Source organism: Salvia splendens, chromosome 6, assembly GCF_004379255.2.
Source record: "Salvia splendens isolate huo1 chromosome 6, SspV2, whole genome shotgun sequence".
Lineage (NCBI taxonomy): Eukaryota > Viridiplantae > Streptophyta > Magnoliopsida > Lamiales > Lamiaceae > Salvia > Salvia splendens.
This window is the reverse complement of record NC_056037.1, coordinates 16,359,284-16,429,697: the sequence shown is the minus strand read 5'-3', so window position 1 is coordinate 16,429,697 and position 70,414 is coordinate 16,359,284. Positions and strand designations below refer to the sequence as shown.

The 70,414-nt window shown below is 37.2% G+C and overlaps 7 protein-coding genes across 9 annotated transcripts; 4 read left to right on the top strand and 3 right to left on the bottom strand.

Moving 5' to 3' along the window:
* Positions 1–973: 973 nt before the first annotated feature.
* On the bottom strand, positions 974–3,234 carry LOC121806478 (B3 domain-containing protein Os07g0563300-like). Its single transcript, XM_042206530.1, has 8 exons — positions 3,033–3,234; positions 2,752–2,833; positions 2,523–2,621; positions 2,292–2,428; positions 1,987–2,086; positions 1,726–1,900; positions 1,391–1,454; positions 974–1,258 (listed from the first exon to the last, which is right to left on the bottom strand). Exons 1-8 carry the CDS (start codon positions 3,164–3,166, stop codon positions 1,252–1,254), a joined length of 798 nt encoding a protein of 265 aa, XP_042062464.1. The 5' UTR covers positions 3,167–3,234; the 3' UTR covers positions 974–1,251.
* Positions 3,235–4,073: 839 nt separating this feature from the next.
* On the top strand, positions 4,074–5,685 carry LOC121808261 (myosin-2-like). Of its 2 annotated transcripts, none has more exons than XM_042208659.1 (5): positions 4,074–4,599; positions 4,686–4,752; positions 4,833–4,915; positions 4,990–5,193; positions 5,270–5,685. In XM_042208659.1, the coding sequence occupies exons 1-5, from the start codon at positions 4,339–4,341 to the stop codon at positions 5,549–5,551; spliced, it is 897 nt and encodes a 298-aa protein (XP_042064593.1). In that variant the 5' UTR covers positions 4,074–4,338; the 3' UTR covers positions 5,552–5,685. The 2 variants fall into 2 exon arrangements, with proteins under 2 accessions (XP_042064593.1, XP_042064592.1); XM_042208658.1 differs by having other exon boundaries at positions 4,076–4,599; positions 5,267–5,685.
* Positions 5,686–29,566: 23,881 nt separating this feature from the next.
* LOC121808260 (myosin-2-like) lies at positions 29,567–37,194 on the top strand. 2 transcript variants are annotated; one of them, XM_042208657.1, is made up of 23 exons: positions 29,567–30,138; positions 30,585–30,683; positions 30,757–30,900; positions 30,991–31,141; positions 31,245–31,272; positions 31,363–31,531; positions 31,639–31,702; positions 31,833–31,846; positions 31,940–32,024; positions 32,229–32,332; positions 32,555–32,693; positions 32,902–33,020; positions 33,122–33,274; positions 33,402–33,491; positions 33,736–33,813; positions 33,905–34,063; positions 34,598–34,798; positions 35,041–35,246; positions 35,326–35,461; positions 35,621–35,750; positions 35,835–35,948; positions 36,024–36,280; positions 36,536–37,194. In XM_042208657.1, exons 1-23 carry the CDS (start codon positions 29,845–29,847, stop codon positions 36,989–36,991), a joined length of 3,390 nt encoding a protein of 1,129 aa, XP_042064591.1. In that variant the 5' UTR covers positions 29,567–29,844; the 3' UTR covers positions 36,992–37,194. The 2 variants fall into 2 exon arrangements, with proteins under 2 accessions (XP_042064591.1, XP_042064590.1); XM_042208656.1 differs by having other exon boundaries at positions 30,582–30,683.
* Positions 37,121–38,415, bottom strand: LOC121808262 (chlorophyll a-b binding protein 13, chloroplastic-like). Its single transcript, XM_042208660.1, has 3 exons — positions 38,204–38,415; positions 37,948–38,112; positions 37,121–37,718 (listed from the first exon to the last, which is right to left on the bottom strand). The coding sequence occupies exons 1-3, from the start codon at positions 38,318–38,320 to the stop codon at positions 37,209–37,211; spliced, it is 792 nt and encodes a 263-aa protein (XP_042064594.1). The 5' UTR covers positions 38,321–38,415; the 3' UTR covers positions 37,121–37,208.
* Positions 38,416–40,104: 1,689 nt separating this feature from the next.
* On the top strand, positions 40,105–42,084 carry LOC121810024. Its single transcript, XM_042210904.1, has 2 exons — positions 40,105–40,728; positions 41,558–42,084. Exons 1-2 carry the CDS (start codon positions 40,282–40,284, stop codon positions 41,915–41,917), a joined length of 807 nt encoding a protein of 268 aa, XP_042066838.1. The 5' UTR covers positions 40,105–40,281; the 3' UTR covers positions 41,918–42,084.
* A 265-nt stretch (positions 42,085–42,349) lies between these two features.
* Positions 42,350–44,770, bottom strand: LOC121809778 (vesicle-associated protein 4-1-like). Its single transcript, XM_042210577.1, has 7 exons — positions 44,415–44,770; positions 44,207–44,277; positions 43,835–43,916; positions 43,587–43,699; positions 42,992–43,069; positions 42,802–42,921; positions 42,350–42,692 (listed from the first exon to the last, which is right to left on the bottom strand). The coding sequence occupies exons 1-7, from the start codon at positions 44,674–44,676 to the stop codon at positions 42,633–42,635; spliced, it is 786 nt and encodes a 261-aa protein (XP_042066511.1). The 5' UTR covers positions 44,677–44,770; the 3' UTR covers positions 42,350–42,632.
* Positions 44,771–48,677: 3,907 nt separating this feature from the next.
* On the top strand, positions 48,678–49,043 carry LOC121808880. The gene has a single exon (XM_042209444.1). It carries the CDS (start codon positions 48,678–48,680, stop codon positions 49,041–49,043), a length of 366 nt encoding a protein of 121 aa, XP_042065378.1.
* The last annotated feature ends 21,371 nt before the right edge of the window (positions 49,044–70,414 follow it).

Sequence of the window (70,414 nt, the reverse complement as noted above, 5' to 3'; positions counted from 1 at the left end):
AATTTTTTTCATTTCTGTCTGTCCCACAAAATTTGACGTATTTCACTTTTTACCATTTTTTATAATTGACCTCACATTCCACTAACTTATTTGCACTCACATTTTATTATAAAACTAATAGGGGTGTTCGGCTTGCAAGATTGTATCCGGGATTAAACTTGTAGTATGTTTGGTTCGTAATATTCAACCCCACAATTCAATCCTAGATGGATAATCATGAGATAATTAGTCATAGCTAACCCCCTATGACAAAAATAATCTCACAACTCAATCTTAGATTGTATCTTGATATTATTTTATCTTGGAAACCAAACACCACCTAAAAGTATGATTCACATCTTACCAACTTTTTCAACTAATTTTCCATTACATTTCTTAAAACTCGTGTTCAGTCAAACTGTGACAATAATTAAGGGACGAAAGGAGTATAAAAATATATTTTTTTTCTTCCCATTTAACACACAAAAACATGTGCTTCTAATATCTATTATGATGGAGGAAGTAGTGACTTCTTTTTGACAGAGACATTAAGAATAATGTGTTAAGTGAATGATGAATAAAGTAAGAGAGATGAAAAGAGAATATAATAAGAGAGTGGAAAACTTTTGGCAAAAATAACAATTACTCAATTATGTTACAACTTTCCAAAATAGAAAAATGACTCAATTAACGTGGAATAGATGTATTATAATAGAGAAAGAAAACACAGCAAATTTAGGGGCAGCCTTTATCTATCTTAATGAATTCTAATATCTCAAAAAAACAATTCAAATTTCTAGAAACTCCACAAATATTTATAGCAATTTTCGAAATTAATAAATTCCAATTATGGAGTATTATTTAAGTGATGGAAATAAATGAAGTGCCAGATGAAAAATAAATTTTGCATTTTTTCTGGGAAAAAAACATTGATTCCAGAAGAATGAATTCAAAATATTGAAAATATCGAATTGATTATTGAAATACTAGTAAATAATGTCCAAAATGAGTATTGAAATTGATTACTATTGCAAACCAACACGCCAAATTCAAAGAGGAACAACTATCATTAGTTTACATAATACTCCTATGGAGTTGAGCCACCAGGAAATATATATACAATTGAAGTATTTACCATGAAAATTTAAGAAGAAAAGGCTGACAAATTTTAAAACAAAATTCTAGTAGATAGTCACAGACACAATCGGACAATCCTCAGTGTCCAAGAACACATATATTTACACTCTTCAGCTGAAGCTGTGATCATCAACACTAGATTCTGGGAAGAAATGAACACATAAAGAAACGAGTGGGATTTTAGAAAAGTTGTCATTACAATAGACCATTTTGTTTAGTTTGGTAAACTAGAGGAGCATTGAACAATGCTTGTTTTAACAGGGAAAGACCATACCTTTGGAGCTGTTTCCTTAATCCCATCACCACCTTTCCTCCTGGTTCCACTCGATAAAACGTAACTGCAAAAAAGTTTCCATTTTCGGGATTAGAAGACACCATGGTGCTTCAGTGATGACTATACAAACTGTCATCTGGAAACTCGCTTAAATTATATACTGATGAATGAGAACAAAACAATGCTATGAAATAGTTTAGCCCGGACATCAAACCAAGAGAATAGGGACTAGTCTTACTTTGTCAGTGTAGTTCTAATTGATAATCATGATAGCAAGTTATGGTATCAAGTTTGTTTCCTGACTTTGGCGTCCAAAAAATGAATCGAAAGTGTACCTGTATCACCTGACTGACATTTCTTTGAGATCATATAATCTCTGAGCCCCTCCAGAACATAAATCCTGCTTCCACCATCAAGCCAGTATCGGTAATGGAACTCCCACTCATTACCATCGATATCTTGTATTTTGATGCGTAAGCCATGCAAGCCAGAAATATCCGGGAAAAAGTTCTGTTTGAAACCATGTTTTGCAGATAATCAATGGGACAAGAACTAATATGCAGTGCAACTGAAATGTAACTTGAAGTTATGCTCACCTCTGCACATCTTTTTGGTATAATAAGGCGTGCTAGTTTAAGGTCAGCGTCAGTAGCAGATAGTACCTTTTCAAACAGAGGAGTGATGGTAGCTTTAGGGCTTATAAATGGTCAAGGATCACTTTCATTATTGCCAAGATAAGCGAACATAAGTTTTAGTCTTAGTATTTGACAAAAAGATCATAAAATTAAGACAGTATGGGATCAGAATTTCAAAACATTTAATGGTGTCCCCAGCTGAGATCAGATGCATACACATTAACTAGAATGCAGCAATAAATTTAGAATACGGTAAAAAAGGATACTTTCGAGAGATTTTCTGTAGTTCCGAATCAGTCACCCAAGGCCAGTACTGGGCTTCAACTGGGGCATGCCCAGATGATTCCCGACGAGGATCTCTAGCTCTTACCTCAGGTTCGAGAGACAGACATTGCTTACGTGCCTGGAGTTAGAAGTTCATAGCTCCTTTGAGTTCAGATAAATTTAGTCTCACACACTAAGGATGTATATTAGAATGAATTCCAAATTTATCGTACCAATAGAAAATTCAACCTTGAGCACTCCATGCATATCACACCACCAAAGTCCAAGAGCAAATGAGTGCCGAAAGATACGATACATCCACAGTGGACTAGCTGTATTCAAACAATGATAGCATTAACATAGATGCCGGGGACTAAACATTTCCAGATTAACAGAAAAGACAAACCATGTTTGATAATAAAATTAATTATAAGAGAAAAGCAAGAGCTTTGATGAGCTGACCTTGCCACAAGATCCACAGTCCCTCCAACCATCATCATTTGAATGGAAGGTCTCGCAGAACCTTCCATCATCATATAAACAACTAAACAATACAAAATTAATAAGTACAATAAACCTTAGAAGAAAAGTATCACAATCAACATGCATAGTATTTAAATAAGGGCAGTTTGGAAATGACTAATGGATAACACCACAGTTGCACAATCAAAGACTTATGCAAGCTAAAATATGTATATACTCTGTTTATTTTCATGATTTGAACAAAATGCGTGTGTACTGACGCGCAGCGGGGGCAGAGTTGAGCGAACTCGCCACTGCGGAGGCGCCAGCCGTTTCTGAAATTGGCGGGATTGGAGGTGGAATCCTGGCACTGGAAGCACGACATTCTCGACGACGAAGAAGAAGAAGCAGCCATGGAATTAGAAAACCCTAAACTGGGGTTGGAATTGGGAGTGTGCAAAATTAAATTACAGTGAAGAAGCCGACAAAGATTGGGTTAATTTGTAAATAAATGTAAATCAATCTAATCCAAATGTAATTCATTTATTCAATCATTTTTATCCCACATTTAATGTCACATTTAGTACTTACACAAATTTTAAAAAATAAAAATTAATAGATTAAATAAGTTAGGGGACTATAGTTTTCACTTATATATATTAGCTTTATAATAATTATGAGTAGAATTAATTGGCGGAATATGGGGTCTAATTACTATTTATGGTAAAAGTGAAATGTGACTCTTATTACGTGACCGATCGAAATGACAAAAGATGACACTTAATGTGGAACGGAAGTAGTATATTTTGATTAAAATTTCGTAGTTGCAATTTCTATTTTTGAAGAAGACTTCCATTCAAAATTGACTTGACCAGTAAATTTCAATTCATTATTTTATAAAAAAAAACAGAAAATTTATGTCCGAAGCTAATAGTTTTGAACCTTTTGTACCTTGAATTTATGTCTATTTGTCTATTAAATAAAAAAACGAATTATAAAGTAAGTGAACATAACATTTTGGTGTTGATTGGAGTGAACTAAGTTAATACAGTATATGAGTATATTATTCCGTTGATATATTTTGGTATTGATTTGAGTGGACAAAGTTGAATAAACATGAAGAAGATATTTTTAAATATGTATTAGATGTCAATAGTATTATGCATAATCAATTTTTGTGGATAGCTTTTGTATGTCAATAGAAACCACAACAAATCGCAAATAAAATAATGGAAAGTAGCAGCAGAATAATTCTCTGGTCCAAAAAAGAAAAGGAAAAAAATAGTACTCCATAAATAAGAGGCAGTTCAGTTGAGTTTGTTTTATTTGAAAAACTTCAACGGCTATATTCTATTTCATCAAATAATATCCGAGAAATCTTCAAAACCTCGTCACTCTCCAGATTCCAAACCCCTCAGAAATCTCTCCTTTAAGCTCTGCCAAAAATTCAAAAATCAATTGCTATTATTTCTCAATCGTGCACGCAGAGGTCTAGAGAAGAGCTGGAAAAAAGTGATTTCTGAGGCGGCGGCGGTTTGTTCGGAGCGGAATTTGAAAGGGGGTTTTGAGTGATACAGATCTGAAAACATGCTAGCTGTAGCGCCGAGCTGTATTACTCGTAGCTCGTTGGAGGAGATGCTCGAGGCTCTCCAGCGAAGAGACGAGATCGAAGCTCAGACGCCGCCGGATCTCCCTCCCGCGCTGCCGCGCCGCGCCGTCCCCCGCACTCGCCTCCCTTCCTTTAAGAGACGGCTTCCTGTGGCTGTGAGCTTTAAAGCTGATGAAACCGCAGGGAGATATGAAATTCGTGGCGAAATTGCGGGAATTGAAGAGACTGCTTCTGATAAGGTCTGTTTATTTTCATGTCTTAATCTGCCAAATGCTTTAATCGATTCTGTCTTCGGTAGACGTGAATTTGATGCGATTTGGAACAGGTTGGTTCTCGGAAGGGTTTGGATGATGGTAAACACCTCCATGAAATAGCAGTCACATTGCAATCATGTAAGGCCTAATAATGTGTAAAATACATGATTCGATTTTGATGTACTCTGCTTCTGCTGCTAATTACTGCTTGTGAGCAGATGTTCGGGGATGGTTGGCCAGGAAGCAATTTAGTCGTCTCAGGTCGATTGTGGAAACCGGCATCGCCATTTCTCAAGTGCAGGTACTAATTACAGTGTTGCAATGACTACAAAAACTTTACTCTTCTCTAAACGAGGCTTCTTCGCGTTTCTTCAGGCTCTGCCTCTAGATATGCTGGCTTTGATTGTTGGAAAACTCCAAGAGAGGGTGTTAATGGCAAAGGAAACTCTTCAAATCAAGGAAAAAGAGAGTGTGGCGTTGAGAGAGCAATTGGCAGAATATGAGGAACGCATCAATCAGTGGGAAGAAAAGATTAAATCCGCAGAGGATATGTGGGAAAAACGGATTGCATCTCTACAAGTGAGTTTAAGTTTATCTGTTGTTGTAATAATTTGGGTAAAATATATAGCAACAACGTGTTCATGCTCTGCAGAAGGATTTGGCAAAGAGTGAGATTCAAAAAATGAAGGAGCAGGTGAAAAGGAAGGTGAGTTTTGAGGATGAGAAGCATGATATTGTAGGAGCTCCAAGTGAGAAGCTGGTGAAGTTGAAACGCATGATGAAGGCGTGGATGAAGGGGAACAAGGTTCGGTTGATAGGCTCGAAGACAAAGATACACTCAGTGGGCCATGGTGAAGCCGATGCTCATCCAAGGAAATGGTGGGGAAACAAAACCAACAGATCGAACAATAATCATAATCCAACGGCGGCTGTGTAACTCTTCCATGTTCCATCTCAATCTCTATATATCAGTATTATCAAAGTATATTATTTCTTTGAAATTTAATGTAGTAGTAGTTATTCTTTAAGGGGTAAAATTGATTTAATATCAATATGGTTGCTGATGATTTAGCGAATTTTTGATGGGAATAAATGCAAGTAATAAACGATCACAACATGGAAAATTACGTGGTTCGATTTACTGAGGTAAATCTACGTCCACGGGAAGAAGAGAGGGCAAATTTGTATTGCTTGGTCTCGCTTACAGATTACAATACTGATTTGCTATAAGATTCAGGATCTAGAGAGCTTAACCCTGGTCTATCTGATCTAAGTTCTATTTATACATTCGAACTAAGATCGTGGTTTGCAGCCCTGGTAGGGGGGTTGATAACTGCTTAATACCACTACATAGATCGTGGGTGTAATGGAGGTCGTGGAGATCCTGCATGGGTCCACTATCTCCTTGTTCGGTCGAATACTGAGACCGAACTGCTGAACTTTGCCGATCAGCTTTTGCCGATCTGAGAGTTGAGCTCGATTGGTCGGCTTTTACCGAGCTATAGGCTGTGACCGAACTCTTTGGTTGTGCCGAACTGATACTACCGAGCTATAGGCTGTGACCGAACTCTTTGGTTGTGCCGAACTGATACTCTTTCTTGGGTTTTGGGCTGATGGGCCGTCACTGCTATTGGGCTCGCAATTATTGTTTAGTTGTTTAGTTCGTATCCCATCACCACCCCCCCCCGAAAAGCGAAGTAAATCACTTCGGCATTTTGTAAGGGGGTCAGGAGGCGTGCTCTGCACGTGTCTGCATTAAATGTGACAGCAAATCCGGCCAGAGAATCCAGAAAAAGTGGGATTTGAAACGGTGCGACGAATTTGAAATGCCTTTGCGAATCTGATAAATATTTCCTCTCTTCATCATTGGAATACTTTTGCAATTATTTCTTCTGTATTCTCTCTCTTTTTCGTAAAATTTTCTTCCGCTTCTTCAAGAATTTCTTCAGAGACTTTCGACCATCAAAGAGTAAGAATCATGTCTTCTTCTTCTGAATCTGTTTCTGAATCAGGTAGTGGTAGGAAGGGGGGTAAGGGGTCTTCTGGCCGGAAAAGGTCCGGGGAGAAGACGGTAGAATATTTTCACAGCATTTTGAGTAAGGATACTGTGATATCCTTACACGGAAAATATTTTCTTCCTGGGGGGTTAGTGGTGATTCCCGACGACATTCATAGGGCTAACTCGCCGCCGGAGGGTTATGCCACCGTTTACGAAGCCTGCTTAGAATGCGGGCTTCGTTTCTCTCTTCCCCCTGCCTTTGTAGAGCTTCTTGATTTTTTTCAACTTCCTTTAGGTCAGGTGACTCCAAATTCTTGGAGGCACTTATCGGCCTTTGCTGCCGAGCTGAGTAGACTAGAAAAGGATCTGTCTCTGAGGGCAATCCTTAATTTCTTTCAGTTTAAGAGAAAGGGATCCTGGTTTTACTTGATCCCTTTACAGCCCTTCAGAGCATTCTGTAAAACCAAATGGCCGAAGTGGCAAAATCGTTTCTTTTTTTACAATAGGACAGCGGCTCCGGACTTTTCCTGGAGAGGGCCGAAGTCCGTAATTCCTCATCCTCGGGTAGAACCGTTGGACGAGTTCGAGGGCGAGCTCAATAAGATTCCCATGATTAGGAAACAGTATTCGGAATCTGAGCTCGTCAAGGGTGACTTCGTGTTCGATTCCTCGTCTTCGGACGAAGAGACTGAGGGTGAGGATTTCTTTTTTATGCTTTACTGCTTTAGCGGCGAAAACTAACTTTGTTTTCTCGCTTTTTGGCAGTGAACATGCTAAGCAGGCTAGGTCGCAAATCCTCCGAATCCAAGGAGCCGGAGAAACAGAGAGCCACCAGCTCGGCGTCTGATGCCGAGAAGAATCCGAAGAGGCAGAAGACCTCTTCGAGTCAGTCTTCGGATCCAAAAAAGCCGGAATCGACTTCGGCAAAGGGGAAGGCGAAGACTCAGAAACCCCCAAAAGCGCCACAGAGAGACATTGTCCTGGGGGGTTGTGGATCCGTAGCGGTTGCGGCCACTTCGGAACATATCTCTGAGCCCTTTTTATGGCCAAAGGACTTTGTGGAGGTGAATTTCCTTCTTGATTTTCTGGTTTTGCTTCTTTCCTATATTTTTTGTGGCCCCTCTGTTGACTTTTTTCCTTTTTCCATTTTCAGAGGAACAATATGCTCTGCAAGCTCGTCACAGTTGAACTCTCTAAAGCGTCCAGCGATTATGATGAGATGCAGAGGAATTTGAATGCTGCTCGTCACCAGGCCGAACAGGCTCGGGCAGACTTTGAGGAGGCAAGGGCCGCTAGGATCTCGGCTCAGGATGAAGCCCAGCGTGCCAAAAACCAGCTCATCATCCAGAGAGAGCAGTCGAAACAGAGGGAGGCTGCTGCCGTGGTTGCTCAGGGGGAGGCTCTCCGTGTTTACACGGAGAAACTCTTTTTGAGCAATCAATTTTCGGCCCTTATCGGCGATCTGCTGAAATTGATGACCGATAACGCTGAGCAGGAACCCGAAGTCGTTTTGCCGCTGTATGGCCGAGAGATTGCAGCGCGCCTCCAGAGTCTGCCGCTCCTTGAGGAGCTTGCGTCTTCATCGGTCCTGCTTTCTGCTGAACGAGTCCGTAATTGCCGTGCTGACCGTGACGAGAACATGGAGGCCATCTTTGCCTCCTTGGGGCCTGTTTCACCCGCTTCAATTTTCAAAGAGGGTGAGCAGGAAAATGAGGCCGGCCGGGAGACCGAGCAGGAGGATCAGCAGACCGGCGACGGGCACACCGAGCCAGAGGTGCAGCAGATCGGCGATGGGGGCGCCGAGCAGGAGGGAGGGAGGAGGGAGGCCGAGGCTGAGACCGAGGTCGACAAGGAGAAAGAAGCTGAAACCCACAGGGAAGCCGGAGACGAAACTGGCGAAGTATGATTTCGTCTCCCTTCTCTTAGTTTAGTTTCCTTCTTTCTATTTGTAAAATGGCCTTGAAGCCCTCCTTGTGTAAATTTTTTCTTTGAATGAAAAAATTCTCCTTTCTACACTCGTGTCTTCTTTATAGATTTTCTTAATCTCTTTTACTCCTATTGTGGTTTACTGCCTGCTCGGTAAACTGAAATGCCGAACTGACATAGCTGCTTCGTATTCTTTACTCTAAGGAGCTGGAGGTACTTCACTGGAAGCGGCTATACTCTTCGGCTTTAAATGAAGCTGAGAAAAAAGCTATAGATGACCAGATGAAGTATGATGAACTCTTGGCTCGTTTAGTGGAGCTGGAGTCCAACAATAAGGACTTAGAGTCCATAAGGAGAGATCTAGAGGCCGAGCTGAATACTGTCATCGCTGAGAGGACTGCATATGAAGACTTCATCAGCGGGCGCGGGGGAATGACTATATCCGAAGTTCAGAATCAAGTTGATGAACTGTGGGAGAAGCTTCATGTACTCCGGAAGAACAATGTGCTGGAGAGCTCGGCTTGCCAACAAGTTGTGAAATCATTGCGACGCTTGGCTTCTCTGTACGACATCATTCTTTCCCGGCGTCCCGCGATCGAGAGATTCCTTAGCCGTTTCCCGCTAACAGACGCTCACGCTCCAACTCAAACCTCGGATCCACTTACTCAAACTTCTACTCCAAATCAGCACCGGACTCAGGAGCAACCGGAAACGTCAAGACAAGAACCTACTCCAAGTCAGCAACGGACTCAGGAGCAACCGGAAACGTCAAGACAAGAACGCCCTGAAGTTCGTAGAGGAGTGGTGAATATGAGTGAGCAAGATCAGCGAATGCTTCGTGAAGAGACTCTTCGCCGCCGAGGTGCTAGAACTTCCCGGACTCAGAGAAGAGGCGGTAGGTCGATCAGAGCATCTCGTCCACCTACTGATTCTTCAACTGCTCGGAACGCCCGAACTCAGCATCATGAGGACTTTTTGGATAGGTGGCTCAACTTTAGCAACCGTAGACAGTAGAGTAGTCCTTTGTAATGGTGTAACGCATTCTCGTAGGGCAGCGGAATTGTATGCCCAACAAGACTTGGTAAATGAAATTTTTTCATTTCGCTTCTATCACTGCGTATTTACAGTTCAGCGATTTTTTATTTCATTTATTGTACTCGTCCTCGGTCTTATGAAGTAAACTCTTCTTTGACCGGACTGAGTTAGTGTCCTTATTTGGCGAGTTTTATCGCTTGGATTGGACTTTCCCTGTACTCGTCCTCGGTCTTATGAAGTAAACTCTTCTTTGACCGGACTTAGTTAGTGTCCTTATTTGGCGAGTTTTATCGCTTGGATTGGACTTTCCCTAGTTAACCGGAGTGGTTCTCGGCTTATTGCAGTTCGTTTCAGACGAATTGCTTGTTTCTTAAGCTGAATTGTGGAGTCTTGTATCTTCCTTAGAAGCTTGGACTCACAATTGTCTTTAATACATGCTCTAAAAAAAGGGGATCAGCCTTTAAGGAGCAATATACCTCAGTAACATTTATAAGAGACAAAACGCACATAGAGAGACAAATAAAAAGGACGAAAAAGATTTTAACCTTTTAAAAAACGAACAACAACCCTAGGACCGAACTAGACACAATAAAAATATGAAAGCACATAACCCTAGGACCGAACTAGACACAAGACTGACCGGACCTTGTCTCTTACAAATAGAACTTCTTGAGGTTGGAAATATGCCATGTTCGGGGTACTTGTTCTCCTGACATGTGGGTTAATTTATAAGACCCTTTTCCCAGGACTTCTGACACCCGATACGGACCTTCCCATGTGGGTTCAAGTTTGCCCAGCTTTTCTGCTCAGCTTACTTCATTGTTTCTCAATACGAGATCTCCCACTTGAAACTGCAGCTTTTTCACCCTTTGGTTATAATACCGGGTTACTTGCTCCTTGTACTTGGCTGCTTTTATGCAGGCCAGTTCTCTTCTTTCTTCGGCAAGATCTAGTTCGGCTCTCAGTCCGTCGTCATTCAGTTCTGTTGAGAAATTAAGAGTTTGGGGGCTGGGTATGCCGATCTCAACCGGAATTACGGCTTCAGTGCCGTACACTAGACTATACGGAGTTTCACCGTTGGAGGTTTTTGGTGTAGTTCGGTAAGACCATAGGACTTGAGGAAGATTTTCTACCCATTGTCCTTTGGCTTGTTCTAACCGAGCTTTTAATCCTTTCACCAAAATACGGTTTGTTACTTCCGTTTGTCCGTTTGCTTGTGGGTGAGAGACTGAAGTGAACCGCTGTTGAATATTCAACTCTTGGCACCAATTCTTGAATGTTTTGTCAGTAAACTGAGTCCCATTATCTGAAATGAGGATATGGGGTATGCCAAATCGGCAAACTATGTTCTTCCAGACAAAATCTAATGCCTTTGAGCTTGTTATCGTAGCTAATGGTTCAGCCTCCACCCACTTTGTGAAGTAATCCACGGCAACGATCAAGAATTTCATTTGCCGGGGAGCTTGTAGTAGTGGTCCTACTATGTCTATGCCCCATTGCATAAAAGGCCAAGGGCTTTGCATAGCACATAGATCAGTCTGCGGCGTCCTTGGGATATTTGCATGGATTTGGCATTTCGTACATTTCTTAACTAGCTGTACTGCTTCTTGTACCAAAGTTGGCCAATAATATCCCCATCTCAGAACTTTTTTAGCTAATGCTCTAGCTCCGATGTGGCTACCGCAAGATCCTTCATGAACTTCTCTAAGGATGTAATCCGTCTCTTCTGGTCCTACACATCGCAATAACGGTTGAAGGTAGGACTTTCTATATAGGACTCCTTCATGAAGTTCATACCGAAGTGCTCGGCATGTGATTTTCCTTGCTTCTCTCTTATCCTCGGGCAGTTGTCCTTGATCTAGATACTTTAATATTGGCGTCATCCAGTTTGGTGAACTGGTTACTGAGTGTACTTCAGCTTCATCAATGCTTCTGTGCGGTAATTCCTCCACCTTTGAGCTCGGATATGAGGCCAACTTACTTAAAGTATCTGCTCGGCTATTTCCCGCTCTGGGAATGCGGATTATCCGAAAATAAGAGAAATTTCGGCTAATACTTTGCGCTTTGTCCAAGTATTTTTTCATCCTTTCATCACGGGCTTCACTTGTACCCAGCATGTGATTCACTATGACTTGTGAATCACAATGAATTTTGAGAGATTTGACAAGTAGACGTTGCGCTAACTGAAGTCCGGCAAGAAGGGCTTCGTATTCGGCTTCGTTATTAGTGGCTGGGAATAAGAACCGAAGTGAATAAGTTACTTCGTGTCCGTCGGGAGCGATAAGTAGAATACCAGCTCCACTTCCTGTCTTATTCGAAGCTCCATCTACGAATCCAATCCAACAGTCCGGCGGCTCTACTTCGGGTTTCTGGGGCTGTGTTAGTTCGTCATTGGTAGGATTTTTCTGTTCGGCAATAATAGGGATTGCCTGATCGAACTTTGCCTCTACAAGAAAATCTGCCAAGGCTTGTCCCTTGATGGCTTTCCGAGGTAGATATTCTATTGAATGTTCTCCCAACTCTATGGCCCACTTGGCAATTCTGCCTGATGCTTCTGGCTTAGTCAAAACTTGCCGAAGTGGAAGATCGGTTAAGACGCATACTTTGTGAGCATAGAAATATGGCCGCAGTCTCCTTGCTGCATTTACTAATGCCAGAGCAATTTTTTCCAGAGGTTGATACCTTGTTTCGGGACCTCTTAATGCTCGGCTTGTAAAGTAGATAGGACGCTGTTTTAGACCTTCTTCTCGTACAAGCACCGCGCTAATGGTTTGATCTGATGCTGCTAAATATAAGAATATCACTTCGGCATCTGTTGGAGCAGAGAGAGTAGGAAGTTCGGTTAAATAGCTTTTGAGTTCGTCGAAAGCCTTTTTCTGTTCGGCTCCCCACTCAAACTTTGGTGCCTTCTTCAAAACATTGAAGAACGGCATTTGCTTTTCGGCATTTGTTAGACATCCAGTTAGCCTTTGCACATCATGTATGGACTTCGGCATTGCCATGTTCTGAACAACTTGAACCTTTAGGGGATTTGCCTTGAGTCCTTCCTTTGAAACCCAACAACCCAGAAATTTTCCCGAATCTACCAAAAAGGTACATTTTTGGGGATTGAGTTTGAGGTTGGCTTTTTTGAGCACGTCGAGAGTGGATTTGAGATTGTTTTCGTACTCCGAAGTGCTTCTGCTTTTAACAACTATGTCGTCAACATATACTTCAACCTCTTTTCCGATCAGGTGCCGAAATAGCTTATCTACCATCCTTTGATATGTGGCTCCGGCATTCTTTAAACCAAATGGCATCTTTTTATAAGCAAAAATACCGAAGTCAGTAATGAAAGCCGTTTTTGAAGCATCATTCTCATCCATTAAAACTTGGTGGTATCCTTTATACAAATCAAGAAAACAGAAAATTTCGAAGCCTATCAGAGCTTCTACTTTTTTATCTATGTTGGGAAGGGGGGTAGCAATCTTTAGGACAGTGCTTATTTAGATCCGTAAAATCTATGCACATCCGCCATCCTCCTTCTTTTTTCTTGATCATCACAGGATTGGCCACCCAAGAAGGATATTTTACTTCAAATAATACATCCGCTTTCAGTAACTGGCGGACTTCGTCATGGATGACTTGATTTCTTTCTGCCGCAAAGAGTCTTTGCTTCTGTTTTATAGGCCGGACTGAAGGATCAATATTTAACCGATGTGTAATTACCTCGGGAGACACTCCAGTCATGTCCAACGGAGACCACGCAAAGACATCTTTGTACTCTTTGAGGAGCTGGATGGTCTTTTCCCGGAGTAGAGGTGTTCCCGCGAAACCGATCTTGACCGTTCTGGATGGATCATCTTCGTATAACTGAACTTTCATCGAGTTCGGCTCCGGTGTGACTTCGTTCGTTCATTTCGCCTGCCTCTGACTCCGGCTGCTGTGATTGCTATGCTTGATGGTGCCGATCTGATTGTTCGGCACTTTTAAGCGCAATCTGCAAACATTCTTTTGCTCTCTTTTGATCACCTCGGATGACTGCTATCCCTCCTTTAGTGGGGATCTTGATTGTGAGGTGATAAGTAGAGCAAATGGCCCGAACTGTGTTGAGCCAGTCTCTTCCCAGTATAATGTTATACGGGGATCGAGCTTTTACCACAAAAAACTCGATCACCGTACTGGAGCTAGTAGGCGCTCTTCCTACCGTAATCGGAAGGCTGATAATACCTTCAGGGCGGGTGTCCTCCTGGGCGAAACTTTTCAGAGGAATTGGGGCCGGACTGAGCCGAGCTGGATCCACTTCCAGTTTATCAAAACATTCTTTAAAAAGAATGCTAACCGACGCTCCTGTATCCACAAACACTCTATGGATCAGTTTGTTTGCCACTCCAGCTTGAATGACAATAGCGTCTTGATGAGGAGAAATGGCCGGGACGGGATCTGCATCTGAAAATGTAATTACTTCCTCCTTCTTCAGCCTTTTATGTGTTGGCTCCTCTCGATTGAAGCCTCTGCGCTCTGATTTTAGAGACGATTTAGTCTTCCCGGCTGGGAGAGCGTCAATAGTCTGGATTACTCCATCATATTGCGGCTCGTCATCGTCTTCGGGATCCTGTTGCCTTTTAGGATCCTGAGGAGCGCAGTTCGTACTTCTCGGTTTCTTATTCTTTTTCGGCGGCTTGCTTTGGTACTTTTTTAACGTCCCTGCTTTCACAAGAACATCAATATCTGCTGCCAAATTTCGGCACTCCTCGGTATCGTGACCGTGGTCTTGATGGAGGGAGCAATATTTATCCTGACTTCGGCGCGTGGCCGATTTCGTCATCGGCTTTGGTTTTTCGAACATATCAGAATGCAGTTCGAAAATTTCCGCTCTCGACTTGTTCAATGGTACGAACTGAGCGGGTGGTTTCTCAGGATTGAGACGTGGTCCCAATCTGTCTTGTACCGGTGCCCTTTGAATTCTTTCAAAAGGAGTTCGGCGAGGATGTCCCTGATCGCTATGATCGGGCTTCCTCTTGTCTCCTCTGGAAGAGCTGTCTAAAGACCGTTTTCGACGGTCTGCCTCATCAGCACGAGAAAACTGGTCTGTAATGTCCCACATCTCTTGAGCTGTTTGCGGACTGCATTCAACGAGCTTTCTGTAGAGAGCTCCTGGCAGAATTCCATTTTGGAATGCCGAAATGACAAGTAGATCATTGAGATCATCTACTTGTAGGCATTCCTTGTGGAATCTTGTCATGAAGTCGCTAATCTTTTCATCGCGACCTTGACGTATAGAGAGCAGCTGAGCCGAAGTGATTCGGGTTTCAGCTTTCTGGAAGAACCTCCTATGAAAAGCATCCATTAGATCTCTGTAAGATCTAATGCTGCCTTGAGGGAGGCTATCAAACCACCTTCTTGCGTTCCCGATGAGCAGCTCGGGAAACAGCTTACACATATGAACCTCATTGAGACCTTGGTTCGCCATATTATACTGATAGCGTCCCAGGAAATCATGAGGATCCACTAACCCGTCATAAGTCACTGACGGAGTTCGGTAATTCTGTGGCAACGGAGTTCTGGTGATATCATCCGAAAATGGAGTCTTCAGCGCTCCATACATAGCGAATCCGACATCTCTACGGTATGGTGGAGATGGAGTTCTCCTGTGATTTCGGTAACAAGGAGGAGAAGGAACATATCGGTGGTGAGGATTCTTCCTCCTAGAAGATACGACACTACTGCGGTAGTGACTTTCATGTCTGGAGGGGGAGGGAGAATCCGCCGCTTTCTTCTCCGGCTTCTGGCTCTTTTGCAGGAATGTTAAGAACTCATCCTGCTTCTCAGCCAAGAACAACTTGACTGCCTCATTCAAAGCGAGCTGCTGGGGAGGCTCGGTGCGATGACTTTTTGAGTGGTTTGTTCTTTCACCGTGAGAACTGGAGGCAGATTTCTCCCGAGGCTGTTTTCCAGACCTACGGGCTGGACTAGCTTCCTCACGTTCATCACGGACGGAAGTATGGGTATTATGTGATCTGGTACGCATTTTTTGGTGGAAGAGGATCAAAAACTCGCTTTTATCACAGTTTTGGTTCTCTGTTTCCCACAGACGGCGCCAATGATGATTTAGCGAATTTTTGATGGGAATAAATGCAAGTAATAAACGATCACAACACGGAAAATTACGTGGTTCGATTTACTGAGGTAAATCTACGTCCACGGGAAGAAGAGAGGGCAAATTTGTATTGCTTGGTCTCGCTTACAGATTACAATACTGATTTGCTATAAGATTCAGGATCTAGAGAGCTTCACCCTCGTCTATCTGATCTAAGTTCTATTTATACATTCGAACTAAGATCGTGGTTTGCAGCCCTGGTAGGGGGGTTGATAACTGCTTAATACCACTACATAGATCGTGGGTGTAATGGAGGTCGTGGAGATCCTGCATGGGTCCACTATCTCCTTGTTCGGTCGAATACTGAGACCGAACTGCTGAACTTTGCCGATCAGCTTTTGCCGATCTGAGAGTTGAGCTCGATTGGTCGGCTTTTACCGAGCTATAGGCTGTGACCGAACTCTTTGGTTGTGCCGAACTGATACTACCGAGCTATAGGCTGTGACCGAACTCTTTGGTTGTGCCGAACTGATACTCTTTCTTGGGTTTTGGGCTGATGGGCCGTCACTGCTATCGGGCTCGCAATTATTGTTTAGTTGTTTAGTTCGTATCCCATCAGTTGCATAACTGGAAAGACAAAACAAAAGAAATAATATTGTACGACTTCAATCAAGGTGAAAAATAATACTCCAGTTAACCAAACATGAGTATAAATATATGCAAATTGAGATAATAAGACTGACTATTCATGGTTATGTTTGAACAAATTTGATGTGAGATTATGAGCATGCCACGCAACTACAACACATTTGAATCCTCGATTATATCTTTTGTAAAATTACAAACGTCGATTAACCACAAATATAAAATGAAGGAAAAAACAATACAGCAGCGTGGAAGGTGTAGGTGCACAAATTTGAGTGGTTCTGAATTTTAGCGCCACAAACTGAAAATAATTGTAGATTTGCAATTTAATCTTGATTGTCATTTTCGATGCACTAATAGCACAACTTTAGCAGATGTAATTTCGAATCTATACTAATCTAAAGTGTCAGTTGGATGGAAAGTCAATATTGTCATTTTTGGCGGGAAATTGTGAAGTAATTTTATTTGCCCTTTTGGTCATTTTTGAGAAATGAGAGATGAGCGTGTAATTTTTCTTTTTTCTTTTACAAATGTTGTAAATCCTGCTTTAAAAATAAATAGAATAGATATAGTCCCTCAATGGAGTGTTCACGTGTGACACTGAATACACAATAAACAAAAATCTTCCATGGTTCCAAAGCTGCATTTTTTGAGTTTCATCATTTTTTAATCCTTTTGTATCATGTGTGACCGTGAATACACAACAAACAAGAAGCCTACCCTGTTTCCAAAGCTGACATTTATTAAGTTTCTTTTTTTTCATCACTTTATACCTGAAAATAAATATCACATTGTTAATATCTAATAAAATTACATATGACTGTGTGTCTTACAACGTGTATACATTTATAGGAGTAATTATTAAACACATAAATAAATACATATATTCAAATGTGTGGTTGTACTGCCTAATCCACATCATTTTTGTAAATAATTATTCAATTATTAGCATGGAAAGTGATTAAATCTGAAATAAAAGTTTAGCAACATTCACTCATCAATATATCCGAAGTGATAGTTATCAACTCAATTTTTAGGTAGTTCGGTTCTTTCCATGCTTCTTCTCTCCATTAAGAAATCAGATTCAGACGCTTTTCTCAATATTTGAATCCTTATTGTTTTTTCAGTCATTAATATCTTTTATAACAATGCAGGCTCTATATTCTCAATTTGAATTATTTATTTATGTTTTACTGTAATACAGTTCTTTATTTCTATTTATTTCATATTTAGCTTTCTTCCTTGCAACCCGTATCTTAGTTTTAATCGGTTCTATTTTAGTCAGCAAGCAATACATAGTTTTTGTATCATTCTATGTTCATCCATATCTTGATGTTGAGTATAAAACGTACCTTTGTCTATGTCTTTATGATGCAATGTTTAAGACCAAGCTCTCTTCTTTATTCCTTTTATAAACACTTTATAACCTGCACAAAAGAAGATTAATCTAAATGTTGATTGATGAAACCATATTTTTGTTTCTTATAATATGGTACCTAGCTAAAAACTAATTTGAGAGTTGGGATGACCTGGGACAGCAGCACGATTTCTTACTTCCTTGGATAACGAATCCACTTGCTCTTTTGTTGGCACCTAGACCAGGTAGGGAAAGAAAACAACTACTCTTCCCGCATATGTTCTGAAAACGAAAAAGATCTGATAAATAAAATATGGCTCCTTTAAATTCGTGCAAGTTTGGTCAGTAGAATGCAAGAAGCTAATAAGCCATCCTTGAGTAACGAGTCCTGCAGTTTAAATACCACTGTAAATTAAAATGTAAAATATTGGCTTATCAAAGAAGTTTTAGACTCAAAACATTTTTTGGCTATAAATATCAGTTCTAAGTATCCGAAAGTCATCTTCCATTTTGAATTTTCTTTTACTTACAGGTTGTTATATTTATTTTCTTATTCAGTTATCTTATTATGGTGTTTTATAGTATCTTCGTCTTCTTATCAAAGATTCATCTTCATCCTCCTTTCAAAGCTTCCTCTTCCAAATGACCTTCACAATTGCGTCTTGCATTTGTGAAGTGTAACACATCGATTAGATGAGATGGAGTACAACAATAGTTTTATTATAAAAGTTCTAAAGAATGGAGCTTGCTGGAGAGCTAGCTATTCTTAAGATGTTGAATGTGGCACAGTATTTTTTAGCATATCCTGGACAGTAAATCATCGAAAAGAAGAAACTACAGTAAATTATACTTTTGTAGTATTCCCTCGGTCCTAACTAAGTTGAGTCAAAACTTTTGGGCACGACGGTTAAGAAATTGTGTTAAAAAGTAGGAGAGAAAAATAAAGTAAGATAGATAAAGAGAAAGTAAAGTAGATGATGGAATTAAATAAACGTGACTGGATGTTTTTTTAGTCAAAAAAGGGAACGACTCAACTTAGTTGGGACATCCCAAAAAGAAAACTTAGTTGGGACGGAGGGAGTAGCATATTGTGATTGAGACGAGTTAGTGAAATGTGAAGTTCACTTAAAAAATAAAAGAGTAAAATGAGATCATTATATATGGACGAAGCGAAAAGGAAAAAAAATTATAATTCTTCGCTGACAAAGGAAGTATGTATATATTGTGACGAATGAAAATGGAAAGTAAATATATTTTTATGGGCTGGATCGAGTATTAAAGTTTGATAAAAATCTTAAACTTATCAATGTTGCTCACGATTCTCATCGTTGCAATATTGGAAACTTTTTTCAAAAAGTTTGAAAAACACTATTACTATCTCATACTATCAACCAAGCCATTCAATATTTTCAGTTTAAATTTAAAAAACTATTACTATGTGCATTTGGTCAATTTAGATGCTTTATGCTATGATTCTAAATTCTTTTAAAGATCAAACTCTACAACCATTCAATAAGAAGCAATACCTTCTCTAATTTGTTTTCATTTTTTTATTTCTATTAAGCTCTACAAGTTTATTGGTAGTAAGGGTATTCCATGTAAAAAAGTTGCATTGGCCCACCGCATATTTAATTAAAGAAAGAAATAGGGAAAAAAACAATGAGAGAAATAAAATTAGAGTACTATGTGCCGCTCAATCTACCATCCTACTGCATTTCATATGATAGTGGTTACGTTTAACCATAGCAACCCCCGCTACGTTATATTATAACACAGCAGAGGATTCTCCCCATCTTACACGTGTTTTTATTGAATGTGTCTTTGTTATATATCTCTCACAAAATAAAACGTCTATTTAAATTTAGATGTTTATGTAGTGTTTTTTTTGTCATTTGTCACTTTGTGTGTATTTGTGCATTTTGTATATGCATTTTATTTTTGTGCGTACTAATGTAATAGTTGGGTGAAAGATATAGCCATACATGGTTTAAGGTTTTATATATCCATTTATTTTGTATTTATAATTTTAAACTTTTATGTCTCGTGCATAGCACGGGTGTTAATACTAGTTAGAACTTGTATTTTAAACTCCTTTATTTGAAGTTTGAACTCTCATCTCAAATACTCTTAATCAATACTCCTATATATTTTACATTAGATAGACGTCTAATCTCAGCTCCTACTTTGCAGAAGGTAGTTCTAAATCTGAAATCGTATTAAGTAATTAATGAGCTTGGATCATAGAGTTTTAAATGATGGCTGGAACTAAATTGCAAAGTGACACAGGTTGGGTATTAAATTGCAAATTATGAAGAACATGGCAAATCTCGCTTATAATCAATAACGGCAAACTGAATCAAACTCTAATTATGAAATAATTGTTGTATGTGTGCTCTTTTTTGAGTCAAGACAATAATACACAAAATAATAAATTTATGATATTTTAGACTAATTTTATAAGAAAAATTATAATTAGGCTGAAGCTCATGATTTTTGGAACTAATATCACTTTAATAAACGTATGATTGAATTGGATTTGGTGATAAATAAGTGGATTGTATCTTACTACTCCGATTGCTCCCAATTATACACGAAAACAATTATTCTACTAAAAATATGACTGCATGTTCAACAATAAAATAGTGTACAATGTTCAAACTTTATTACTATTACTATATTATATCTCTACGTTATCTTATAGTTGAGTCATTTTTCTATTTCGAGAAGTTCCCTCATAGTTGAGTCATTTCCATATATAGTAATCTTTTTCTATTTTCTACTTTACTCTCTCTTACTTTATTTTATCCACTTTATTCACTTTTTATTTTATTCTCTCTACTTTTTTCCTTCTCTTACTTTTTTTATCTATTTATTTAACACCCTTAGAGCATCCACAATGGGACGGATGTCCCGGCGGACATCCCGACGGACTTTCCAAAAATACATCCTGCCACGTCATAAGGACATGCCACTGCACTGCCACGTCATAAGGACATCCCACTGCACAATGACGGACATCCCGACGGACATCCCGACGGACATCCACAATAATAAAAATTCACAAATTCACCAAATTAAATAATTTACGGAATTAAAATTTTGACACGAATACGGAGAAAATGCAACCACTTTATTTAAAACAAAAAACATACATAATTATTTTAAAAAAATACATAGTTAAAAAAACAACATCAAGCTTCGACAAATGCGGCCCCCGTCTCACTCCTCGTCGTCCCGGCCGCCAGTCCTGGCGCTACTCTCGGGCAGGGGTGTCATTCCCAAATCGCATCTCATAGTGTCGATGGCATCCTTCAACATGATCTTGTATAAGGGATCAGTCGCTGCATACCACTTGTCCATGGTGTCGAGCATGCTCTGCGTTAGCTGCACACGGGCGAGATTGTTGAGCTCGGAAGTGACCAGGGACGGAGATTCCGATTGGACCTCGTGGGACTCGTTGGCGCTTCCCCTAGCCATCCGCATCGCGGTCTTTTGCCCAACCCGGCGACAGCGGCGGGAAGACGATTTAGGGGTTGGGAACTCTGCCTCGGTGTCAAGGAGTTCGTAGGAACCAGCACTGCTGTTGTACTCCCCGGAGGCGTTGATCTTCGTCCGCTTCGGCCAGCCAGCTTCAACACCTGCACTAAACTTGGCGGAAGTCTGCACCACAAGATAGACCTCCCAATATTTGAACTCCCCGAAACCCAATTCACTGTCGGGGTACTGCTGGTGAGATAGAAGCTTCACATCATCGGCGGACATGCTGCTTGATGCCGTGCGGAGGTTGTTTGGGTAGATGTCGGCAAATCGGTCGAGCTGCCTCCTCAGCCGCTTCCACTGTTTCCGGCATTGCTCTCCATCGTGAGGCTTCCCACCTGGCAGTTTGAATTGGAGGTAGCTTTGGCTAATGCACCACCACATTCTGTCGATGTGCTGGTTAGCCCCGACGTAGGGATCCTCGACTACACCGACCCGGGCCTTCGCCAGCGCGACGCACTCCCCTATGCTCCAGATGGTCCTCTTTCTCCCGCCGGCTTCCTCCCTCGGCCCCCGCCCCACCCTCGTTCCTTGTACGCGAGGACAAGGTAGTGCCCTTGCCCTTCCCTCTCCCTTACTTCCGCATCCTCCCTGCCGCCGGTTGCATCTCAGTAGGAGACTCCCTGACCGGAGATAGTCTCAACTCCTCAAAAGAGAAAGTCTCGATGCCGGTGAACTGAGTGTCCAGAGGAGTACTCTGGGGGGGAATCACTCGATAATAAATCCATGTAGGGGCGATAGACATTGTCCCCAGGCGATTGGGGGACCCCCTGCCTGCTCCCCCCGCAACGACAGGCACGTCCTGCATCATCCCGGGCATCATCCCCGTCATCGCGGCACTCACCCCGGGCATTTGGGGCATCACCCCACCCATCCCTACATATTGTAGTACCCCTGCATCATCCCCGCCATTTGGGGTTGGGGCATCATCGGCTTCATTCCGGGCATCATCCCGGATATCGGTGCACTTCCGCCGGCGTTTCCCCCAACTCTAACGGAAAACGTCGGCGTTTGTGACTCGCTCGTGGCGAGGGAATCACTATCGTGGTGCTCCATTTATCTTCAAAAGAAATGAAAGTATAGAGAGAGAAACTCGTTAAAATAAGTGGTGCGAATGAAATGAAGTTCAACGAGCCGTATATATAGAGTTTTTTTTAAAAAAATTAAAAAATTAAAAAATTAAAAATCAGGACGTCCGTCGGGAACCCGCACTGGCAGACGTCCCGACAGACGTCGTCGGAAATCCATGGAACTCCGGTGTCCGCAAGCGACGTCCACGTCCGCCGGTCGCTCGCCTAATGTCGGACGTCCGGCACGCCGGTCCGATGTCCGCCGGGACGTCCGCCGCTGCGGATGCTCTTAACATTAATTTTTTAAACTCTATATCAAAAGGTTTCGTCTCAACTATGAAGTTACGGAGAGAATACTAGTATATATATTAACTACGAGGGTGTAATACGTGCTTCACGTGTTTCTAGATACTGCATGCCTGCAACTTGGAACCTTCGAATCCAATAAATGTTAGATCCATAAATTTTCAATAAAATTTGGGTTCCTGACTATGAATGTGTTTTGTTTCGTTCCTTATCATATCCAAAGCCGAAGGGTAAAATATTTAAAAAATTATGTCATGGTTGACCTTTTCTTTTAAAACTTATTGTTGGGCCGGATGTTTTTTAACATTAGTCCTCACTTAATTTTTATTAAGTTATTCTGCAAATAATTTATTGGACCTACTTTGTCCAACTATGGCTCATTATTTTACTTTAATGACCGATATAGGAGAGTTAAAATCATCATTTTTGTCATGCCAAAGTTGGTGATTCAAATGTATACATGAAAAAACATGGAGTACTATAATATTTGCCTCACACAGTTGGTATATTTTATCCAAGTAGAATAGCTAAATATCTAATGTAAGCATGGTTTAGAATTAGGCAAAAACTTGTGTGCATCCAAATGCACGGTGCATTCATCCTAATTAGTACTAGAATTTATCCATGTTGGATTAAAATTATTAATCCATAGTTCAAGTTTAAAAATTAACATCCAATTAGAATTTATAAAGTATAATTGGAAGTTATTTAGTACATCATGGATCGAAATATGTGTATCTGAAATATCATGGTGCAGATGAATCAATTGGAGGATAAATAAGATAAAATTAAATGAATGAAATCAAGCCCTTTAATTAGATTGGGTGAGGGTAGACATGCCCACGGTTTGTAAACTGGCGGTTCCGGTTTCGAGAAATGTGGAACCGAATCGTGAGGCTATTTCACGGTTTCGGTTCGAAAACCAGCGGTTCTAGTTCTGGTTCCGAACCGCCGGTTTTCCGGCGGTTTTTTACGGTTTTTCACGGTTCAGAACCAGCGGTTTTTCGCGGTTCCAGCTAGATTTCACGGTTTTCCGACGGGTTTTCACGGTTCCGGTTTGGAACCGTCCAGAACCGGCGGTTCCGACACGGTTTCGGTTCGTAAAATTTGGAACCGGAACCAGCCCGCGGTTCAAAATATGGAGGTTCCGGTTCAAGAAAAAAGTCACGGTTCCGGTTCGAAACCAGAACCGGCCGTTACGGTTCCGCGGTTAACCGCTGGAACCGAAAACCTTGGGCTAGGTGAGGGTGAGAATGGGGAAATGGTAAAAGGCACCGCTTGATAGATAGTAAGCTTAAAATCAAAAGGCGAAGACAAGTTTAAAGATGATAATTAATTGATATTTGTCGATAGTGGCAAGCATATAAACACCAAATAGAGAAAATGTAGTAGAACAAACAAAATAGAAATAAACTTACTTACAAACAAATAAATAGTTAATTATACTCCTAGTAGAATGGATTAGGTTTAAGGAAGTGAATTGATTGGCCCAATCATTTTAAATTTTTGCTGTCACTCCACCTTCTCTCCTCAATTGCCGAGAGCCACTCTCTTATCTATCTCATTTTCAAATTATAGAACAGGCTGTATAGTCTTGAAAATAATATAGTGAACTTCATAAACGACATCTATATAATTACATTTACACATTTGCAGTACCTGATAAATATTAGCATCAAATCACAAAGAAAGTATTGATGGAGTGTTTAGGGTTCAGGGTTTAAAATATATAGTTTAAAATGATATATGTTACAGGATATAATCAAGGCATAATTTTGCATCTGAATTCAAAAGGCAATTAAAAGGAAAAATTGTCCTAAAAAGTGTAGAAACACCTCAAAATATGATTACCTACATTCAGGAATTATATAGGAAGTATAATATTAGAATATACTACATCAGAGATTGAAAAAACTAACATTCAATTGTTAAAGAACCATGCTCATTTGTTTGATAAGAAAGTAAAATTTAAGATGCGAAAATGAATCATGTAACTATGATTTCTAATAATTTTACTTTTCGTGCTTAAAAAAATTATCAAGATTTTAAAATCTATATTTAATTTAAACACTAAACTAAAAATATAATTATTTTTTTAGTTATTAATTACTTTCTCCGTCCCGCAATAATATTTACATTTTGCCATTTCGGTCTATCCACAATAAAGAGTCGCATTTCACTTTTACCATAAATAATAAGTAGGTCTCACATTCCACTAACTCACTTCACTCACATTTTATTATAGAGTGAACTACATAAATAGTACCTGATCTTTAACCTTCGCACATAAATGGTGTCTGATCTTTATTTTATATCGCTTTTAGTACTTATAAATCACATTTTTAGTACCTGATGCAATTTTCACCCCAAAATGCCCTCTAAACAAATTCATTTTCCCATTTGGGTCATAAAGGATATTTTGGCTTACACAAAACAAGTACCAAATGTGATACTGTATTATAATATCTTCTCTTATTCTCCTCACTCTTTATACTATTATTATTAATCAATATTAATATTATTATTTTGATGTTATAAATTAACAATTAATTTATTTTTTAATATCATTTAAATATACTTAATAATAATTATATTTAATTATAATAATAATATTATTATAATACTAAAAACTAGTTGTAACTAATAAATAATTATAGTATAATGATTTAAAATTATGAATTATATAATATTATATAATAATTATTATTAGTATTTTATATTAAATTAATAACTAATTAATATAGTCTTAATAAAAATTTAACACTGTAAATTGTATTCATAATGGTGTAAAGAGTTGAATATTTTTACTTAGATGTTCAACCCTAAAATGAGTCTAAAATAATTTAATAAAAAATATTTAATTGATTTAATTACTTTAAATAATTAATTTAATTAGGTGTTTTGTTTTTTATTTATATTATGAACACAATTAGATGTATGTATAAAATACTAAAAAGAAAGAAGAAAAAGAAAGAGAAAAGAAAAGAAAAAAGAGGAAACATAAACTAAGGAGAAAACAGAATGAAGAAAAGAAGATAAAATACTAAAAAGAAAGAAGAAGAAGAAGAAGAAGAAGAAGAAATAAGAAGGGAAGAAAAAATAATCACATGTTTGGTACCATTTAATTGAAATTTCCAAAAATATCATCCATAACCAAAATATCACATGTTTGGTACCTAAAGTTATTTTTGTCATGAGGTACCAAAAACGATATAAAATAAAGACCAGGTACCATTTATGTGCGAAAGTGAAAGATCATGTACCATTTATGTAGTTCACTCTTTATTATAAAAACAATATAAAAAAGTGGGTCTCATATTCCACTAACTTTTCCAACTCACTATACTTTACATTTCTTAAAATCCATACACACACCAAATATGACTTCTATTGTGGGACGAAGGGAGTATAATAACTACTCAAATAATTATTTAATATTGTATGATTTATAATTTAAATAATAATATTATAATTATTTTGTAAGATAGTAGTTATTAGTATAATAATAATAATAAAAGTAAATTATAAATATAATTAAGTGTGTTTTATAATTTTAAATTATATTATTAATAATAGTTGTATAAAATAATAAAAATTATATTCCTTTAAATATTTAAATATGTAAAATCCTAAAGTTGGAAAAAGCATAACAAAAAAAATTATGATTCAAAATTCTGAAAATTAAATTACTTTCCCTTATAGGATAATGACAAACAAACATGTTCTATATTTATAGTTCCCTCTAAATTTTTCCGACATTTGTGCGGCGATTGTCTAGGACATGCTCCATAACTCAACCTAGAAGGGAAATACTACTACTTTATGCTATATTAAGTTAAACTTTGCCTTGAAAAGTATTACTATTAAAAATAGAGGTTTATTGACGCTATCCATATTTAAGTAATGCTAATTTCATTTTTTTTTTCTTTTTATGAAAAGATGAATGATTGTCAAAAAGTGATAATAATTGAAAGTAGTCGACAAACTTTAGTCATAGATTTTTGTTTTTGAGTAGCGAACTAATTAAAATGGAGCAAAGACTTATTAATTCACATAATTTATAACAAATGTCCATGTTAATTGGATCCTTAATAATTAGAAGGAAAAGATCCTTGCTGTATTATTTGCATTGCACTCATTTTAACTAGAGAAATTATTAATATCACTGAGTTTTAAGTGAATTAGTTAATGAAGTTAGAAATATCAGCCGCGACTTCAAACACGCGAATTTCTAAACAATCTAAGTGATTTTTAAATCTATATTAATATTAACATGTATTTTTATGGAGTGCTACATAAGGATGTTATATTTATAATATATTTTATAAAATTTAAAGATGTTAATTATTTGTCAAATATGAATGCAAACACAATTAAATGTATACTTTAAAATTATGACATTGGATGAGAATGATGTTTGATTTGCTGAATGATTTATTTTATAAAAAATATTACGATAAATATTGGCATGTTAAAAAATTTAATTTCTGATTTATACTACTATATTCCATGGTCACATATGCTATTATCTTATAGAAAATAAAAAAATATTGTATATATAGTATATAAATTGGAGGATAAGTTTTATTTTATTTTTGTAATAGTTATTCAATTTATTAAAATATTGCTAAATATTTTATTATGTTATTTTATCAAATTAGATGCTAAGTATTGATGAGGAATATGCAATAGTTGTCTCTAGTGTCAACCCAACATGTTATGGGATGGCCCTGCAGCCCTACTCAAATTACAAGCTAATCATGCAATATTTTTATTAGACAAGAACTAATCAGAGCATCTACAACGGTGAGCACAAGCTTTCCGTCCGTCCTTGCCGTTGGCAAGGACACGCTTGTCTGCCGCTGCGCTCTTGTCGCTGGCACGGACGTGCTCTTAGCTAAGAGCACGTTCGTGCCAGCGAGCATGGCGACGTGACGTGTTTCTATTGGCCGTTGGCATTTTTTTATTTTTTTTTAAATCGAAAATAATACCAAAAATATTTTCGGATTCCAAAAAATATAGCCGTTTTATTACCGTTTTTTGAATTTTTTTTGAAATTTTTAAAAAATTTTTTTTTCCAAAAACCATCTATAAATACACACATTCATCATCCATTTGGACGAAATTCGGTCACTTATGAATTTAATTATGTAATTTTTAATTTTTAGCATTTTAATTACGTACTTTTTAAATTTTAGGATTTTAATTATGTAATTTTTATTTTATTTGTAATTTGTAATATTATTCCAGATATTTTTAATGCATTTTAATTTTGTGGAAATGTTTTTATTCAAATTGAATAATAGAATGGTGGGGCCCTTGTGCTCGTCCTTGCGGAAAAGCACGACTGTGGGTGTTGTGCTCTTGCCTAAGAGCAGACAAAAAAAGTGGGGCCGAGCCTACAACCGAGTAGGCAAGAGCACGGTTGTGGATGCTCTCAGCCACAGTCCTCTAAATATGGCAGGCAATCATTTGTTATATTCATGTACAATATCATTATCAGAGTGCATGCAAAAATACTCGAAATACTCTTGATATAAACCAAGAAATGTTTGCATATTAGGAATATTGTTTGAATATGATAAGACTGAACCAAATCTCAGTAGTACTACTGCTGAGTCATCTATAAAGTTTGTAAAATCAAATGATTGCGCTTGTAACATGGAATGCTATCTTTGTGCACTAGCCCTTTTTAAAAAAAAATCAAATTTGGAAATTAACTTTGCTAATTTTTTTCTCTTTAAAAACATGGTAGTATATTAATAAGAGAGAAGAAAGAGTGGGCATACACCTTAACTAATTTTTAGCCTTTATATAGAAAGGTTGTCGTATCCGAAGTCCTTCACATTTTTATTTCCACATTTATTCAAGAAATTGACTCTCTATATTAATATAGGCATGATTTTTAGTAATAATATTTCTCGGATCAAATGTCATGGGTAGGTGAACCGTGAACACCTCAATACATATAGTTCGGCCAATTTAATGGATAAATTAATGTACATAAATGATGCTTTTAATAAAAAGGTTCATAATATATCCATTATTAAATATAATGAATATTATGATCCCTCAATAAATAAAAAAATAATAGTACTAAAACTTGTCAAATTCATGATGAAGTCCACAAATTTTTACGGTATTAATCACGTGAAATTATGCCATGAGAAAAACAAAGTGTAAACAAATTAAAATTTAATGATTTTAAATCATATCCCGCAGTATCGACAATAAATATTTAATAATGTTGAGAGCGCATATATAAATTCGAAATTTGAAAATATTATAACGTCCCTCCAAAACTAAATATGCGAAACACAAAAAAGGCCATTACTGAATTTTAGAGTAATGATCAAATTTAGTGATAGACAATTAAATTATTTATAGAATAATGCTATGCGGCCACATTATGGCCAGCCATAAATTAATTAAATAATAAAAAAATTGATTTTTTTTTCAAATTTTTGGTTTAATAATACTTGATTTTACTTTTATATCATCTTCATTATATGTTGCTCAACATGTTAGTGTTGCTCTTTCGTAGTTTTTGCTCAACTTATTACTACTGTCATTTCTTGATTGTTGCTCAACGTATACAGTAATTCGTGATATTAATGTGTTTTACGTAATGGAATTCAAAGATAAGTATCAACTCACAAGTCCATTTCCACACATATAAGTTTATATCGGTAATTCTAATTTTTTTATACATGTAAATGGACTAAATTAACTTTTTATGGACAGCCACATTATGACCATTTAGCATCACTCTTATTTATATACTCCCCTCCAACAAATAACTAAAAATCAAACCTTGAAATGTGTAAATCGTCATCTAAAATTCACAGTGGCGCGTGCTGAGTAGGAAACACTATGGGCCCCACCCACTTACAGGTCATTTCTGACAATTATTTTAAAGTATTTTCTAACTAAATTTTAATTTCAAACTCATTTTATTCTCACATGACCAAACTTCAACGGTCTTAAAATCCAATTGATGAATCAAATTTCAGATAATCACAACTCCATTTCTCGCTCTTCTACAAATTGGAAGCATCTTCATCAGACTTCGCTTTCACGGAAACAACGAATTGTTAATTTTATGCGTGAAGCTTGTCGGTTTCGTGGCTTTGCTTTTGCTTTCGACTTTGATTTGGTGGTTTGATGGCTTACAGTTTTTTCCACGTGAAGATGGGATCGAATTCGGAGTTTTCCAGAGCAATGCAGTCTCGGTTTTTGTGAGTGTGTGGTTTTTGCGAGACGAGTAAAAGTAAAAATGCTGTCTTTATCGACAGCGCGGAGCTCGTTGGAAGAAATGCTGGAGTCTCTCCGGCGAGAAGAAGAGACCCAGACGCTGAGGGACTTGCCGCCGCCGCTACCCCCGAGGCCAAAGCCGACGTCTCGTGCCCGGCTTCCATCGGCCAAGAGGCCGTTGCCTACGAGCAAAGAAGAAATGGAAGTGGAAGATGGGGAGAAATGCAACGGAAAACTCGGACACGTGGTGCCGGGATCTGTCTCGAGGCTTAACGAGCTGACGGCGGATGATGCCAAAGGGCGTCCCATCAAAAAGGTATAATTGAAGACTTTGGGTTTTAATTGATGCAACAAATATACAGATGTTTAATTTATATTCTTAGACTTCTTTCTTTTACAATTGTATTGGCATGCTTGAATTCCATCTTGATGCTTGCTGGTGACTGTTTTCATGGCATAATTTGGTAAGATTTGGATTCTGTATGGACTCGGTGCTGGTTGAGCTTTACTCTATTTTCTTACCTGCGAGCTTAGCTATATTACATTGAAATGCAACTTTTCCCGTGTCTGGTTTCTTTGGCTCCGTATAGTCTATACACCATATCAGATAGAATAGTGGGACACATGAAAGAAGAGTTGTCCTCATGAATGATCAAAATGATTGGCATTTTTATCTTGCCCAAATGTTTGGCTTCTTTTGGTTTACAAATAGAATTTTCCTCTCTGCTACTCATTGTTCGTGGTGATGTATGCTTTTAGAAGCTTCGTGTTTGGTGCCGGCGACATGATGACCTCTGGGAGTCTGGGCAGATAAAATCAAACTCGGGGGAGAAAGCTTTGGTTCTGCTAGCGGACGGAAGTGTTAGTTCATTTGATCTCTCGTCTCTTCACTGCTTTTGTTGCATTTTACCATAATTTTTCATTATCACTGTAGGCTGTGACAGTTCCCACACAAGACCTTCTACCGGCCAATCCGCAGATACTTGACGAAGTTGATGATCTTGCACAACTAAGTTATTTGAACGAGCCTTCTGTTCTCCACAATCTTCAGTGTAGATATTCGCGAGATAATATATATGTAATTCTCTATTTGAAATCCTTTTTCGTTTTATTTGTTTATAACGATTGCCTCCAACCTAAACAATTTTCTTGTCTTTGCTTTACGTAGAGTAAGGCAGGCCCTGTATTACTATCAGTCAATCCGTTTACAAATGTCCAGCTATATGGGGATGATATAGTTACTGCTTACAGAAAGAAGCTTTTGGACAGTCCTCATGTTTATGCTATTGCTGATGCAGCATACAATGCAATGAGAGCAGGTGCTATATAATACCTTAAATACGCGAAAAAATGGTTGCCGTGTTAACATATTGGTTTGGCAAGTTGCTAATGTTCACTTTCCGTTTTGCTAATTTTTTGCAGATGAAGTAAACCAGTCTATATTTATCAGGTTAGTGCAGTTTTTGTAATGATCTTCTTCCTTTGCTTGCTACATGCTGTAGCTTTGTTTCTAATAGTTTTTGTTTGATTAACTTTATAGTGGAGAAAGTGGCGCTGGAAAGACTGAGACGGCTAATATTGCAATGCAGTATTTGGCAGCTCTTGGTGGAGGTGGTGGTGGAATAGAATGCAAAGTCGTGCAAACGATCTGTATACTGGAGGCTTTTGGTAATGCCAAAACAGCCAGGAACAACAGCTCCAGCCGATTTGTGAGTTCTCTCTGAATTTCTTTCCTACTACTTGAAAAGGTTCATGTGCTAGTGGTTTGCAATCAATGCAGGGAAACCTTGTTTGGTAACACTCCATATGCGTGCAGGGAAAATTAATTGAAATCATCTTCAATGCTGCTGGGAAAATATGTGGTGCTAAAATACAGACCTGTAAGCATCCTTTTAATGATCGAGTTAAACGTTGAAAAGATATTATTTTTGTCTATTCTTAGTCATATTTTTCTGATGTGGCTTTGCTGTTTTGCGCATGTCCAATATCGAATGCCTCGATTCTGAACAGTCCTCCTTGAAAAGGTCAGTATGCGTATCAAAATCAGTGAGTTTGTTCCCTAGTCTGCATATTTACAATGGACTGGAATTGACATTATTCCATGTTGGTTGGACCAGTCAAGAGTTGTTCAGTTGTCCCAAGGAGAGCGCTCCTATAACATTTTTTATCAGCTCTGCTCTGGTGTGCCTTCTGGTCTCCGAGGTTTGTACTCAGCTTTTCCCCAAGCTTCAGTTTTCGACCTGTATCTGTTACCGTTTCTCCTACTAGAAAAGTACAAATATTTTTGGACTTGATGATGCACAACTCATTGCATTTTTCCCTGAATAGAAAAATCATTTATTGCCTATAACACATTTATAGGTTTTCTGGAAATATTATTACCGGAAGCCATGGTTATTTTTTCAGGTAGGCTGAGGTTAAAAAGTGCTTCCGAATACAACTATCTCAATCAGAGTGAATGTTTGCAGATTCCCAACATTGATGATGCACAGAAGTTTCATAATCTTATGGTAAGTGACTGGTCTTGCTTGATTAGCTACTCTCATTTGTTTTTCTCTTACTCACTCATTACACATCCTCTTTTGTGTCTGAAGAGGTTTGAATCTTTAGTGAGGAAACTGCTGTACTGGTGGGCAAAATAAAAAACCATGTATCAAGCATAGTTGCTTTAGAACTTTCTAATTTATTCAGTAGATCCTTATCTGTGCAAAATTTATGTTCTCTCTCTTTAGGGAGCCTTAGATTCTATCAGAATATGTAAAGAAGACCAGGAACATGCCTTCGAGATGCTTGCTTCAGTTTTGTGGCTGGGAAACATAACATTTCTTGTAACTGACAATCAAAAGCACATCGAGGTTGTTTCTGATGAAGGTATCTGATGTTCTAATTCATTTTCCTAATCCTCTTTTATCAGTCATCATCTTTTCAAAACTTCGGTTTCTGTTATATATTTTCCCATATATGTAGGGAATAAAAAGCTAGGGGTGCACCTAGATGCAAAAGATATTCTACAACATCAAGATAAGGATTATGATTATCTTTTTGACTTAACAATCTAAATTAATTTCCCTATCTACAGCTGTTACAAATGCTGCTGGCTTGATGGGCTGTAGTGAGCAAGACTTGATACTTACAATGTCAACCCGGAGGGTACGAGCTGGAAAGGACGAGGTCACCAAATCTCTGACACTTGAACAGGTTCATAATTTCGAAGATCAATAATTACTTGCATATTTTACATGATGATTTGATTGCAAAACCATCACACTTATGATATGTTGATTTTTCCTCATACTTAGGCAATCGACACAAGAGATGCATTGGCAATGTTTATTTACGTGAGCTTGTTCGACTGGCTTGTGGAGCAGATGAACTTGTCACTTTCCGTGGGGAAAGATAATATGGGGCGTTCAATAAGCATTCTTGATATGTATGGATTTGAGTCACTTAAGGTATACAATGGTTGATATTTTTCTCAACATATACTATGGTGCAATATGTACCACTTTAAATAATGTGTTTTTACTAACCCACTTTAAGTAATCTTACTTGGAGTCTTTGATTGCTTTTTTGCACCAGAAGAATAGCTTTGAACAGTTTTGCATCAATTATGCTGACGAGCGGCTCCAACACCATTTCAATAAGCATCTCTTCAAACTTGAGCAAGAAGTAAGCATCATACATAAAAGTACTTCATACATTTGTTTTCTTCTTTCTTTACTTCACAAAATAGAGCATGCAAGGATTACAATTTGTGAATCGATAAGTAAATTCTTTTGCATTAATTATCTGAATGATAAACCAACTTATTTCTGACTGTTTTGATTGCAAATGTGCATTAAATATTTTAGCATAACCCTAGTGATATTGGAATTTTGTTAATGGTGCTGGTGAAACATATTTACACTTACAGGAGTATGAGTTAGATGGAATTGACTGGAAAAGGGTAGATTTTGAAGACAACCAAGATTGTGTGGATCTTTTTGAGAAGGTACTCAGTGTTCTTATTGTTGTACAGTAGGCTTTTCCTTTTCTATGCAACATTTTGATTGGCATAGTTCTGTTTGTTGTTGCTTGAACAGACACCTACTGGATTCATATCTATATTGGATGAATTATCAAATCTTCCCAAAGCTACAGATTTAACATTTGCCGCTAAACTTAAGCATCAGTTCAGTACTAACCGTTGGTTTAAAGGAGAAAGAGGTGGAACATTCAGCATTCGGCATCATGCCGGGGAGGTTAGTTTACTTGTCATTGTACTTTTGAGGAATGTCTGTACACAGCCAATAATATAGCTAGAGCAAGTGAACCTCAAGTAGGTTCGGAATTTGACTGTTGTTCTGCTGTAGTACCTGTCCATATCATGAATCTTAATATGTTAGTAATCAATTACCAGTAGATTTGGAGCTACAAAAAGTGTTCATGTATGATAGAAACTGTCAATTTGTACCATTTGATTCTGACTGGAATAATTATGAGAAATCCGTTACGACTTTTTTGCATTGGTGCCTGGTGGCAGAACATTTATTGATCAACTGCAACGATGGAAGGTTGATCCATACATACTAGTTGTGCTAGTTATGTACAATTGTTGGAGACCTTAATGTGGGTGTCTTTGTGACTTATGATCAGAATATCCTTATCATCGTGACGGAAAACTATTGCTGATCTATTACACATGCCACTTGATTCTGAATGTAGAAATTGTTAACATTTATGTTAAATAAAGTTTGTTTTGGCCTAATTATGTTGATGTGAGCTTTGTACCATAGGTTCTTTATGAGACGGGAAAATTCTTGGAAAAGAATCGGGATCCTATACATTCTGAAATTATTGAGCTACTCTCATCCTGCACTGGTCGGCTTCCTCAATCTTTTGCTTCTCTACTTAAGCAATCCAAGAATCTGGGTAGTGCATCGGCGCAGTCAGGGATGTCAGTGTGTAAGAAGCAAAGTGTTGCCACTAAATTCAAGGTGATAAGGCTTGTTCTTTCAGTCTTCTAACAATCTCACCATAATCCTGACACATTATGAAAACAAGGAATAAAATTGGAGAAATTGATATTATTCTATCAAAGCATGATGTTTTGCCTTTTATTAAATCAGTGGTTTTCAGTTTAATATGTTCTTTTATATTTGTACTAATTAGAAACAAGAACTTCTCACCATATATATGCTCTGCTAAATTTTGTTGTTACTTTTGCACTCTATTGCAGGGGCAGCTGTTCAAATTAATACAACATCTAGACAGCACAAAACAACATTTTATTCATTGCATAAGACCAAATAATAAGCAGATTCCTGGTGCATTTGAAAAAGACATTGCCCTGGAGCAGCTTCGTAGCTGTGGGATTCTGCAACTTGTCAGGATTTCAAAGTCTGGATATCCGGTGCGGATTAGTCATCAAGAGTTTACCCGAAGGTGAAGCATTGAATCTTAATATCCATTCACTCTGTGATTACTGTGTAGTGTTGTGAAGACATGCTGGTGTGAATTTCAGGTATGTGTCCCTACTTGGGGAAACTAAGGATTGTCAAGATCCGTTAAGTTTGTCAATTGCCATTCTGCAGAAGTTTGGGATCGTGCCAGAGATGTACCAAGTTGGTTATACAAAGTTATACTTTCGAAAAAGTCAGGTGATTTTGTCTGTGCTTTTAGTATCTTTTAGCACTACATTAGCTTTTTGTCTTCAGTATTACATCGACAACACAGCATTTGTGTGCATTGCTTCTCGAACCTGAACATCTTTTTTGTATTAAATTTCCTGATATTCTGCTGTGGTGGTGGAAAAACAGATTGATGTCTTGGAAGATGTTAGGAAACAAGTTGTCCAAGGTACTCTTGAGGTGCAGAAGTGTTTCAGTGGTCATCACGCTTGCCAGGATTTCTGTAAACTCAAGGAAGAAGTAGTGACATTGCAATCATGTAAGAACAGCACTACTGCTAGCTCCACCAATTTATTGAATCATCATCTGACTTGTACACTTGGTGATTATTAAATGTATGCAGATATTCGCGGTGAAATTGCTAGAAAGGAGTATGGTGCGTTACTCGGGTCCCGAAAGCAGGTTGTCCGTGGGGGGTCAGATGAGCAGTTGATGGCAATTGCGCAAATACAGTCTGGTAAACTTCAGTTTTAGGAATAGCTGATGAGTTACAATCTGGTGCCCTCCTAATACAGTTAATTGGCTTGTGCAGTTGTTCGTGGATGGTTGGCTCGTAAACAATTCAATCACCTCCGGAACTCCAAACAGTCATTTGTTGAAGAACTATCGATGGTTGTTGAAGAGCTACGGAAGCGTGTGTTGGTGGCGGAAGCGACAGTTGGACAGAAGGAAACAGAAAATATGGGTTTAAGAGAGCAGGTGGTGCAATATGAAGCGCGATGGTCCGAATATGAATGCAAGATGAAATCCATGGAGGAGATGTGGCAAAAGCAAATAACATCTCTACAAGTGAGTTTGTTTACCTAGTTATATACAAGTAGATTGGTTGAGATAATATTGGTTTCGTTCAAACGGAAAAACTACTAGTCCTAATGAAGCAATGGGAAATGAAGGTTGAATTTAGTATCCAGGGCTTGTTTATTTTGGGGCGATATAAGTATATAAATGAGTATTTGAATGAGTCCAGAGTCAAACGAGCCATCACCGGGTTGGACTTGTTTGTCAATCAATCGAAATTGATAAGCCTGTATTATTTCTTGGCAGATGAGCTTGGCTGCAGCCAAGAAGAGTCTTATTGCTGAAAATGCTACGACGCCAGCAAGAAGGCTTGACGGAGCGCATTCGCCTCAGTTTTATGAATCCGAGGACACATCCAGAACTCACACGCCGGGTGGTAGCTCCACAGTCAGACGTGCCAACAATGGCATTGGTGAGTTGCCTTGTCGAGACACGAACGCAAGCCTTAATCCCGTGAGCCATCTCACCCAAGAGTTCGAGGAGAGAAGCCGTGCTTTCAGTGATGCAGTTGCGGAGGTCGAGTCAGACCAGGCGCCTGCACACACGATAGAGGAATTCCGGAGGCTGAGAGACAGGTTCGAAGCGTGGAAGAAGGACTACAAGGCGCGGTTGAAGAAAGCAAAGGCGAAAGTGTACAAGCTGGGGAGAATCGAAGCGGAGAAACATAGAATGAAATGGTGGGGGAGGAGAAGTAAGAGATGAAGCATCCATGAATCTGTATATATCCAATTTTGTTGTTGCACTGTAAGTCTAAATCTCTCTCTTCCATTCATGTATAGTATTAGCAATTTAATTGATGTTTACTTTCTCCTTTGTCGTATGATCAGCATATGTTGAAATAATGGAATAGAACTAAACATTGATGCACTGAAATACATATTAATGTACAACACATTATATCTATACATTATATGCTTGATTATGATTCTGGGACAAATTTGGTGGCGTAGACCCAAGCATTGTTAGCAACAGGGTTGTCGAGATGATCCAGAAGGTTCTCGAGAGGTCCCTTTCCGGTGACGATAGCTTGCACGAAGAAACCGAACATGGAGAACATGGCCAGCCTTCCGTTCTTGATCTCCTTGACCTTCAGCTTGGCAAAGGTGACTGGGTCGTCGGCCAGGCCGAGTGGGTTGAAGTACTGGCCGCCAGGGTAGAGGTCGTTGCCCTCTCCGACCCCGTCAAGGCCGTTGATTCTGAACCCCTCCACGAGTCCCATGAGTACAACCTGGAACCCAAGAACAGCCAGAATGCTCTGAGCATGGACCAGATTCGGGTTGCCTAAATAGTCTAGCCCGCCCCCGGAGAAGATTTGTGCACCGGCCTTGAACCACACTGGCTCCTTGAAGTCCACACTCACCCATCTTTGAAGAACCTCTGGTGTGATGCGTCCTAGAGTTCCAAGCATGGCCCATCTTCCATGAATAGCCTTTAGCATGGGATTCTCAAGATTAACTTTGGAAACGATACAAGTTTTAACGCAAAAATGGTAAAGTAAGAGAAAATAATAGAAAAAGCAGTGGAATTAGTGTTAGTGGATTGTGGGGCCTATTTCCTAAAATGGAAAGTTTTTATCTCTAGAAAATTGACCAAAAAGGAAAGAATTTCTATTTTAGGAAATGAAAGGAGTATATAAAGATTGTGTGATGGGTAAAGGCTATCTCAAGCGCCCTGTTCTTGGCAAAGGCCTCGGGATCGGCGGACAAACCGGCCGTGTCCCATCTGTAGTCACCGGGGAATTCTCCGTTGAGGTAGGAAGGAGTCTGAGCCGAGAAGGGTCCCAAGTACTTGACACGGTCCGGTCCGTACCACAAGTCATTACTCTGTGGACACAATCATATCATTGTGTATTAGCAACATACCAAATGCATAAGTTTATTACAATAACATAATGTGTGTTGTTGTGATTAATTCCATTGTGTATTTGGCATTGCCCATTGAGACAACATCTCTAAGAGGATTGGCATTCTTGGTTTGGCCCAAGAATGGGGTTGTTTTCACAAGGGTTGTGGAGCTAGCCATTGATGCCATTTCTTTGAGATTATTTTTGTCTGTGCTTGGAGCTGAAGCTGGAGGTTGCTTTTATGTGAAGAGAAGAGAGAGAGAGAGTGTGGAGAGATGAATGGTGAAGATTGTATATGAAAAAATGTGGCTGGTGGGAGTTCAAGTGCAATACCTAGCCAATCACAAGCCCATTAAGGATTTCATGTATCTTGGCATCATATCCTCTCAATCCGAAATTTAACTATTGAAATAAGATTTTGTTTATTCATTGCCATCTCGCATGATAATTCCTAATTCATTAATGTGGCAAAACTTTAGAGCATCTGCAACGGTCGATGAAAAAAAGTATATGTCTCGCTTTGGCGAGACAGGATTGCAGGGAGAACGCATTGCAAGCATCTCCTCCTAGCGGGTGTCGCGCATCGAGGAGGAAGGGGGCAAGCCAATGAGATATTGGATTTTTTTACACAAAAACTTATGCATTCATTTCTCTCTAATTTTTAAAATTTTTTTCTATATTTAATTTAGATTTTTTTAAAAATTTTGTGTAATTTTTTTGATATTGAAATTGTTGCATGTTTTATGTATATTTTTTTTATTTCAATTAACATTAACGTAGCTTTCAATTAAGATACCATTATTTAATTGACTAAAAATTATTCCATTCGTTACAATAGACATCACATTTAGTGTGAGCAGGAATTTTAAAAAATGTAAAAAATAATGAGTTGAAAATGTCAGTGGAATATGAGGTTCACTTTTTTATATTGAGTTTGAATTTGAATGCGAGTAAAAGTGAGTTAGTAGAATGTGTGACTTACTTATCATTTATAACAAAAGTGAAATGTGACTCTTATTTTGAGATGAACCGAAATTGCAAAATGCGACTCTTATTGTGAGAGGAAGGGAGTATGTTAAAAGATTAGGCTGAATTTGAGGTTGGCTGCATTGTAATTTTTGTGTTTGGAATCTAAACAAACTGACGTGACGGTTAAAAAATGGGTTTGCAGCTGAATTTTGAGACCAACAACTCTAATGTTAGGAATTTATTCCAAAAGTAGCATCTATTGATAAAAGAAATATTTCCTTTGTTCATTTTTTTGCACGATTTAGAGTCTCATTTACTTTTTTTCTATTTTAGGTAAATGTACCCCGCCATTCAACTAACTCATAACACTTATATTTTATTATAAAATTAATATATAAAAGTTGGGTTTATATATCTCTAACTTATTTCTTAATTTCTTTTTATAACGTTAATAAATTTCTAAAATTCATGTTGAATTAAAATAAGAGTATAAATGGTGAATTAAGGGAGTACTAGTAAATGAACAGTTACTTAAAATAAAAGAATAAAAATTCTGGGCAGTATGGTGGAGGTGGTGAGATTGATATGATTAATGGCATATGGTTAAGATTCCACTGTCACACCACCCACCTTCCCTTTTCAAATTATTAACGTGTCACCCACTTCCACCTCGTAATTATATTATATTAACCCAAAATTGTTAACAATCGACCATACCAGGCCAGCACATCACTACAATTTATCCATAAATACTTTGATGATTAATCCCAATATATTTCAACAAAGATTCGAATATTTCCATTTTAAATGTAAATATTTCATCCGTAACATATTTTTGCAATAATTACTATCACCCTCACTAAATTAGTACAATATGCACTATAAAAATAAAAATATTATCACAAAATTTAACGGCATTTGAAATTATAGCAATGTTTATAGCTAACAAAATTGTAATATTGAAATTGTATATAAATGCAATTAAATTTATATACTAGCCGTAATCAAATAAAATTGATTCAGCTCATCTCCACATCTGTCTCGCCACCTCTCTATTTCTTGTTTATCTCCACCTCCATATTCCTACGACTCTTTCTCTTCCCTTCAATTTCCCCCAAAACCCAAAAATCCCAATCCCAAAAAAAAAAAATTGGTTTCGATCGGGGACGACAATATACAAATGGCGCCCCGTCTCCTGAGCTGTTTCCGGCGCCGATCCGATCACGATCGCGACGGCGAGAAGGCGGCGACGGTGGACGTTTCGACGGAGGAGCAGCGCAGAGGCGGTCCGGTGCTGGTGGAGCTTTTCTCGTCGCAGGGGTGCGCGAGCTCGCCGGAGGCGGAGCTGCTGTTCTCACGGCTGGGGCGGGGCGACTTCGCGGTGGAGGCGCCGCTGATTCTGCTGGCGTATCACGTCGACATCTGGGATTATATGGGGTGGAAGGATCCATTCGGATCGAGCCAATGGACCGTGCGCCAGAAGGCCTACGTGGAAGCCCTTCACCTCGACACAATGTTTACGCCCCAAATCGTTGTTCAGGGTCACGCGCAGTGCATCGCCAATGATGAGGAGGCTATGCTCTCCTGCATCGCCTCTGCTCCAAGATTCCCTGCTCCCACCTTCCAGGTTTGAAATTCAATTCAATCACACTTAATTCTACCTCTCAAGAATCCAATTGTTATCAACCTTGCTATATTGATCATGACTTACTGTATGATTAAGATCAAATAGTGTCAAGCATTAAACTACACTCTTCCACTTCAATTTAGGTGTTCCGTCCATTTCACTAATTTTGGATTGACATTTGATCACTAATCTTCATTGTCAGACGGTGTTTCATTAATTTTATATTAATTGTGCCCTAAATTTAGAAATTTGTCATTTTAATACTCCTCTTTCCTTAGTTAATTAACCCATTTAACTTGGCATGAGTTTTAAAAAATATAGTAGAAAGTGGGTGGGTCATACTTTTATATAAAATGTGAGTGAATTGAATTAATATATCACTCCCTCCGTCCATTAAGTGAACATTTTTTTACTTGACACAGATTTTAAGAAATATAGTGGAACGTGGATCTTATTTTTATATATTAATTTTATAATAAAATGCAACTATGATAAGTTAGGGGAGTGTGGGGGTCCATTACCAAAAATAGTAAAAAGTAAGGGTGCCAATTAATTATGTATAAATGTAAAAGATAATTGGTGTCAATTAATCGTGGACAGTACTTTTATAATAAAATGTGAGGGAATTGAGTTAGTGGAATGTGGGGTAAAAATAGTAAAAGTAAGGGTGTTAATTAATCGGGGATGGATGAGAAAGGAAACTGGTGTCAATTAATGGAGGACGGAGGAGGACGGAGGGGATTAGAATGACAAGAAAACAGAGATTTATGTACTTGAATATGGTTGAGTGTTAAGTCATGGTGATGATGCAATGTATTAACAACTTCAGGCGAGTTTTGAGAAGCCAACACCGGAGACATTGCAAGTGACACTAACAGGGGCTCTGCGATCAAAGGTGGATCATGAAGGTGTGAATGTCATGGTTGCTCTCTACGAGTCCGGCATGGTCACCGACTGCTCCGGGGGCGTCAACAAGGGCCGCGTCCTTGCCAACGACTACATCGTCCGACGCCTCGACAAGCTATGCTCCGTAAAAGACATATCCGCCAGGAAAACTCTCACGGGGACCCTCAATTTTTCTCTTTGGGAAGGCTTCAATGCTGCCAAATGTGGGCTTGCCTTATTCGTCGAAGCCCCGTCTCATCGCATTCTTGGCTCGCAGAGCTTTAAGTTGCCGGAGAAGCTTTGAGATTTACCATTTTTTTTGGGATTGTGTAGAGATTGTCGAGTCTAAATGATGAAATGAAATGCACGCACAGATATGTGTAATGTGTGTGATTGGATTGAGAGTTGGTATTGTATTTTGCAAAGACATCTATCTATCTATGCCAAGGTATGTGTGGGGTTCTGTTTTTATAGTTTTTGCGTGGATGGTTAGATTGATTTCATACTACTATTAGTTTCTAATCTATTTTTATATTGTTTTTTCTAAATACAGTAACAAGTTTTACGATATGTATTTCTATCTTTTGGGAGTGGTCTTTTTATCAAAGTTTGGGTGGGTTATTCTAACTATTCCTTATTTGGTTATTTCTATACAAAATGATTACAAAATTTCCGAAGTAATGCTTCTTAAAAAAGTGGTTTCTTTCTAATGTTGTTGGGAGAGAAGAATAAGACATACTCAACACAACGTACAACATTTATTTTTCAAGAAGATTTAGGCTTAATGTAAGGCTTTATGTTTATATAACAATTCGTGCTTATTGCGTAAGAATGGAAATTTTAATTTCTGCAACACTAAGAAGATATTTACATGAAAGAAACACAGGGACCAAACCTATTACATACATTTTATCTCACATACAATTACATAGCCATTATTTTACCCTACGCATTGAGAACTTTCCCAGTCGTGCACAACTTCCACCGGACAGAAAAATCGATCATAGATCAAATGAAAATCACATTGAATCTACTGCTTCAACTTGCTGCCTAGCAAGATATTTCTCCCTTCGTTCTTTCTACGAGAGAGAGATGAGCAGAAGAGTTAGAAGGGATTCTACAGCCTTGTGATACATGAAAGTTTGTTTCATGGTGATATGGAAACATATGTATACAATAACAACTCACCCATTCGTCTATAACAAGACCTTCGCCTATCACTTTTGGACCTGCATCTGCTGGGGGCTTTTTGCGGCTCTCTGTTGCAGCATCAGCCTCAGCCAATTGGCGCTTCAACTTTTCAAGTGCCTATATCATGCATAATGTCATGGTCTAAAACAACGAATAGATAACAAGGCTTTCATTTATTAATGCTTACAGGATTAGGGCGCTCTGGATCTAGGAAAACCACCTGCAGCACACGCTCAACTATCACTTCATCCCTTTGCTCTTCAAACTGGACGAAAATTTCAAATTGCAAGTTAAAAAGATCTAGTATTTGCCAATGCTACAGATTAGACTGAACTAATGCATAAATTGAGAAAACTAGCCAAATATGAGACGAGGGGGTTTCTAATGCACTAGACAGTTGGTGATAATTTTTATTGCTAACAAAGAACCCATTATTATAACCCTACTAGATAAAAAACACATTTGCATTTTATGGTCCCTCATCTGTTAAACCGAAGTGCTTAGCTAAATTAACCTTCCGGACAAACTGCACCACCTCTGATTGAAAGATTTGATTTATGGTTCAATGTATGCATATGGTTGTTTGCATGAATTTGTGTTTCAATGAAATCTCTAATCATGTAAGTTGTAACACCCAATTCCACTTTAAGTTTGTTAATCATCAAGGACCACGATGTAAACTGGAGTCCTTTGAAGTTTGAACTCCATTGCTTAAATTTAAATCTATATAATCTAACAAGATATTAGTACATGACAAAATGTAATGATACTACAAGACTTACCAGCTCAGGCACATAATCTGTTCCTTGTTTCACCTTAAGACTCATGATTTTGAACTTAGCTTTGCGCTTCTGATTCTTTTCATTGTTTTCAGGAAGCTCCATAAACTTGAAAACTGCCACGGAAAATTATCTTAGATACAAGTCTCAAGTTGCACAAGGAAAGCATAATGAAAGCTTTTCTGTTCTTTCAATTCCAATTGAAATCGACAATGTCCACCTATATAGCAATGAAGGACCACAAAAGTTACCAGTAGCTATTAGGCCTTCTCCAGGAGCAAGGATGCCTCCAGGCGGTCGCATATAACAACTTTTCGGTGCAGTAGTTTGAAACTAATGGAAGAAAAAAGAGTTTGTCAAGCCACTTTTACATCACTAGATCACACACAGATATTGCATATCATTGACATTTAGAGGCCACACAAACACGATGAGTATCGAATGTGAATGAATCAATGAACAATAAAGTAAATACGAGCATTGAACATTCGACAACTTATTTTAGACGAAATGAACCAAATAACTAGGCAATATGCAAGTAGTATCTCATCCAATAGCACAATACCAGCGCGAAGCTCAATCGACAATAAATTTTACGGAATTTCAAGTAAAATTGAAATGACCTTGAAAGCAACGTGAGACTTGCTTGAATTCTTAATCCGAACAGCGCTCCTCCCCTGCTTTCCCGGTTCATCTTCAGCATTCAAATTAGTTCAATTAGAGTTAAAAGGAGAGAGAACAACGGAAACCGTGAATCAATCAATCAAAACAAAACAAAATTCTCATTCAAAATCAAAATTGAGAAGTGAAACAGAGTCAACCGCTACTCACAGGGGAAGTAAAGTTTGTTGGAAGGATCGAGGCGGAGCCTCCGCCGCCCAGGGATGAGCGATCTGGCGACGGAGGAGACCGTAGAGGAGGAGCGGCTGTTGGAGGAGGCGACGCCGTTTTGGTGACTGTGATGATGATTCTGCGTCTGAGTTTGAAGATTCTGAGTCGAAGAAGGAGAAGGAGGAGACGCCGATGAGCGCCAGAGAGGGCAAATCAGCCACTTGCTGTGGCGACGGTGGAGGCGTTGGTCAGCTATCGCCATTCGCGACAAAAACCACCGCAATTCGCCAACGGATTACGTTTCGAGTTCCGATTTTGGGGTGTGGAATATTAGTTGACTCAATTGCCGAGTTTGTTTTTGTTTGTAGAAAAGTCAATAGAAGGAGCATTTATATATCATACGCGTCTCAAGATTGTTACAATTTCATTTCTATAATCACAATTACACTTTGATAATTAATCACTACATTTTAAGAAGTCTTAAGATTATATTAATATAGGCAAAAGATTCAACAAACTCTTTTTCTATAGCATTCAATTTTTATTTATCTGAAATTATACCAATAGGCAAAAAAATACGACGTCTATTTTTGTGGGATCTTAACTTTGATATTTTAAGCTATGTCTAATTGTGATGCATTTATATTGAACTATATTAATTTATGACTAAGAATAGAACTTTCGGCCAGTGGTTATGAAATTTGTCACTTTTGCATTAAATAGTGTGCACAAAATATACTTATAGCGTTTGTTGAAATAGCTATTTTTGGAATAATTTGTTGAATTCATTTGATGGGTAGGAATTTAATAATTTCGGATCTAATAATGCTAGTTGCATTTAAATTAGCAGCCGATCAAAAAACACGTAGCAACAAGAATTTACTCCCTTCGTCCTCAGGGGCGGACGCAGAAAAATATCCTAGTAGGGGCTGACTATATATATATGTCGTATAATCGTTATATATAGGAGTATTACTATATTTCGTTCGTTACATAAAAACAAACACTATTTTAATTTTTATTCGTTCCAGAATAGTAAATATTCTTTTTATTTTTGTTAGTCCTCCACTAACAATATTTAAATCATTTTCTTTTGATCCCTTTTTTATTTTACAAATTACACATTAAAAACTCGTATCATTTAAAAATTGTGTACTTTTACACAACGAAAATAGTACATAAAAAAATATTACACTATTAAAAATCACAAACACAACAACTATAAAAATGCATTAAACCCAAAACATTAAATCTATTGATAGGTTTATTATTTGTTAATATAGTACTCATCCGTCTCATTAAATATGAAAATTTGTTTTTTGTCATAAGATTTGATATAATGTTATTTTATAAGTTAATGAAGAGAGATTAAAATAAGAGAGAGAAAAGTAGAAATAATGGTATTTTCATTATTAATGGAATAACTCAAAAAAGAGAACATTTTATTTTTGTTGGAACCTATAGAATACAGATTATTGAAAATAGGTTATGAATTTGGAAGGAAAATTAATACCCGTACTATGCAATTTGTGATTCCATCGTAGTATATTTAATCTATTGAGAAAAAGAAAAATAAAACCATCATATGTATTTCATGATTTTATCTTGTATCGTTATGGAAAAGAATAGTAGCACTATTAATTTATAACAATAAATGAACAATCAAGAAAAGTTTTTTACATTCAATAAATAACTTGACATAGTTTTTGAGACACTAGTAGTATTATTATATTATAAACTGAATCATCTTCTTCACAAATACTCGACGGCCATTGTTGTCCATTTTTTTCTGCAATTTATATTTTCAGATTTATTTCAGCCCTTTTATCATATAATTTTTGATGATTTAGTCTTCAAAGACACTTATTTTGTAAGGGCTATGGATGATTTTTCAAAAATATAAAAAAAGTAAGAAGTAGAAAAAACAAAAAAATTACATTTTGGGTGAGGGCTTAAGCCCCACCCTTCTCATATGCGTGTCCGCCCCTGTTCGTCCTTAAATTGTTAGGTTTAGTATACTGGAAAGCATGTTTCGAGCGAGTTCGGACGAATAGAATCTTGTTTGTGTACGGAAAAACTCTACAATCCACTTTTGACCCGATTCAGTATTATTCGAGCATTTCGCACGAATAGAATCCGTATATTATTACATTGTGTTTGCTTGTGCGTTTATAAGATGTTTTATAAACATTTAAATGCATAAGAAGTAAACAAAGCCTAAGTCTTTTGCTTAGTAGACTAGTTGTGGGCGTCGTCCACTTTAAGGTAACTACAGTCGGTTCTATGCAATGCTTTGCAAAAGAAAAAGAAGAATTTCACAACCTAGATAGGCTTTGACTACCTATCGTGAAAGGTTGCAATGTCAGTCCGATTATTTCTAAGCCTTATTGAAATAAGATGACGTTGGTGTGGTATAGCACTGAATGGATCTAACAGCAAGACGAATCTTTATGCTATCTACTGAAAGACGAGGTCTTGATAAATATGTATTTCTTAATCAATGTACGTTAGCATTGAGCATACGATATTGAGTATCTACTACTTTGACTTACCAAAGGTGCGGGTTTTTCGTCACCCAACGATCCAGGTATATTGGGTAGTGGTGATCATTATCTAGCGGTGCTAGGATTGCTATTATATTGAATCGTGCACGAGGTGAGTCTCGTTTGATAATGTCCTCAAGAGGAGCTTGAACAAGGTTTTATTATTCGGAAACTGGCCAGTTGGAGTTTTATTACTCTATGAATAATAAATAAGTGTTTCTTGCTAAGTCCACTCTTGGAATTAATAAGATGTTAATTAATTAAGTCCATATCAGACTTTAATTAATTAATGGACATTTATATCTTAAGCGCGAGAAATAAATAATAAACAAAAATGAAAACCCAGATTACTTGTAATTTCGGATTTGGAGAGGGAGGTCAATATTACGTATGTAGTGGCTGCTCGTAATATTCCAATATAAGTTTGTATTAAATTGTGGGTTCAATTTAATTAGTAAAAAGCTAATTGGGGGAGCCCATATCCAAAGCCTTCCATAGATCCCTGACTGTGCCCAATATGTAACTATTATAAATAGGAGAATAAAGGAGACAGAAAATAAGAATTTTGAAGTGGAAAATTTCGCCCACACTTATTTTAAAGAGAGGGACGATTTTTCCTTAAAAAAATCTCCTCCGTGAGGAATTTGTGTCTTCTTTATTCGAGTCCTAGTGTTTCGTTAAGATCAGCCCACCTTGATGTCGGAATACAGTTCGGGACACCAGTCAGAAGATCCGTGGTCTAGTATTGAAGATCATCGTGGAGAAGGAGCGAGCAATCGACGATTCTTTGGAGAATCAAATCGGTAACTCTAAACCATAGAATTCATGTTTAGGATTTATATTCTATGAGCATGAATTATTTGTGTTCTAGCATGCAATTCTGTGTTAACATGTGAATAGATCAATCCCGTAATCGGTCAAATAGATCTCACGTCTGATTTATTTGTTTTGTACAAGTCTTCCGCTGTGTAAGGGGCTTCAAACCCCAACATAAACAACATGCACTATTTCATTTTTCGTCCGTCTCCAAAGAGTATGAACTTTCAATTTTGAAAATTCTATTCTCTCTAATGAGGTGCTACTCATTCTCCACTAACAATACTTAAAAAACTTTCTCTAGCTATCTCTCTTACTTTACCAATAATGCATTAAAACTCGTGCTGAACTCAAAGTTCGGACGTCATGGAGTATATTTTTAGGTGAAATAGAAGACATTCTAAAAGAGAAGAAATAGAAATGAAGTGTATTTTTGAGCTGGACGCGCAAGTTCGGACGTCAAATGCGGGTTCAAAAAGGTTTTATTTAGAGTTGACATCCGCTCAGTAACACACGTTTGTTTATTTAGCCGCAATTTTTTAAAGAGTGAACTACATAAAATGTCTCTGACGTTTCCATTTGTTTCACTTCAGACCCCTGACAAAAAAAATATCGCCACAAGTCTCTGGCCTTTAATATAACCACATATCGTATATTTGTAGCCATTTTTCGGACCAAAATGCCCAAATACCTTGAAGGGCATTTCAGCCATATTTCCAACACTTGCAGGCCTACTCTGCACTTTTGCAGACATTAGCTCTGCACTTTTGTCAAATCAGTACATGCAGCAGTGTAGCTTGCAGATTCACAAATAAATGAAATAAATTACTATTGCAACATATATAGTTATAAACACCTGCTGCATAATTTGCGCTGCTTCATTCACCAGATATGAAATCTCGATATGTCGGCGGGTGCGGCCGACGACGGTTTCCACTGCGGAATATTCGAGGGATGCATCTCCGGCAGAGACATGAACATCAAGCGGCGACCGTACCATAAGAATTGCAAGTGCGCCCTTCACAAAGAGCGCGGCCACTGCAGCCACGCCTCTTGCCACAACTCGATCTCCTATCCGATCCGAAGGACGTGGAGCGAGGGCTGCTTGGCGCTAATGAATCTCTCTTCTCCGATCACCGGCGCCGCCTCTCCGTGCCACAATTCGCCCTCCTTCGTTGCCGCCGCGGCGCAGGGAGATATGACGAGGACGCAGACGCATTTGGTCCTGTACAAGGAGGAGGACGAAGATGAAGGGGAAGAGGTCGATTAGTTTTTTTTTAAAATTTTTTCTCTCTTTTTGTTCTTATTAACATTGATTTGTGGCATATTTTGGGGAAATTCTTTCAATTGTCAAAGACAAGAAATTATATATTTTCATATTTTTAGAAAAAAAAACCTTCTGCATAATTTATTGAACTCACAAATTATGGTCTTCTAATTTTGAATTAGGCAAATTTTATTGTCTGAAATTCTGTAAATTATTACTAATAAATTTAGTATTAAACGTTCGTTGAATAATAAGGAATAAAATTCACGGGCTCGTCATATTCTATTTGTTCACTACCAATAATTTTGAATCTTATGATAGTTGATAAAAACAGCATTAAATACTAAACATTAACCATATCAAAGAATTAATTTAATAGAATAATATAACTACTCCATTAATTATGAATAGATTAAGAATAAAGTATATTACCTTAGAAAAACACTATTTCACTATTTTAAATTGTACGTGTAGATTTTTTTTTTCAGTTGGGTAAACACTAATTAATTAAAAAGTTACTACTTACGAATCCAAATCATATGGAGTATTGTTTTATTTTAATTTTCGTTGCTATTATTAAGTGATATGTCAAGAATCATGACTAAGAAGAAAGTGGTGAAATTTTAAGAAATAATATTTGAATAATTATGCACTCCATAAAGGAGGCTGCCTTTCTTTCGACAAGTGTAACATATATTTTGAATTATACAGATATTATTAACTAATTAATAAAAATTAGCAGCATATATTGTGAAATTTTTGAAATGTATTTGTTAAATCACGAATGGAGTATGGTATACGTGGCGTGTATATGTGGTGTCTTTGTACACATACTGCCGCTGACGCACAACCATCATAACTGACGGCTGACGCACAGACGTCAAATCGCGTCAGGTTGCAGGCCGCGACTGCAGCATGCAGGCCGTCACTGCAGGACTCCATGTGATATGCCCATAATGCCCTTTTAGGGCTAAAGGACCTTTTAGTCCGAAAAAACATGATATGTGATTATGTTAAATGCCAGAGACTTGTGGCGATATTTTTTTAGTCAGGGGTCTGGAGTGAAACAAATGGAAATGTCAGAGACATTTTATGTAGTTCATTCTTTTTTAAAATACGATTAAATGGATAATTTTAGAAGAAATTTTTCTGCAATCCAAGAGGCTCGATATATTTTTATGGTGTGTCCAAATCAGGTGGAAGAATCTCTATTTGAATTTATATTCACGCGAAAGGGTAAAATTAAAAACGGAATAAGACGGAATATATATATTTGAATATTGATTGTGGATATGTTGATCGTATGTTATAGATATGTTGATTGTAAATTATGGTTGTGTTGACTGTATTAATTTTACATCAAACTTTACAATCAATATACTATAAACTCAATTCAGCACATACTTCCTCCGTCCTGCTTTAAGAGTTCCAGTTGAGTCGGGCACATGTTTGAAGAAAGTGTTTAAGTATGTAATAAATAAATGTTGTAGTGGATATTGAGACGCATTTTTAATTGAGTGAGTAACAAATATATGTTGTAGTGGATGTTGGGACCCACTTTTAACACTTTTTTACTTACTTTATAGGCATTTTTCATTAGTTTATCCCAACCGAAACTCCTAAAGTGGGACATCCAATCAACGTATATTAGAAATTCATTCAACAAACATTAAAAAATCAATTAGAATATATTAACATTTCAATTATATACTCAACCAGCATATATTAGAAATCCAATTAGCATATAGGAGAAACTGAACCAATATATACTAGAAATTCAGTCTAATATATATTACGAATTCAATCGGTATGTATAGTACAAACTTAATTAGCATACAAACACAATTAGCATATAGTAAAAACTCAAACAATATTGAGGGAGAGTGTTGGAAGATATACATAAATCACACTATGATAGGAATATTATTTATTTTGATAATGTCTACAGTCTACACCTTATAAATATTCATATCCTATCTTGTATAGATATTTATTAGGATTTGATTTATACTAGGGGTGCTTATTCGGCCGGTTCCGGTTAGAACCGGACCGGTTGACCGGTTAACCGATTACAAAATTTTCTAAATTCAAGATCCGGAACCGGAACCGACCGGTTCCGGTTTGGAACCGATCGGTTAAGAACCGGCTTGTTCCTGCTTAGAACCGAAGAATCGGGTTGTCATATAATTTTAATTCAACATATTACTCGAATAAAAATTTATATAATTCTATACCCAAAAAAAATTAATAATCCAACATCTAAAAATATAAAAATTCATGAACTTAATATCTAAAAGTACGAATAAACATAAGACAAATAGTAAAAACTAACAAAGCAACAATAATCATTATCCAATTACTAAAAATTTAAACAATTAAATATCTAAACAAGTCCAACACCTAAAATTGTTCGATAATTCAATACCTAAATTATAAAATAGGATTAAGAAACTTGAATAATAGTAATAGTATATTAAGTTGTATTAATATGAAATTATAAAATATAAATTAAAAATTAAAAATTAAATTAAAATTTAATCCGGTTCCTGGTTAGGAACCGGTCGGTACCGGTTAGAACTGGAACTGTTATATCAAAAAATTAGGAACCGGTACCGGAACCGGAACCGGAACCGAATATTCCGGTTCCTCAATTAACCGGTCAGTTCCGGTTAACCGAGAACCGAAAAACCGATTAAGCACCCCTAAATTATACTCTTCCCATTTTTAAAAAATAGACAATATTTGCTATTTTGGAATGTACCTTGAAAATAGACCAATTCTATTTAAGGAAGCTTTTCTCAATCATTTGATAACCAAAGATGCCTTTCTGGAGAATGACGTGAGTCTCATTCTCCACTAGCAATACTACAATCACATTTTCTTTCTAGCTCTCTCTTGCTAGACTAATTATGCATTAAAACTTGTGCTGTTACAAATATTGTCTACTCCCTCCGTCCATAAAAAATAGTCTCATTTGTGGACAACACGGATTTTAATAAGAATTTGGTAAACTATCAAGAGAAAAGTAGATATAGTAAGAGAAATATGTAGACAAGTAATTAAAATATGGGAAATAAGAGAAAAAGTGGGTAAAATAAGAAAGATAAAATTTCCAATTTTAGAAATGTGACTATTTTTGCGGACATTCTAAAAGGGCAAAATGAGACCTTTTCGTAGACGTATAGAGTATTTTTTAGGGACGAATGAAGTATTTTCCTTATATAAATGGCACATGATATATTGTATGAGAAACCCAAGCATTATACAATAGTACTATAATTTTAAAAATTCTTTCGTATTTTCTGAAATAGAATTTATTTTTCAATTATATTTTCTTACATCCCCAAAATGAATTACCCTTTCCAATCACATTGTATTAAAAAAACGTTGTCACGTGTTCTCAATCTTGATCGTCTGAAATTCAAATCCAATGATTGAGAATGGTAAACAATGATGACATTTGAGAGTCAATTTTAACTATTGAATACATCTAATAACATGATTACTAAATGTTACACCTGATAGTGTGAAAATTTTATATTTATTCGTATATTTTTTGCTTATTGATTTTATATTCGTGTTCGTATTTTTCATTTTATCAAAAATTCATTTTCACTTAATCTTGAATTGGATTTGTACAGTGCTTATTCCCACCACCAATCACTGATCAACAAAATTATAAATAGGTTAACACAATAGGTAAATTTAATGAGAATAGACGTAACGTGAAAAATGAGAAATGTAGTGTATAAAATTCGTGAACAAGTACATAAATCATCGAATAAGAGTATCTCCAAGTGTAGAGGTAAATAGGAAGGTAAAGTATGATAACTACCAAATTTACCTTTTTTTTATGGAAAAATATTTTCCAATGGAAGAGATATATGGGAAGGTATTATACATTTTCTCATTTTGAGAATGTATTTTTACCTCTCCATTCAAGAGAAGGTAAAAGATAAAAATCAGTTTTTTAATCTTGGCTGGAGATAGAGAAGGCAACAAAACGTCTATGGCAAAATTAATTTAGGGTTGATTTATGTATTTAATATTTTTTAACACTTTAATTTTTTATTTACTTTATATTATTTGTTAAATACTATATAATTGGGTTCATGTAGAGAAGGCGTCTGCCTTTATATTTGATTAGTTTAGGGCTGATTTATATTTTAAGTATTTTTTAACACTTTATATTATTTGATAAATGTATTATTTAATATTTAATATTTTATGTTTAGATTATTGGTTAATATATTTAAGGAAATAATCATTTACCTTTTCAATATACCTCTTCTCTTTGAATTTCTAATTAACTAGCTAGTCAATTATTAACTGCGGCTCGTGTGGACTGTTTATGCGAGCATTATACAAATTACTTGTTCGATGATTGTAGTATATCCTGATATACATAATAGTATTTGGTTCTAAAAAATATGTTAATTATTGCAGATGAGGCTTTCTAAATAAATGACTAAAGTAGTAGTAGGAGTATTTAATTTGTGGATGAGGCTGATTTAAGTATGGTGAAAAGATATTGGTCGGTTAGCTAGTTGGTGTGAGTCAGTTAGGTGGTAGGAATTAATTAGGTATTTAATGAAATTCGACAGCTGATACACTTATTCATTGCTTGGTTATTAAAATAATAATAGTATGGCGCATCTTTATAGTAGTAGTATTTGATAAATGGCCAACTTTAGTTGGTAAACTACTAAACTTGAAATATTGAATAAAATTTTTCCTACTCAATAACACATTGACGAAAATATTCAATTCTTTTATCTACTTTTATCATTATGAAAGAAGACAACATATACTCCTTCCGTTTCATATTAATAGAGTCATTTTTCTATTTTAGAAAGTTCTAAAATAACTGAGTCATTTCTATTTTTGGCAAAAAATAATTTTCTTTTACTTTATTCTTTATTACTTTATTCACCATCAATATTATATTTATATACTATGCTTAAATTCTGTGCTGATAAAAAATATCTGTGAGGGAGTAATTAATTGGGGCACTCTCCCATACGCGCGTAAGAATGAGAAATTGCATTATTGGAATGAAATCGTTGTGGCAAGTTCACATTGATTAGAAACCATTTATTGGGCCTGATAAGACGGGCTGAGATATGTTTGTGTTGGGTTTTAGTAGGCTAAAAACTCAAGTTTAGATTGAGAGTGTAGAAATATAGTACTCCTATTTGATTAATTTATGTGATGATAATGAAATATAATATATTAATTATTATTTTATTTATTAAAAAAATAAATTAGAATTTAAGATCAATAAATGTTACTCCCTCCGTCCCTGAAATTTTGTCACATTTTTCCATTTCCATATGTCCCACAAAATTTGTCACATTTCACTTTTTATCATTTTTGGTAGTGGACCCCACATTCCACTCACATTTATTATAAAACTAATACTTTAATTACAAAAACAATAATTTTTTTTCACAATCACAATATCTTTTTATTCGCATAGCAATAACTTTAATTCATTGTAATCATAAGTTTTTTTTATATAAAAATAATAGGAGTAACTTTTATTTAAATAAAAAGTAAAGATCAATTTTGGTCATAAACATATTACTATCAAAATTCGTATTTTGATCATATGTTTAGGATAAAAAAAGGACCACTCCATCCGTCTCACTCTACGTGATACATTTTGATTTTGGGGATGTCACACTCTAAATGATACATTTCTTAAATGATAAAAAAAGGACCACTCCATCCGTCTCTATTTTATTCTTTATCTCTCTTATTTTATTTTCTCCATTAACGTACAAAATACTGCATAGAATCTCGTGCCAAAAAAGAAAAAGCATCACTTATACTAGGGATATCCGGAAAAGGAATACGTCACGCTTAAGCTAGGATGGAGGGAGAATCACCCAAGCGAGTGGAGCGCCGTGATGAACAGACTAGGCTAAGGTGCACTGACCCTCCAGAATCTTGCATCCGACTGGGTGAACTTGGCCAAGTTGTCCACCTGGCCGGGTGGATCATGCTGATTCTAGTATTTTACTCATTTTAAGTCCAATTTTTTTTTTAATCTTTAATGCTTATTTCTCATTCTTGGTATAAATAGGCTTTATGCCCCATCTGTAACAGTTTAGATTAATGATATTTTGTAGTAAGATTATTTTGACCAAACTCTTTCCTTTTGAGTTTATCCAAATGAATCATACTATTTTGTTAACGTGTTGCAGAAAAGCAAGAGAGTAACTATTGATGAACTAATGTGTTCACAACTGTACGAATGCATAGACAACATTATAGACTTATCATCATCTTGCGTAATAGTATGACTATGGGAATAATGAAGTTAGAGAGATGGTGGATATTAATTTATACTAGTAACTACTATCTGAAAGCAAGCTTGGGCTAACTTGTATTTAGTGGACCAGCATGAAGCCCACTTATATATATGTAGAATATAATATTCTCTGCTTCTCTTTAAAATAATTTTTTTTTAAAAATAACACAAGTTTAATGTAAAATTGGTAAAGTTAGAAAAACATAGAAAGAAAAGTGTGTTAGTGGAAAATGAATTTTACCTCATTAGAGAGAAAGAAATTTCTTTAAATAAAATATTTCTATTTTTATGGAACGGACTAAAAAGAAAAGAGTTTCTATTTTTAGGAACGGAGGGAGTAGGATAAACTAGTCGGGGGCCACATTTTGAGGAATATATATTGGACATTGGGCATTGGACATTTCTTTAGAATCTATTTTTAGATATTTATAAATTATGTATCACGTATTTTGATATGAGTAGATGTGATCAAGAGAAGAATTTTGTGTGCTAGTTCAAGTTATGGCTCTACACGTTCTTTTATTTGTGTGATTCTAATTGCCACCTTTTTTTGTCCCGATTCGTCGGATGAATCGAGGCATGTTCCTTGTCTACTCAATTTCCCCCAAAATTGCTTACTAGTAAATTAGTAATGTATTGCGTTAATTATTGTTTATATTAATATTAATATGAGCATTCAACATTATATATTTGAGCATTAATTCTCAACAATTTTTTTATTTATAATCTCAATACTGATTTTAATTTATACTTTGTTCCAAACTTTAATAAAATGTTAGTAGTTTGAATTATAATTTGTCCTAACTCAACAGAAAATGTCGTTCATGTCCACGTCATTATATAAAATAGTCATCAATAATCTTGTGCGATGATTAAAATATTTTAAGATGAGAATTATATGTTTTTCGTTCATTTTGATATAAAAAATGAATGATCAATATTTTAATGAAGGGGACTGTAAAATATGATTGATCCTTATTTTAATCGAAGGGAAGGATCTTATTTAGATTGTGATATTTTCTTTAACAATGTTGCTATTAAATATAAACGACGTTATTTTTGTGAAGTTTAAAAACGTAAAATCACTTTTATTTTACTTATCAACCAAGTCATCTTTTTAGGTTAAGAGTCGACAAAATTTAATTGAGTTGAAACTAAAATTGTTCTCAAAGTTTAATTAGGATATATACAAGAAATAAATCGAAATTTTGGCCATAATAAACTGATAAACCTTGTAAACTCAGATCATATACAAAATATTAAAATTAAAGCTATAAATTAAAGTTGAGATTCAGGCTACAAATTATGCTAAATTATTATTCAATATAATTTTGGTTAGAGTCGAAAAAATTACTTGAGTTGAAGTTGAAGTTGAAATTGTCCCAAATTTGTCGAATCCAAAAAATTAGTGATAGTTTTTTTAGAGTGATGCTAAATGGCCATAAAGAGTTAATTTAGTCCATTTACATGTATAAAAAAATTAGAATTACCGATATAAATTTATATGTGTGTGAATGAACTTGTGAGTTGATACTTATCTTTTAATTTCATTACGTAAAACACATTAATATCACGAATTACTGTATACGTTGAGCAACAATTAAGAAATGACAGTAGTAATAAGTTGAACAAAAACTACGAAGAACAACACTAACATATTGAGCAACATATAATGGAAATGATATAAAAGTAAAATCAAGTAGTATTAAATCAAAAATTTAAAAAAAAAATCAATTTTTTTGTTATTTAATTAATTTATGTTTGGCCGGTGGCCGTATAGCATTATTTTTTTTTTAAATCTCACATCATTCGTAATATGAAATCAATAATAGCTTTTTAAAATCTCACATCATTCGTAATATGAAATCAATAATAGCTACATTTAATTGTTCAAGGTCAGTGTAGCAATCACGCCACACATTTTCCCTGATTAGGATTATCATTACCGAAATTCATAAAAATAGTAAAATAATCCAAGCAGCCATTAAAATCGCAAAATAGCAAAACCCTCGCCGTCGCAACCACCGATCAAAATCTGACGGTGGTTGGACCCCAGCAGCTCAGATCCATCACCTTTTTCACGCGCTGCTCTCTCTTCTCCGCCCTCTCCTCAAGCCCAAACACATTCCCCTCCGGCGCGCGAGAGCCGGAGGGCGCCCCCGCCGCGGAGGCCGGCGAAACGACGTGCTTATGATAGTAGGTCTGGACTCTGGATTTAGCGCGCTGCTCGACGGATCTGATCACGTAATTCCATCTGCAAACTCCTAATTGATCTTTCAGAGCCTCCACCGCTCCGATGCTCGCCGCAATCGCCCAGCCACCTCTTGTTGCTGCGCTCATTTGATTTCTCTGTTGATCGATTTAGCAATTGAGAGATTTGAAGGGAAATCGAGAATTGCAATTGAATTTGTGTTGTGTGGTTTGTGTATCGTATATATAAGCTCAACGAAGTTGGGGATTTACTGTGAAGCCCAAATTTGGAATTATGTAAATATTTAATAATAGCAAAGCCAAAGCAGCTGTTTTATTTATTTATTTTACTGTGTATTGTTGCCCACGGTTTTGGACTTCTTTTCTACCGCAAGTTTACGAAATCGCTTGTTTTTATTTGAAAACAAGCTGATTCGCTACGATTAGTTAAGTACTACTTCATAAATTCTGTTTAATTTATTGTAAGAGTGTTAGGCATCCCTAAATTTTTATAAGCCATTTAAAATTATTGTTCAACGGAGTATTAATTTACAAATTGCAGCACTAAAAAGATTTTAATCAACACGAGGGTGTTTTTACTTAATTTTGACATTAAAAGTTAAGTCAATCTACGTACAATCATTTAAAAATTAATAAATTCATACAATTTAAAATTGTTTGAACCTTATATATACACAATATATTTATATAGTAGCAGTATCATTTTATATTTTTATTAAAGCCATGCCGTTAAGCTTGGAACTTGGAAGGCTCGATACTGCTACTGCAATACCATGAACTGCATCCTCAGTCTATTTAACCTTTACTTGTTTCGTGACACAAATATAGACAATCTATTGTACTACTGAACTCGTGTTATAAAAGATAAGAGTGTCATATCAGATAAATATTGTGACAAGAAATTAATAAGCACTATCAAATATGTAATGTGGATGCAATTGCATGCTATTGAATCATGCTATTTTTAGTTTAAGTTAATAAAATTGTGATAGATCGTTCAATGCAGCTTGACCAAGTTGTATAAATATACGCTTATTGATTATTGTAGCAATCTATACAGAAAGAAAATTTACCCTTCGTAGAACGCCACTAGAAGCAGTACTTCCTTCCGCCCATAAGATATCACATTTTCCGTTTTAATTTATCCCTTTAAATATGTTTTATTTCTTTCTTTAGAAATATTCTCATATTAATATTTTTTTTCTTCTCATTTTAAGTGTAGCATTTTTTTTTCAGCACGAAGTATTATTTTATAAGTTGAGTGGAGAGAATAGAGTAATAGAGTAATATTTCTATTTTCATAAATGTTTCATTTAGAGTGTGACATTCCGAAAAGAAAAATGTGTCCCTTAGAGTGCAACGAATGAGTATTATTTTCTCTCTCCACTTAACATACAAAATATCATCTCTTAAAATCTAGTATTATTACCTAAGTGTATCATCTACTCCCTCGGTTTAATAATAGTGAATGTCATTTTGCTATTACTACATTCTATAGTAATTATAAATGAAAATCAATAAAAACATTAATTATTGAAGAGAAGCTGTTGCATGTAATTCAGACCGCATACTATTGAGGGCATTTTGTTTTAGTGAGAGATGTCCTCTGCATGTATTTCAGACCGCATAATATTGAGGGCATCTTTTGTAGTACTATGTCAGTCTTGGAACTTGAGGAAAGGTCTCAAATTTGGAACATTAAGCATCCCAAATGGCTTTCGCCTAGCAATATAAATAGTCCAGCCATAGCTCAGCCACAAACTCCTCCTGCAATATCATCAACAATAAAAATCCTGCTGCCACATCATCAGGACAAGCAAATAGCCTAGCAATAGCCTAGCCACATCACTCGTAATTATATAAAATAAATAATTGACAATCACACAAAATACGGAATTAAATTTACGACACAGATACGCGAAAATTCAATAATATTATTTAAATTAAAAAAATACATTAAAAAAATACATTAATTTTAAAAAAAAGTACATTAAAAAATACATTAATTTTTAAAAAAATTACATTATTTTTTAAAAAAAACCCGGCCTCCGCCTCACTCCTCGTCTCCGTCGCCCCCGTCGCCGTCGCCGTCGGTACCCCCCGTGCCCCCCTGTCTTCAAATCGTCACGCATGCTCACGAGCAATGCGTGAAGAAAACTCTTCTCCTCGGGGTCCTCTTCCAATCGGCTAAGATCTTGACCATTTGAGCATGCGTTTGTTGACGCGCGAAGAATTTGAGATCCTCTGTCGACTGGCCAAGGGGGGATGCCGACTGGACCTCCTGGGACCCCCCGGCGCCCCCCTCACCTCCCGTTGCCCCCGCCTTTGACCAACTGGGCGAGTTCGGCGAGCGAACGATGGAGGGGATGGGAGCTCCTGAGCACCCTCGGGGAGGTCGTGGGAACCACCGCTGCTGCCGCTGTAATCACCAGTATAGTTCAGTCGTTGCTTCTTCGGGTGCCCACCTCGGCATCATCTGCATACCGGGTGCCCACCCCGGCATCGCCGATAACCCCCCCGGCATACTCCCCCCCAGCGATCTCCCCCCCAGCTGCCATCCCGGGCATCATCTGCTGCCATGGGTACATATTGTAGTACTCGGGTATCGGACCCCATACACCTCCCACGGGTACCGGGGGAGTTTGAGACCCCCTCGTCATTGGAGTACCTTCGTTGTTGTTCTCCATTTCACGTTGTTGATCTTGTACAGAAATTAAGATAGAGAGAGTACTCGTTAAAACAAGTGGTGCGAATGAAAATGACGTGCAAAGCGCGTATATATAGTTTTTTGAAAATTAAAAAAAAAAGAAAATTTCACTCGCCGGTCCGGAGCCTGCAATGGCGGCGAGCGGACCGGCGAGCGCATCACCCAATGCTCGCGAATCTGCGTGCGCTCGCCGATTTTTTCGCCGAAATAGCGCTCGCCGGTTACAATGGTTCGACGAGCGCCGGAGATCGGCTAGCCGGTCCGCTCGCCGCCATTGTGGATGCTCTTAGTCAGATTCTCCTAGACGCCTCTCCTTGGAATCTAGTATTCCCTATAATAAATTGTAAATATATTTCACCTAATTAATTTATTACTGTATTGTTTTGATAGATTAACTAGTTTTGAACTTAATTATGTCATTGCATTTTTTCAATTTACGCGCAGAGAAAATAATACTTAAGAGATAAATGCTAATTTTTAAATAACAATGTATTTTTTCAATATACACGCGGAGCAAATATAATAAGATAAATGTCCACGCAACTATTTAAACTAAACTCAAACTCATTTTAGTATAAATATCACATTAAATTGTGTTTTTACTCAATATTTATACTAAATTGAAACTCATTTTAGAGTAAATGCCACATCAAACAGTAATTTTACTTCAACCATTTACATTAAACTCAAATTTAAAAGAATATTTTCTACTTATCTTTTTTTTTTACTCACAAAATATGAAAAATTGATTTAGGTTTATTTTTTGTGTAAACCTAAACATATGTATATTTTACTTAAAAAATAAAAAAATGAAATTGGTTTTTGTAGTACCATTGAAGCTAATTACCTACTTTATTTGGGGTTTTATTTGAATTAAAGTTTATGAGGAAAAATAATGTGATTGTTTCCTTGAACAGTAATATAATTCATAAACGGGCCTTTTCTTTATTTTTGTTGATGCTAGAGGGTTGTGAATATCGATCTAGATTCTATTGTACTTATTATAAATTATTTATGCAGATATCTACTATTGTAAGATAAGATCACTAAAACATGAATTAATATTCCTGTAGCGCTAGTATACACTCGTATTTTGTCGATTTACATTCAATTATTATTGTCGTGCTAGATATGCTATTTTACTCGCCGTATTTCCTATACCTTACCGTGATTATGATTTCTACTTTACGTAATACTCGTCCAAATGCGGACGTAGAAAAAAATTAACAAAGGCTACATGTAGAAATTTTTTTTAACAATACTTTTAACCTGATTCATATAATTGATATGCACATTTTTTGCATAACAATTGAAATAAAATTTGGATAAATTTGAAGAATCAATAAAAAATAATAAAGAATGGTAGGGCTTAAAGCCCTTGGCCATAAGGTGTTTTGCCGGTGGAGGGCCTCGAGAGGGGCGCGAATTCGGACCAAGTTATATTGAAGATAACTGAACTGATTGGATCAGTTAGCAAATGTCGTTGCCACTTGATCGATTCGAACTCGCTCTCGCTCGTTTCCTACCAATGTAATTTATAAACTCCCAATTTTACACTACTTTAACAGTAAATCGGCAAGTTCGGGGTCGTTCCCACAGAGAAGTTGGTGTGTCGAGTGTGTGAGTAGTGAGCAGGGGGGTTGGCTGCTGCCACGCTTTAACTTGGGAGTTTTTAACTACTATTTTTACTCTAGACAGAATTAAATTTTGCTAACTTGATCAAAGGAACTTTAACTACTGGGTCAAGTGAATAGCAGGTGACAGCGAAAAAGTAAATGTGCGGATTAAAATAAAACAACTTCGATTAAAATTAAACTAAGTACAGCGTAAATTTGAAACTAAGCTAATACTTCGGAAAATAAGAAAACAAGTGAAACCGAGAAGAATCTCGGTGGGAAATTTAGGAATACACCGACAGATAACAAGTATTCTGCAGCGCTTCTTTGATTGCCCTTTCTAACTACGCATTACTTTATCTAAGCTAAGCTATTCTAGAGAACTGAACTAAGCTAAACTAAGCTAAACTAGACGGAAAGTAAAGGATCGGTTTTTTTCTCATGTGGTGACACATCCTCTATTTATAAGCTCGACTCGGCCTCCAGCTGGATAACGATCTTGACAGGGAATATTCACTCATGTTGAGAATGAGCGACTCATGGATTGCTACGTGCTCTTCTTCTAGAATCTACTACGCTTTTCAGTAACAAATCCGTGACTCAGCTCCGTCCTTGCGTCTCATGTATCAGCACGTGTCCCCTTCTAGAACGTTGTCCTTGATAACAGATTGCTGCGCACTATCCAGCTCATAGCCTCGCATGTCCTTCTTCTGATACCCAGTGGTCCCCTCCTTAACTGCTTGACTATTCCCCTTGACCAACTTTCCCGATTTTTAGCCTTTTATCGCCTTTTGTACTTGCTTGATCAGTTCGGCCTTGCTGCCTTGGTCAAACGGCATTTCTGCACAATTAACACTTGTTTTTCGCGATAAACCGATCAAGTAGTACACATTTTACCCTTAAACCGATGCATTAAATGAGCCTTATCAGCCTGCATCTGGATAACACAAGTTTTAATAGTATTCCATAAAACTAGTAAAGTAAAAGAAGAAAATTGTTAAAGTGTTGTTAAACATGAGTTAAATAGATAGAACATAAAGAGATAAAGTAAATTAATGATGAATCATGTTATTAAAGTGAAAATGAACTAATTTTTGTGAATGGATCAAAAATGAAAAAACATGACTATTTATTATTGAGAAATAGAGTAGTATTTTTGATACATTACTCCCTAGTGTAATAGAAAACTGCACTTTGTGCACCATTATCTGGTAAACATTCATCATAAAAAAAAAGATGGGTTAGAGCATTCGCATCGGTGCTCAATGCGGAGGACGACGTTCGTGCCATTGGCACGGCACTCCCCTGTCCGCCGCTGGCATGCTCGATACATCGAGCACGTCCGTGCCGCTGAGCAGACTGACGTGGTGCGACGGGATTGGCCAACGGCAAAGCAGTTGGCATTTTCATTTTTTTTAAAATTCAAATTTAATTTAATTTTTTTTAAATAAAAAAAATATTTTCCACTTCCTAATAAATTATGTCCGTTTTCTCCTCACTTTTAATTTATTTTTTAATTTTTTCCCCAAAATTCACATTTTCATCTATAAATACCCCCACTTCCACACAAAAAATTTCCCACTACACTACACAATTCTCATCTAAATTCTCTTATCAATTCTCGATCTTTCATTCTTACAAAAAAAATGTCTGGCTCCGGCGATCACCCCTCAGACTCCCGCGGTTGGAACCACGAATGGTTCGGCTCACAACCATTCTCTAGTCCGGAAACGCAATTCTCGGCTCCTCCTCAAACCCAAGGTTCTCAAGTTCCGGGTGGCTACCGGCCTTACCCGGTGGACGACCAAGATGCCCCCGATGGGCGATACGGGTGGGAACCCGAACCCGAATCGGGAGGGAGCGACGACTCTCAAACTCCTCATACTCCTACTCCTTGTGGTGTCCGCATCCCGTACACTCCGGCGGAGATGGATCAGTTATTCAAAGCCTATTTGATTATCTCCGAAGATTCGGAGGTTGGCACGAACCAAAGCGGGGATAGGTTTTGGTGGCACGTCTCTCGTCGGTACAATAAAAACCGCCCGGATGGGACCATCGAACGTAATGAGAGTATGGTGCGCAATGCCATCTTCAGAGCCAACGAAGAAATCCAAAAGTTCTAGGGGTATTACCTCCAGGAAGAGCGGTCGGCGGGGAGCGGCAGGAGCGAGCTCGACATCATCAGTGCCGCGTTGGTGACCTACCAATCCCAACATTACAAACCATTCAAGTACTTCATCGCTTGGCAGGAGGTGCACCATCATCCGAAGTATAAGGGAGGCGTATCATCCTCCTCCAGCTCCTCCAGCAAACGGTCGACGTCGGTATCCCTATCCGACACCGACGAGGATGAGGTGGCTAGCCAGCTTGCCAGAGCTAACTTGGGTAGCCTCTACGTCGGCCCGAGTAATTCCCAACGCCGACCCCAAGGAAGGAAGAAGGCGACGGCCAACCGCCGTCGCGGCGCGACTCCTTCCGCCCCGCTCCTGCTCCGTTTGTGCCACTTCAACCCCCCACCAACTCGTTGTGGACCCTTTTGGCTCAACTCAATTTGGCCGATAGGTCTCGGATGACTCCCGCGCAACTTGATTCACATTTGGCAATGATACGTGGTCTCTGAAAAACATTGGGAATAGGGCCAGAGGACTAGTCTTCCACGGGGGTATTTTTTAGACTTTAATTATGTAATTTTTAATTTGTAGGATTTTAATTATGTATTTTTTTATTTTGTAGAATTTTAATTATGTAATTTTTATTTTTTAGGATTTTAATTTTGTAATTTTTATTTTTTAGGATTTAATTTTGTAATTTTTATATTTTAATGTATTTTTAGTAATTGAAGTATTTAAATTAAATAATGAAATGATGGGACCCTTGATCATGTCCTTGCGGAAGAACATGGATGTGGGTGTTGTGCTTTTGGGGAAGAGCATAGAGTAAAAAATTAATAAAATTGAATCCGGGCTCACATCCATACTCTTGCCAAAGAGCATGATTGTGGATGCTTATACAATCATAAGTTGGAGGAGCCATATAATCTCAATTAATTAATGTCACCCTTCTTCAAAATATTAATTAAATGGATAATCGGACTCATATAATTATCAAATGAATGCATTATTTTCATCAAAAGATGCCCCAGCATATAATCATTTGTCAAGGTTTTCAACCACATTATTAATTTCGTCCACTGAATAAAATTGTAGTACTCCACTTCGTATGCATTGCGTAAATTATTTATCAAACAAATAATTTTTTCTAAATAAAAACATACTACTCCCTCTGTCCGTGAATAGGAGACCCATTTTTTTCATTTTAGTCTGTCCATGAATATGAGTCTCGGTTCACATTTAACATAAATAGTAATTGGGTTACACGTTCTACTAACTCATTCAACTCACATTTCATTTAAAATTAATATATACAAGTGCCTTCCAATATTCCACTAATTTTTTTCCACCCACTTTTCTTAAACCCGTGTCGCCATTGAATGTGACTCTTAATAACGGACGGAGGGAGTACTACAAAATATTTCATTTTTAAAAATAAAATTTATTTGAGCCCATTTAGATCATTAAAGTTAAATAGGAGTACTAGTAGACGGAAAATAATTTTAAAGATATTTATAAGGGAAAAAGAATTGAGTTGCTGTATTTCGAAGAAAATGAAAGTTTTGCAACTATTTTAATAAAAAATATTTATCATCCTTTTTCATTATAACAATCTTCTGATAAATTAGATGTTAAGGATGAACTTCCTTAACTCGTAGATTTTGCATCGATCGTCGCAGGAGCTTTTGCCCGTCGATCAATCCGGCGTCAAAATTATGATTTTGTGCGTTTTGCACGTTTGAAAGGAAAGATAGTAAGAGAAAATAAAATAGAAGGGTAATTGAAATTTCTTGAATGATCAAAATGACTAACAATGTCCACTATTTATAATAGTGGATACTAACTTAATGAGCAAGACAAAAGATATGAAAAAGAAATGCAAATCCATAATTAACTAACTAAATAATAATAATAATAATAATAATAATAATCGTATCAACTTCCCTACGGTTGAAATCCACCTTGTCCTCAAGGTGGGCACCATGAAGCAACGATGAGTGTCAAGGAATCCTCCTGGGTCAAACATACACCGAATAGTTGAGCGTCTCCCTGCATCAATGCGTTCATGAATGCTCAAGCATAGAGTGTCATTTTGCGGAGGAATCAACAGGGCATCGGCGTTTAGCAATGTTGATTGATGATTCATACTTGCGACAACCCTGACATGAGATGAATCACTCAATAATTTCTGCGATGCGTTGTCCACAATGGAACTACCCAAACCAATCTGGACTTGGGGAATCTTGAATCGAGAAGCATTCAATTGTCGCGCGCACTGAATCTCGATGCAACCGTGAACCGGTTTCTCTTTGCATGCGGAATCCGGACTGACCTTCTCTATCTTCTCAACATTTTCGACTCCACCAAAAACAACAGAAGAAACAAGAATCTTCTTGGCAGAATCAGCAAAGCCTTCCTCAACTCGATCACAATCAGGAATCAAAACTGACGGTGGGGGCGGCTGATAGGTTTTTGGAAGAGGAAGCTGCTGGTGGTAGTCTTTTGACGACGTCGACAGATTGTGGAAGTAGTGCTCAAAGGGTGGTGGTGTTTTACTCGACTGTTGCGGCGGAGCCAATGAGTCGTAGGGGACTAAACCCGACGGCCCCGGCGAAGCCTTGCTATTTCTTGATGGAGGAAGGTGCTGGACGAGGTCCCCAAACCTGAAAATTTGGGAGCCGTAGGGCTGCGCAGGTTCAGGCAGCTCGGGAGGAAGCATGTTGTCGATGCGTCGGTCGGCTGCAACAAGGCGAGACTCCATCATGTAGCACGCTTCCAACAATTGTTGAAGTTGTGCGAGAGTCGGATGTGTCGTGGTGGTGGCTGGACAAGGTGGCTGTGGCACGGGTTGATTCCATCCTGAGTTATGGTTGGGGGGCAGCGGATGATCGTATGCCGAGACCTCGTGGAAGGGGCGTTGTCCCGTTGTCTCCCAGTAGGCAGGTGGATCCCAGCTAGTGGGTTGTCTGAGCGCGGTGTGGTGTGACTGCTGAGGCGGTTGATAAGGCTGAGAGTATCCCTGCTGCGTGCACAACCTTGGCGGGTCCCAACAAGAGGGCGGTGGTGGCGAGTACAAATCTGGCTCATAGGACGATGGTTGCTGATACGCAGTTTCCTGGCGCAGCCATGGCGGGTCCCAGGAAGTGGGTTGACGGGCTTGGTAGGGATGGTGTTGTGGGTGGAGTCTCCCATCCCGTGGATATGGATATGATGGTTGTTGATCTAACGCTCTGGTCGGATGGAGCAGGGGTTGAGATACGTGCTGCCATGGGTGGTAATCCGCCTGCCGGAGTTGATATCCGGTGTAGTTGTACGACATATAGACAACGATTCGGAGGAAGAGCTCTCAATGAAAGCACCAATTGTTAAGGATGAAGTTCCTTAACTCGTAGATTTTGCGTCGAACGTCGCGGGAGCTTCTGCCCGTCGATCAATCCAGCGTCAAAATTATGATTTTGTGCGTTTTGCACGTTTGAAAGGAAAGAGAGTAAGAGAAAATAAAATAGAAGGATAATTGATATTTCTTGAATGATCAAAATGACTAACAATGTCCACTATTTATAATAGTGGATAATAACTTAATGAGCAAGACAAAAATGATAATAACTTAATGAGCAAGACAAAAAATATGAAAAAGATATGCAAATCCATAATTAACTAACTAAATAATAATAATAATAATAATAATAATAATAATAATAATAATAATAATAATAATAATAATAATAATATCATTAGAGGTGAATCCACCGTATGATTGGTAGATCTAATAATATGGAGACAATGAAAATAAAATAGATCTAAGATGATACAATTACGAAAGATGATAGAAGAATAGTCATCCATTAAATTTGAGAAGCATAAATATGTGTGTACAAAATTAGGGAAGAATAATTGTATAATTAATTGGGAGCCCAAGAGCTCAAATACATAATAGTTCTAAGAGACTCCTCTGATTGCTTCAACTTTTCACGTTGTTGGGTCGGGACTGTGGTGGGCTTGTTAACGTGAGATCTGAGATTGGAGTTGGCTTGCTGCTGGAGATGCCACAAAGCGTAATTCCATCGGCAGAAGCCCTGACCTTTCAGCGCCTCCACTACTAATCTTGTCGAACTCATTCTTTTATTGTTTGATTTTGAGTTATTGAGATGATTGTAGATTTGAATTGATGATGTTGAAAACTGAGATTCAAATTATATATATATATATATATATATAGGGGAGCGTTATTCTCCTTTTCACATCTTAGATCCTTTTTCCTTCTTAATATTACTCGTTAGATCTAAGGCATCAACGGATCAGATTGATTCTATAAAACTGGTTTCGTGTTGCATTAAGGTGGTTGTATGCATTACAGGGTTATTATTGACATTTGACGGAAAAGTAACTGCCACATTTTGGTATCTGCGAATAATGCACCACATGGTCACGAATAATGCATATAATTGACTATATAATGCACAATATGTGAACTGCAATGCATACGAATAAGATGTACCATGTTATGATGTTTGGACACACGTTTCTTGTTTCCCCTAAGGGTTTAATAAGCTTAGGGGCTAGGGTATAGTACGTAGACACGTATGTAATCTTCACATGATAACGAGTAATGGATATAATTGACTATATAATGCACAATTTGTGAACTGCAATGCATACGAACAAGATGTGCTGTGTTATGATGTTTGACACACGTTTCTTGTTTCCCCTAAGGGTTTAATAAGCTTAGGGGCTAGGGTATAGTACGTACGCATTAATAACAAATTATAAAACGATACGAATAATTCACCAAATTGTCACGAGTAATGGGTGTTATTAACTATATAATGCACAATATGTGAACTGCAATGCATACGAATAAGATGTACCATGTTATGATGTTTGACACACGTTTCTTGTTTCCCCTAAGGGTTTAATAAGCTTAGGGGCTAGGGTATAGTACGTAGACATTACTAACAAATTGTTGTTATTGGAATATACGTATGTGCATTATTTGGTTTAGGTAGTGCATTATGTAGCTGTTAATTGTCATTATCTCAGTTTATTATGCATTATTAGAGGTATTGTGTATATGGGTTAATCAACGGATTGAAGATTACATACGTGCATTTAGTAATGTTTACGTACTATACCCTAGCCCCTAAGCTTATTAAACCCTTAGGGGAAACAAGAAACGTGTGTCAAACATCATAACATGGTACATCTTATTCGTATGCATTGCAGTTCACATATTGTGCATTATATAGTTAATAACATCCATTACTCGTGACAATTTGGTGAATTATTCGTATCGTTTTATAATTTGTTATTAATGCGTACGTACTATACCCTAGCCCCTAAGCTTATTAAAGCCTTAGGGGAAACAAGAAACGTGTGTCAAACATCATAACACAACACATCTTGTTCGTATGCATTGCAGTTCACAAATTGTGCATTATATAGTCAATTATATCCATTACTCGTTACCATGTGAAGATAACATACATGTCTACGTACTATACCCTAGCCCCTAAGCTTATTAAACCCTTAGGGGAAACAAGAAACGTGTGTCAAACATCATAACACAGCACATCTTGTTCGTATGCATTGCAGTTCACATATTGTGCATTATATATGCAATTATATGCATTACTCGTGACCATGTGGTGCATTATTCGTAGCGGTTTCCAGCCATTATTAGATTACTATTGTACTCTCATAATGCACAAAATAGGACAAATAATGCAACACGAGATTAATTACCCAATGTTGATCTTGACCGTCCATTTCTCTAATCTAATGGCTGATATTAAGAAGGAAAAATGAGGAAATATAGGAAAAGGAAATGAATACATCCCTATATATATATATAGGGTAGTGATCAAGATATAACTAATCTTAAGTGTATAACTAGAGAACAAATCTCAGCCACACATCTTAATGGAACAAATATTATTTATTTTAATATTATAAAATAGGCAAAGGGTATTTTCGTAAATTACATTATGAAATTTAAATATGCGATCAAATTACTCTTTGTTCTCTCCCTCACGTCTGAAATGCAATTTGACCATCGTCCAAAGGCAAAACCAGCAACTCAGAGTGGGGAACATGTTTTCCATCCAGCTAATGTGAAAAATCAGAAATTTGTGTGAATTTTAGCAATTCAATTCGTAATCATGATTAAGGAATTAGTTTTGAATGTGATGCACCTTGCAAGAGATGGAGCAGAACAGAGCTGATTCCGGCAAGTTTCTGTCGCAGCCGACGCAGATGCTTCCGAAGGCTCGCTGCGGCCGATTCAGCGGCCTCTGTTTCAGGAAAACTACTTTTGCGCCATTGTTGGTGTATGTCTATTTAAGAAAAAAAAAGGAATTCACAATTTGAATTGAATAATCGTGAATATAATTGTGAATTGAATCTGGCTTTGGCTT

Excerpts from the sequence above, each read along its gene's own strand:
- LOC121806478 (XM_042206530.1), bottom strand. The coding sequence starts at position 3,166 with ATGGCTGCTTCTTCTTCTTCGTCGTCGAGAATGTCGTGCTTCCAGTGC. Across the intron at positions 1,901-1,986 it reads TACCAAAAAGATGTGCAGAG|AACTTTTTCCCGGATATTTC; the intron begins GTGAGCATAACT and ends GGTTTCAAACAG. Across the intron at positions 1,455-1,725 it reads ATGTCAGTCAGGTGATACAG|TTACGTTTTATCGAGTGGAA; the intron begins GTACACTTTCGA and ends ACTTTTTTGCAG.
- LOC121808261 (XM_042208658.1), top strand. The coding sequence starts at position 4,339 with ATGCTAGCTGTAGCGCCGAGCTGTATTACTCGTAGCTCGTTGGAGGAG. Across the intron at positions 4,600-4,685 it reads AAGAGACTGCTTCTGATAAG|GTTGGTTCTCGGAAGGGTTT; the intron begins GTCTGTTTATTT and ends GATTTGGAACAG. Across the intron at positions 4,916-4,989 it reads TCGCCATTTCTCAAGTGCAG|GCTCTGCCTCTAGATATGCT; the intron begins GTACTAATTACA and ends GCGTTTCTTCAG.
- LOC121808260 (XM_042208656.1), top strand. The coding sequence starts at position 29,845 with ATGCTGTCTTTATCGACAGCGCGGAGCTCGTTGGAAGAAATGCTGGAG. Across the intron at positions 30,139-30,581 it reads AAGGGCGTCCCATCAAAAAG|AAGCTTCGTGTTTGGTGCCG; the intron begins GTATAATTGAAG and ends GTATGCTTTTAG. Across the intron at positions 35,247-35,325 it reads CATCAAGAGTTTACCCGAAG|GTATGTGTCCCTACTTGGGG; the intron begins GTGAAGCATTGA and ends TGTGAATTTCAG.
- LOC121808262 (XM_042208660.1), bottom strand. The coding sequence starts at position 38,320 with ATGGCATCAATGGCTAGCTCCACAACCCTTGTGAAAACAACCCCATTC. Across the intron at positions 38,113-38,203 it reads GCAATGCCAAATACACAATG|AGTAATGACTTGTGGTACGG; the intron begins GAATTAATCACA and ends TTGTGTCCACAG. Across the intron at positions 37,719-37,947 it reads AGAACAGGGCGCTTGAGATA|GCTATTCATGGAAGATGGGC; the intron begins GCCTTTACCCAT and ends CCCATGCTAAAG.
- LOC121810024 (XM_042210904.1), top strand. The coding sequence starts at position 40,282 with ATGGCGCCCCGTCTCCTGAGCTGTTTCCGGCGCCGATCCGATCACGAT. Across the intron at positions 40,729-41,557 it reads TCCCTGCTCCCACCTTCCAG|GCGAGTTTTGAGAAGCCAAC; the intron begins GTTTGAAATTCA and ends TAACAACTTCAG.
- LOC121809778 (XM_042210577.1), bottom strand. The coding sequence starts at position 44,676 with ATGGCGATAGCTGACCAACGCCTCCACCGTCGCCACAGCAAGTGGCTG. Across the intron at positions 44,278-44,414 it reads CAACAAACTTTACTTCCCCT|ATGAACCGGGAAAGCAGGGG; the intron begins GTGAGTAGCGGT and ends TGAATGCTGAAG. Across the intron at positions 42,922-42,991 it reads ATCCAGAGCGCCCTAATCCT|GCACTTGAAAAGTTGAAGCG; the intron begins GTAAGCATTAAT and ends TGCATGATATAG.
- LOC121808880 (XM_042209444.1), top strand. The coding sequence starts at position 48,678 with ATGTCGGCGGGTGCGGCCGACGACGGTTTCCACTGCGGAATATTCGAG.